The sequence below is a fragment of the Leptopilina boulardi genome, unplaced genomic scaffold (genome assembly GCF_019393585.1).
Source record: "Leptopilina boulardi isolate dan_hultmark-lab unplaced genomic scaffold, ZJU_Lbou_2.1 LbouV2_10, whole genome shotgun sequence".
Taxonomy (NCBI): Eukaryota; Metazoa; Arthropoda; class Insecta; order Hymenoptera; family Figitidae; genus Leptopilina; species Leptopilina boulardi.
Genome location: NW_026137641.1, coordinates 145,214 through 217,302, shown reverse-complemented (window position 1 = coordinate 217,302; position 72,089 = coordinate 145,214). Strand labels below are relative to the sequence as shown.

The 72,089-nt window shown below is 30.7% G+C and overlaps 1 protein-coding gene across 1 annotated transcript; it reads left to right on the top strand.

Annotated features, from left to right (window-relative positions):
* Positions 1-11,807: 11,807 nt before the first annotated feature.
* On the top strand, positions 11,808-47,955 carry LOC127291468 (uncharacterized). Its single transcript, XM_051320636.1, has 7 exons — positions 11,808-12,512; positions 29,027-29,218; positions 33,782-34,033; positions 34,779-37,994; positions 41,075-41,203; positions 45,799-45,972; positions 47,597-47,955. The coding sequence occupies exons 1-7, from the start codon at positions 12,026-12,028 to the stop codon at positions 47,812-47,814; spliced, it is 4,668 nt and encodes a 1,555-aa protein (XP_051176593.1). The 5' UTR covers positions 11,808-12,025; the 3' UTR covers positions 47,815-47,955.
* Positions 47,956-72,089: the final 24,134 nt, after the last annotated feature.

Genomic DNA, 72,089 nt, shown 5'->3' with positions numbered 1-72,089 from the left:
GACAAATCACTAAGGATGCAATCCCATGCGAGCAGAAAACGGAAAGCAGAAAACCCTTTAATGAGAGTATGAAGGATAGCGATTTCTGACTATCCTTCACACTCTCATGAAAAGCGTTTTCTGCTTTCGGGTAAGATTCCATTTCCCCCAGAGCCCAATTTCACCAAAATAAAATCTTAAAGTGCGTTCTCACCTCGCCAACTAGAGATCAAAGTGACTCAACCCTGTGTACACTATTGTCTTCCTAACCCCGGTGAGAATTTACCATGCAAATTGGTGAAAATGATCGCTGGTGAAAATGGGCTCTGGGGGAAATCACATGGGTACGTAATGCGTTGATTCATAATGAGAAAGAAAATGATAAGGTATACTTCTATCCTTCTATTTCTTATTATGAAGCAACGCATTACGCATCCATGTGATTTCACCCTTACCTCGGTTTTCTGCTCACATGGGACTGCACCCTAATGCGTCAAATCTCCAACTTATATGAACATACCTTAGGGCGCAGTCCCATGTGAGCAGAAAACCGAAAGCAGAAAACGCTTTTCATAAGAGTGTGAAGGATAGTTAGAAGGCGGTTCCACAACACCTTGTGTTGTGCATGCTTTTCATCTGCTCTGCATTTGATGTGAATTGTTTGTTGCGCGCGCAACTTGTTAATCGTTTTACGTTCTGTTCCGCATTTTCATAAATAAAATATATTTATATTTAAATAATAAATAACTTTAAATTTTAAGTTTTGAATTTATTTATTTTATTTTATTTATATAAAGTAAAATAAAAAAAATAGTTTGAATTATTTTATTAAAGTTTAAGTAAGTATATAAACTTTAAGTATGAAGATAATATATAAATATTATTCATATTATTACATTATTTAAAGGTTAGGTATATGTTATAATGATTTCAATTAAGTTCAAAAGATCCAGTTGTACAATTTTCAGAAACGATTATAATTGTTTACCTAACTAACAATAATTATTTTTAGTTAAAACTTGTTATTAATTAATAATTAATTAACATTTTGTTTTTTTTTTCTTAAAAGTTAGTGAACAATTGTAATTTTTATCCAATTTTTATAAATAATAGCTCATTTTGTTCTCTAAAAGATTCTCTACACATTTTTGTTTGTTGAATTTTGTTATAAAAAATTTGTATCAAAGTTGATAAATAATTAAAATTTGTTTACCTATTTAATATTTTGTTATAACAAAACATTTATTAACAAAAATAAACGAACAAAATTGTAGAGAATCTTTTAGAGTGTAAACTAAGCTATTATTTTATAAAAATTGGATAAAAATTACAATTGTTAACTAACTTTTAAGGAAAAATACAAAATGTTACTTAATTTTTAATTAACAACAAGTTTTAACTCAAAATAATTTTCTTTGAAAATTGTACAACTGGATCATTAGATTATTTAGTGAACAATTGTAATTTTTATCTAATTTTTATAAATAATTGCTCATTTTACTCTCTAAAAGATTCTCTACAATTTTGTTCGTTTATTTTTGTTAATAAATGTTTTGATATAACAAAATATTAAATAGGTAAACAAATTTTAATTATTTTGCAACTTTGATACAAAATTTTTTTAACAAAATTCAATAAACAAAAATGTAGAGAATCTTTTAGAGAACAAAATGAGCTATTATTTTTAAAAATTGGATAAAAATTACAATTGTTCACTAACTTTTAAGGAAAAAAACAAAATTTAATTGATTATTAATTAATAACAAGTTTTAACTAAAAATAATTATTTTTAGTTAGGTAAACAATTATAATCGTTTCTGATAATTGTACAACTGGATTTTTTGAACTTGATTGAAATCATTATAACATATACCTAACCTTTAAATAATGTAATAATATGAATAATATTTATATATTATCTTCATACTTAAAGTTTATATACTTACTTAAACTTTAATAAAATAATCAAACTATTTTTTTTATTTTACTTTATATAAATAAAATAAAAATATTCAAAACTTAAAATTTAAAGTAATTTATTATATAAATATAAATATATTTTATTTATGATAATGCGGAACAGAACGGAATACGATTAGTAAGTTGCGCGCGCAACAAACAATTCACATCAAATGCACACGGAAAGAATTTCGAGACATCACATGCGCTGCCTACCACGCATCGTTTGTGCTTGAGTTATGTACGTGTGATGTGCATTTTCGAGACATAGACTACGTTATAGCAGACGATCTTGCGATGCGCAAAGCAAATGCGCAAAGAAAACACGCCTCATGTCTCGAAAATGCACATCACACGTACATTTTCGAGACATGGGACGTGCGATGTGAATGTACAGCGCATGCCATGTAGTTCTCGAGGCATCCGCACAGCAGATGTCTCAAAATTCTTTCCGTGCAGAGCAGATGAAAAGCATGCACAACACAAGGTGTTGTGGAACCGCCTAGATATCGCTATCCTTCACTCTCTCATGAAAATCGTTTTCTGCTTTCGGTTTTCTACGGAAGCCTGTACGGCTCACGAGCGTCTCAGACGTAAGTGGCGGTGTTTCGTACCACAAGTGGCACGAAGTCCGTCCAACTTGTGGCAAGTTCGTTAGTTCGTGCCACTTGTTGGACAGACTCCGTGCCACTTGTGGAAAGTGGATTTTTTGAAGGGTCATTCACAAATATGACAATTCCGTTGGATCCTGTTGCTATCTATTTCGTCAGTGATTTTCATTTCAATTTCATGTGAAGAAGAAGAAATGAATTTTATAAGATATTAGTAATATTAGCATATTAGTAAATGTCATCGAACAAACTTTTTATAGTTCACACATAAATACTCCTTCCAAACGTAAATATACATATTAATAAACTAAGGATTCCACTAAGAATTAAGCGGAAGTTTTTTCTTAGTTTTTTTTTTAATTTTTCTTAGTTTAGAATAAAAATAAGATTTTTTGGTTATGTTGTCATTTTTTAATTTAAAATACATGAAGAGGATTTTATTTTTTAAAATCAAAAGTATATTTTTATGAATATTTAAGATTAATAAAGATGTCAATATCATTTGTTTACACTGAAATGTAATCTTTTACATGTATTTTCAATTAAAAAATAACAAATTCATTTTTATTCAAAAACATTAAACGGACTTGCCTGGATGAAATTATACTTGAAATGAAAAGCACTGACGAAATAGACGGCAACAGGATCCAACGGAATTGTCATATTTGTGAATGACCCTTCAAAAAATCCACTTTCCACAAGTGGCACGGAGTCTGTCCAACAAGTGGCACGAACTAACGAACTTGCCACAAGTTGGACGGACTTCGTGCCACTTGTGGTACGAAACACTGCCACTTGCGTCCGAGACGCTCGTGAGCCGTACAGGCTTCCGTAGTTTTCTGCTCACATGGGATTGCACCCTTAAGGCCTTTCTCCAATAGGAACCTAAACTTTTGCGTTGCGTGACTGACGCGTTGATTTTAGCATTGGTTGCCAATAGCAACCGACGCAATGCATACGCAACGCAAGAGTTTAGGATCCTATTGGAGAAAGGCCTTTAAGGCCTAAGCACAACTGCTTCGCGAACGTCGTTCGCAAACGCAAAGCATGCGTTAGAAAAGTACAGAGATATATTTGTGTCCTTTTTTGTAACATGCATCTCGTTCACGAACGACTTTCGCGAACTTATTGTGCGTTGGTCTTTAAGCCAGTACTTTTCTCAGTGAACTTGTGTCTCTTTATGATTACTTCGTGATTGTCACTTTAACGCTCGGTATATTTGATAATCTCTTCCTTTTATGTTTGAGCTTTTCAGAGTGATGGATTTTTTTGTCAAAAGTTAAAATTTCTGGGGTCCATAAACGTGAATAAATTATTTGTTATGAATAAATGAATGACTAAAAGGCACCTTAGTAAGTATTATTATTTTTCAAATCAAACACCCTAATATATCATATTTTAAAGAAAGAGTTAAGTTAATTGAATAAAAACTACAGATAAGTGTTCCGCCATTTTCGCTAATTTTCGCTTAGCATTATATATATATATATCTTGGAAATAATGGAAATCGAAATGGCCTTGCCAGCGAAGTGGTGAATTTCTTTTTTAAACTTCAGCAAAATAAAATTTCAATAAAATTAGGTTATTTGCAAACTATAAAAATATATTTTATCTGTTACTTTATTTTTTCACCTTTAATTATTTAAAAGTTAAATACTTTTAAATAAAGACTAAGAGTTATTCTTACAACTTTGAATAATTTATTTTCTTTCTTTACATATATTCTGATTGCAAAAAAAGTGACAGTTTACCCCATCTTCAGTTTTAAATTAATAGTTTCTTCCTTTTTTCTTTTTTTAGTGGCCTATTGCAGAGCATACGGCCATATCTAAATTATTGCTTATTGTTATAAGCTAATTATTTTGTAAAAGTCAAATGATTAATTTAAAATCTTTGAACAACTTCTGATTGTTCTAAAGGTCTGAAATTTTGTATGCACTCACAGAAAATTTTAAGGTATTAAAATAAGCTGCAACGCTTATTATTTTAATCCAATTTTGCTTATTTTAATACCAAAATGGATTAAAATAAGCAAAATTTGATTAAAATAATAAGCGTTGCAGCTTATTTTAATGCCTTTTAATTTTCTGTGCTTTCGAAACTCATTGTAGAACAATAATTCATTGTTATTTTTCAATTTTTTTATTGACAAATATGTTTTAGTTTTTTTAAAATAAAAGTGGAAAAATTTGTAAATTTTACCTGATTTAAATAATTTTTTATTTTTTGATTTACTGCGTCTGAAATGAAGTTAATATCATTTTAATAATAATTGACTTTAATTCAAACACTATAAATCGAAAAATGTATGGAAATCACGTTAAGTTTACACATTTTTCCAGCTTTTATAAAATAATGAGACGAGTTTCCATGAGAATTCCATTTGGAATATATTTCTAATTTTAATAGAAACAAATTTGAAAAGATTTTTTGAATTTTCGTTTTTCTCAAAGAAAAATGTGCGAAAAACTAAAAACATAATTCATCACTCTGCAGAATCGCAAAAATCGCAATTAAAATATTTAGGTAAGAAACATTTAAACAATTTACATTTATTTAGATAAAATAACACTAGTTTACAGCGATTTTGATCCACAACATTTCTCTCTTATTTCCCATGTAAAATGACCCCCTGAATCCGAAAATGAAGTGCAAAATTAAAAAAGTAGAACAGTTTTTAAGATATCCTTATTTTTTCAAATTTTTCGTCTTCAAAAATTTTTTTTTCACTAAAATGTAAATATCTTTGGTCTCAGTGGACGGATTTTAATTTTTGTTATTTCAATTAAAGGTAGGGTAAGTCCGGGAGAGATGGACAATTAAAATATTTTCCGCCAAGTAACGCTTACTAAAGGTTATTCTACTTAATTATGTTGCATCAAAAAAAGAAAAACAAAAACTCGACAAAAAATAATGAAAAGGAAGTAAAAACCTGAATGATTGTTTTCACTTATTCCAGGAAGTAGTGTTCCAGGAAGTTCACGTTTCTCACTAGTGTTTTGTTATTTTATTGAAAATTTTTTAATTTCGTATTTTTTAACCTTCGCCGGACTGGATACTTTTTATATACACGGTTGACAAGATCCCACCCAGGGTGGGCCAAATGTTTTCTTCTTTGTATATTGCAATAAAAACTTAGAATCATTCAGTTTTTTTCCAAAATTGTTATATGTTACCAAATAATATATTTTATTAATGTTTTGTTGATTTTTTATTTGTTTAAACAATTTATTATTAATAATTTATAACTTTTTCAAATATACATACGACAGTAGAAGAATTTTATAAATTTGTTACCTTTTCTTCGTAGTTATTAATTCAAAGGTTATAAATAAAATAAAATATATAATTCAATTTGCAACAACTATTATTATAAATTGTTTAAACAAATAATTGTTGCTATTTATTAACATTCTTCATAATATTCCTAGAAAATTTTACGTCAAATCTATCTTTTATTATATTCGGCTTGATAAATTGCAAAATTAGAAAAAAACTGCATCTTTCTAGGTGCAGAACAAAGAAAGTTAATAAATAATAACAATAAATTGTTTAAACAAATGAAAAATGCAATATAATATTTTTTATATCTATTATTTGACATCATAAAACACTCACAGTGAAAAGTCTGCATGATTTCAAGTCTTTTTGTAAAATAGAATTAAAAAAATATCTGAACTATCCCGGTTATCTCCGTACATACATTAATAAAAGTTATAAATAATCAAGAAGAAATTTTTTTTTAAAATTTGTTTTTACATTTTTTGAAAGTTCTTAAGATTTTGTTCAGTGACTTAAAATCGCGATTCAATTAAGGCAAAACTTTAGAAGATATGGCAATTTCAATTTGTCTGGCCCACCCTGGGTGGGCATCTTGTCAAGCGAAGGTTAAGAGTATAGGACCCAAACTTTCTGAGAACCTCAAAGATATTCATGAAATATAAATATTACTATAAATGTTAGTTGTATCAATCTGTCTCTAATATTGGGAGAGATGGCCACAATGTTCAAGCTATTGAGGCCTCTTACAGTTCATGACTTTCTTCAAGAATACATTTAATTGGTGAAATATGACGTTTTCTCGCAATGTATATTGCAGGAAAATACTCTAACTAAAATTTTCATGTCTAAATATAATAAATTAAATTTTTGCTACTATGGAAATATGTTTAAAAAAATAGAACGTTTATAAACACACACAATTCCAATTTTTCAATTAAAATAGCGTTACTGACAAACAATTTTGCATGTATAAATCTTTTTCAGTGTTCTTTCCTTGCTTTTAACGTACAAAAAATTATTTTTTTCTTAAAAAAAAGTCTTGAAGTGATTTCGAAAAATCGTCGAATTTGACGATTTTTCGATCATTAGCTCTTATTTGTTATGGTACATTTGTATTACTTCTGGATAGTAATAATAATAATAACATAATAATAACTTGAGAAAACGTCAGTAGAGAAGACTTTTGTGTTAATTGCGGAAAAAATTACAATCAAACAACTCTTACTGCAGACTGGATATTAAGTGTATGCGATTGTCATCGTTGGCTTCATGAGAGTTGCACTGTACTCAACGATGAATGTTTAAAGTTTGGTCAGAAGAAGAGTAAATACAAAAAAACCATTTTAAACAATAAAGCAGAAGGCCAAATGCAATTTTTAAGTGGTGGCCATCTCTCCCAGACATTCCGGGAGAGATGTCCAAAAACACTTTTTTAAACACATTCATTTTAAAATTGTTTAAATTAAAATAATCTCTATTTCCAATTTTTTTTGACAGTTTAATGTTCAATGTTTAATTATAAATAGCGTTTAATACATAATTCTCTTTCGTTTTATTTTTACAAGCCTTAAAAAAAACATGGCCATCTCTCCCGGACTTACCCCAATTAAATTTTCGATCAACCATCTGTACAGTATTTTTCAATCCGATCATCCCCTTAAACTATAAAAATGAATATATCAAAAATTTTGCTTCAAATTTACATAAATTTGGAATAAAGGCTGGACTCTATTAGTGATTGCGCTAAAATAAAATTGTTCATGGCCTGATTAATTATTAGTCATTAAAGTCTAATTTGTTACGATGAAAATGAGCGGTTATTCAACAAATTCGATTGAAAAATATCAAAGTTATAAGCGGTTTAGTAAAAATGTGTAAATTTGATTTTTTCGCATATTTTCAGTATTTTCATTACATTATAATCCTTTTTACCTTTACAGTCACTTAGAAAAGATTTTAGTTGATGTCACTACAAGCTGAGTGACAATTGCAAAAAAATGTTCTCGCTCTTTGACTTTCTAATCAAATGGTTTAGTTAACTAGAAGTTTGTCAGATGTGCTTAACGAATAGTAAGTCTGAAATCAATGAATTGTGTTACTTTTAAGACGTCAAGTAAAGTTCACTTAATTAATGTGTGATATAGTGAGATTTACTAAAATTTTTTTTTGCGTGAATTTCTCTAAAAATAATAAACCTTTTTTAATGTTTTTGGACTTATTTCAATCGATATTTAACGTAGAATTTAAATTATGCACTAGAATTTTAACAGATATTTTTCCAAAAAAATTTGGAAGCGTGAAAGTGGGCTCAAAAATATTCAAAAAATTATCAAAAATATTAAAGTGTCAAAAATGGCTGCGTAAAATCTGTAGATTTAATAGATACATTAAGATTCAAAAAAGCTTCTTTATCATTTATTTATTTGATTTTTAAAAATTATTTTTTTGTTGAAAAAGAGATTTCATATTTTTTTGAAATTTTTTTGTGCCATTTTCACTCTTTCAAATTTGTTTGGAAAAATATCTGTGAATATTCTAGTTCATAATTTAAATTCTACGTTAAATATCGATTAAAATAAGTCTAAGAACATTAAAAGAGGTTTAGGGGAGACTGGAGTAAACCGTACAGGTGTCAATTTCTCTGAATTGGTTAAACTTTAAAATATGTGACTTAGAAATTAGAAAAGATTATATTAAGAATACCTTATTTCCTGAGTTTGACATTTTTTAATTGTGTTTGTGCAATTTTATAAACAATAGTTTGTTTTTTCGATTCCGCTAGTAACTTTTGCGGAACTGTTCATAAGGAATTTGTGAGAAAATTGTGTAATATTGAATGAAACTGTTTCTTAGGCTTGAAAGGTGCATACCTCAGTTAAATTTATCGCTATATTACTTAATGATTTGACGAAGCATTTTTCTTATACATATGTTAATTGTCAAAATAAACCTGTCGGGCAAAGCCGCCAATTTCAGATTACCTCAGGGGTGGGGCAAACCGTCCAGTTTGTAAATTTTTTTAAAATTGATGCATCAACTAAACAATACATTTTAAGGTACATGTTTCTCTGGGAAAAAGTTGCGCAATTAGATGACCTTTCCAACAGGCTATTATAAAAGGTTTTTCATTAGTTTCTTTAGTTACTACAGCCTTACAACTGAAAACATGGCCGGTTTACCCCAGTCTCCCCTATTATTTTCGGAGAAATGAAAAATATATTAAAACCTCAAAAAACGCCCATTTTTAAATATATATATATCACAGAAAACTTAACAAAACGTCTTCAATCAGGTGTTATTCTTTTTATAATTTTATCAATTTTTAGAAGAAAGATAGGAGAGATTTTTGTTTTTTTTATTTTCTGCGTTAAAAGCTTTTTTTTACTCGTGAAAATAAGGCCGTCCTGATACTACTGGTTGGTACTTTATATATATTATAAACTTTTTCTAATTTACAACGAATTTTTATATATCGTTGTAAAATGGACTATTCATAACCTTATAATCTATTGACTTTTTTTAAAACGATTTAAAAAAAAAACTAAAACATATTTGTCACTGAAAAAACTCCAAATGATAATCAAATTGTATCCTAAACATTATATATTGATTTCAGGCACTTTGATAATCATAGAACAACCAGCTCTAGATGACTTTCGCTGAAGTTACCCAAAGGAAATTTTTTTAAAAAATTTATTTAAGGGTAGATATAAGTGAAGCAGCGCCATCTAAATCGGAAGTAAAATTTAGTAAATTTTTTAACAGTACTTACTTGAAAACAAGAAAGTAAAATGCTTTTTTCTTTATGGATAATTAAGCTTAATGCCTGATTCTTCTATTTGCCTACGACATATATACATATCATACAACATGACTGTCAAGGCCTAAGCAGAACTAATTCTTGAATGGGAACGCAAACGGAATGGAATGAGTAAGAGAAGGACAAAGATTATGTCTATCCTTCTCTTACTCGTTCCATTCCGTTTGCGTTCCCGTTCAAGAATTAGTTCTGCTTAGGCCTTCACAATCAGTAAAACAGTGTCGGCATGTTATATTATAAAAAAAGTTTTTGTTGTACTTTCGTGATTGGTGAGTTTTATAGCTGATGTGTTTTTTACTATTGATTAGTTTTCCAAATAGCAATTGCTTGATTGTTTGTCATTTCCAAGAAAGTACTGTTACAGTTTTTGTGAAAAATATTTAAGTTATCAATGATAAATTTTTTCTTTTTTTCAATTCAAAAAAAGTTTTAGCTGATATATTTCTTGCCAATAATCAATTATCCATAAAGGAAAAAGCATTTTACTTTCTTGTTTTCGAGTAAGTACTGTTAAAATTTTTATTAAATTTCAGTTCCGATGCAGATGGCGTTGCCTCTCTTGGACCTACCCTTAAATAGTTGTTGCAAAAAAAAAATTTAATTCCCTGGGAATGATTGTATTGTGTTTTTATGCCTTAAACTATAAGAAACCGTCATGATGATAAAAACGAAGTTTTTGGTCATAAACCCAATGGGCACGGGGACGTTGGTCGTCCTTAAGACATTCTTAGGACACCTATGTCCGTTCAAAAGACGTCCTAAGAACATCTTATGTCTTAACGACGTCTGTAAGACGTAATATGTCTTTAGGACGTCCTTCGAACGGACATAGGCACACGGAGAGAAATTTCTAGGAATATTTACCGTGCTGCCACCTGAATGTGAGTGCAAAGTGAATTCTGACAATTTTTACTGTGCTGCCTCTACAATTTTGCATTACTGATTATATGGTCAGCACAATAAAAACTGCCAGAATTCACTTTGCACTCAGATTCAGGTGGCAGCACGGTAAATATTCCTAGAAATTTCTCTCCGTACATCCTAAGGATGTCTTAACGACGACCAACGTCCCTGTGCCCTCTGCGAAGCATCTTTTTCTCGGCACCCCATTTTGAATGACCTATAACTCAAAAATTATTGATTTTAGAAAAATTTCAAGTCAAAAAAAGTTCAGCTTTTCTTCGACTTTTAAATAAAGTTAACGAAAAACAAATTTTTTGAATTTCTTTTTAAAAAATCATTATTTTTTATACAAAAATTAACTTTTTTCAATTTGGGAATTTAAAAAAATTTTCTTTTTCTCTTTAAAACATAGCTGGCAATGATAAGAAAAGTTTGCAACATGTTTCAGAATATATCTAATTTAAATTAATTAATTTTTAAACTTAAATAATACAATTTTTGCTTAAGGGGTTAGTACCATGTCTCAACGACTTTTCTCAAACATTTTTTTTATTAGAAAATTTATTTTATTTACTTCAAACTTTTTATACATAAAAGAAGGGGTTTTAAACTATTAAAAAAAATTTTATTCCTATTTTATTAGGTATAGATTATTTTACTAATATGGCCACTTGAAACTACGCCTATTTGTGATTGGCGGACATGATTTCCAAAATTCAGGGCCTTGAAAAATTTTCTTGAAAAGTAAGCTTGTCGCTATCGTCTGGACTACTTACAATAAATTATTTTTGATAAAAAATAACAAAATGGCGGACTTTTAAAAATTTTTACCTTGTTTTTTCAACTTAAATTGTTCAAACAATTTAAAATAAACAAATAACAATTTGAAAATTGGACTCGACTTCTAAATTTTATAAACTTTAATTTAAAGAATTTAAATAATCAGTTAAAATTAAAGTTTTTAGACCTTTATAAAACACAATTTTCAGGTTTTTTATTATGTGTTTTGTAGGAATAATCTTAGCTTTATAATAAAAAAGTAAAATAAAAAAATAAGAAAAATTAAATTTTGTTCTTAATTTTCAAAAACTTTGCTCAAAATAACAATTTTTTTACAGTGGACTAAGCTATCAAAAATTTATAAAAGTATAAAGGAATTATATCGTGAATTAATTTTTTATTTTCACGTTTAAGTATAATAAATAAACAAAACACATGTTACCGTAGTTGAGTTTTTGCAACTGTATGCGATATCATGTTTTAGAGTCGGGTAAATAAAAGTTTCAAGATTTGAAGTCTCTCTTAACAGCTTTTCAGCACAAAAACCAATATTTTATTATGACAGAACATATGATAAATGAAATTTAATTAAAACATTTTTCGTTACAAAACTTTTCTTATTTGTTTAACTAAATTGTAAATTATTGCATGTTAACACAAAATGCGTTTTTAATTTCAGCAATTATAAATCATGTTTCTTCGAAGTGCCGTAGTTAAATTGGAGACTAATCATTTAGAATATCTAGATGAAAATCGATTTGAAGTCCGCTATGTTCTGGGAAAGAATAGAGGAGTTTTTAATAAAGATTTTATTAAAAAAAATGAAATTGTACTCGAATATATTGGTGAACTAATATCAGACTCAAAAGAAATGGAAATGCGAGAAGAGAAGTATGCTGAACAGTCCTTAGGCTGTTACGTGCTACATTTTGTGTTTAAAGAGAAAAAATATTTTATTGATGCAACACAAGAAACAGAATATAAGGGACGTCTGTTAAATCATTCTTGTGATCCAAATTTAAAACATATTATTCTCGCAACTAATGATGGTCCTCGAGTTTTTTTTAAGGCGACAAATGATATTGTACCTAATACAGAGCTTGTTTGGAATTACGGAGAAAAACGTCAAAATGTTCTAGAGAATTTAAGTTGGTTAAAAAAAGGAAAAAGAAATACAGGTACAGTTGCAAACAGGAATGCATGCTTTCTCACATATAAACCTTACAATATATTCAATATTTATTCCATTCAAATTAGTCGAAGACGTGGCACATTTTGTTTTAAGGAATTATTTGCAGTCAAAAATGTCAAAAAATGGCTTGACTAATTTCCTACAAAACATGTAATTTTCAGAGTGGGATCTTTTAAAGTTTTTGAGATATTAATTAATTAATTAATTAATGTTTATAACAAATCAAATATTTTACAAACGAATAAAGTTACCGTAATTCTGAAGTTAGTAATTGAAAGTTAACGTAATTCCGCATCCAACGAGCCCTATATAAAGTATTTTGGATAAGTAGATTGTTAATAAACAATTAGTTAACATTGCAATTGTTTATTAACAATCTACTTATCCAAAATACTTTATATAGGGCTCGTTGGATGCGGAATTACCTTAACTTTTAATTGGTAAGTTCGCAGTATTACCATAACTTTATTTGTTTGTAAAATATTTTATTTTTTACTAACAACAAGCATCCAAAAGCCCTATATGAAGTATTTTTGTTGAATTTTAGTTAAATAACAATAAAAAATAAAATATTTCACAAACAAATAAAGTTATGGTAATGCTGGGAACTTACCAATTGAAAGTTAAGGTAATTTCGCATCCAACGAGCCCTACATAAAGTATTTTGGATAAGTAGATTGTTAATAAACAATTGCAATGTTAACTAATTGTTTATTAACAATCTACTTATCCAAAATACTTCATATAGGGCTCGTTGGAAGCGGAATTACGTTAACTTTCAATTACTAACTTCAGAATTACGGTAACTTTATTCGTTTGTAAAATATTTGATTTGTTATAAACATTAATTAATTAATTAATTAATATCTCAAAAACTTTAAAAGATCCCACTCTGAAAATTACATGTTTTGTAGGAAATTAGTCTAGCTTTCCATTGAGATAGTTAAAAATAATTTTAAAAAATCCGATTTTGAGATAAACGTAAATTAACATTTTGACCTTGAATTTCAAGGTCAAATGTTATTTAAAAAAAAAATTTTATTAACAGCGTGTAGCCCGTCAAAATAGCTTTAAAAATCATTATATATATGTTAATTTTTATGCATTCTACTTATAAATATTGTACATTAAAAACAATTTTTTTTTTTTCAAAAGTCAAAAATTAAAAACGTTGTAATTCAAAAAATATTTTATTAAATTCAATAATATTTGATTTTTAGACTTTCACCAACAATAACAACATTTTAGAAAAGTATGGATTAAATTTGAGAACTTTTAATTTTTTGTTCGGACATTTCAGGAATTTTGCCTCATATGTTTTATAAAAAAAAATTTACTATCCCATTAGTGTGCCACGACTACAACTAATAATGTGGAGATTCGATTGAACTGAGCGCTTTCTTATGAAAATATCTAGCCCGGCCCAAGACGAAAGTAAAAAACAATAAATTCCTAAATAGAGGATAAAAAACAAAGATTTTAAGACCTTATTCATTTATGAGCCTTTAATTGTATTCCTGTAGTAACAGTTTGAAGATTTTAATATAAATCGTGATTTACTTTTCTTTTATACAAATATTTTTTAATACAGCGAACTTGATTGAAAATCACTATCACGAGCAAGAGAGGAAAGAAATCAGATTTTTTCGAAAAAATTGCGAAAAATGACCATGTCCCTCCCTTTAAATTCCACAAATGGGTATCTGGTCAGCTGCAAATTAGTATGCATACGTGTTAGTACGTGTAGATTACAGGAAGAATATAGTGAACCCGATTGAAAGTCATTGTCACGAGCTAAAGAGGAAAGAAATCGGATTTTTTCGAAAAAATTGCAAAATATGACCATGTCCCCCCCCTTAACTTTTGCAAATGAGTATCTGGGAAGCTGAAAATTGGTATGCATATGCTCTTTTACGTGTAGATTACAGGAAAAATATAGCGAACCCGATGTCACTATTTAGAGAGGAAAGAAATCGGATTTTTTCGAAAAAATTGCCAAAGGACCATGTCCCCCCCTTAACTTCAGATTTTTAAATATGTTTGTTTATCTTTTCAGGTGTACGGAACCCTCGATTTAGTGCGAGGGTAACCATCACTTGCCCAATTTTTTTAGTTGGCACATCTATTTCTATGGTGGGGTCAACTAAAAAAATTTATTTGGTATCCATAAATATGGATATCCCGTATTTAACAATATATATGGTTGTCCCATCCATGCCGTTTTTTCCATGTAGTTTTTTATAAAGCAATACATGTTTCTTTATCTCTTTTAATCCCAGTAAAACAAAAAAAATATTTCATAACTATTACAGATTAGTTCTATAATTATTATAGTACAATTCTGTAACAGTTAGGGAATTGTATTCAAATGTTCTTTGGGAAGTCTAATTTGCTAAGTTTTTTTGTGCGTGATTCCGTTAAGACAACTTTAGAAGCCTTCATAAATTACATAACATTAAGAGCAAAAGGCTTTTAATTTAAATTATTTAACATATTGCTTATGTGAATCACAGGGGATGGGACAACCATATAAGTGACCTGGACAGTTAAATGGACCTCTGGTCCGAAGAAATCGATTTTCACTTTTTGGTTGTTTCTTACAGTAAAAGAGGTGCTATTTTCAATGCAACAAACCGCGCATCTCTAGCTTCATTAGTTTTTTTGCTAATGCGCTTCAAAGATGGACCCGATTGGTTAAAAAAATCGATAAAAATAAATCGGGAGAAAATAGGTGTAGAAAAATTGATCAAATTAGCTTGAAACTCGTTACTCAGGAGGTTTTGGGGTCGCTGATTTTGATTCCGGTGTTAGTTTTTCAAAATTCATATTGTCGGATCCAAGATGCGCCGAAATGATAAATAATTGTACACTTCGCGATTTCCAAATGAACTAATAAGACTACGAACAACATTTTTACAAGTTACAGAAAAATTATAAACTGAGCTGTTTCGTAAAATCCACAATAATTTTTATGTACAAACAAATTTTTTTTCAGCTTGACACAAAAATCCCACTGAACCAACAATAATATTTTTAAGACAACACAAATCCGTAAATGTTGAATTTAAAAAATTTCATTTCACATCCGTACACAGCGATAAAAAAACCCCGTAAGTAACCAATTTCAAGTAAATACAATCAACTTTTCGAATTTTCCAACATACTGAATCCGCCATTTTGAATTTTGAAAATCCGATGTCAGTTTCGTAATCAGCAACCGCTAAAACCCCCAAGTAACAAGTTTGAAGCAAATCCGATGAAATTTTAATTTTTATGTCCGCCATATTAGTTCCGTCATTTTGAATTTCTGGAAATGTGATGGCAGATTCGTAATCAGCGATCCCAAAAACCCCCGAGTAACAAGTTTCAAGCCATTTCAACGGGCAGGAGCATCATTTTTGACTTGTTAACTTTGAAGTCGTTTTTCTCGAAAAGTTGATTTCGGACGAGAGGTCCCTTTTAACTGTCCAGGTCACATATATTGATAAATACAGGATATCCATATTTATGGATACCACATCCATGTTTTTAGTTGACCCTATCATAGAATATCTATATGTGTCAACTAAAAAAATGGGCAAGTGGGAGTTACCCTCGCACTAAATCGAGGGTTTTGTAAACCTGCAAAGATAAACAAACATTTTTAAAAATCTGAAGTTAAGGGGGGGACATAGTCATTTTTCGCAATTTTTTCGAAAAAATTCGATTTCTTTCCTCTCTAGCTCGTGACAGTGACTTTCAATCGGGTTCACTATATTCTTCCTGTAATCTACACGTACACTGTTAAAAATGTTCGTAAATTTACAACATTTTTAATATACCAATATATATTAAATTTAAGAAACTGTACTTTGAATTATATTAAGATACCTTTTTGTGGTAATATTAATATACTGGTGTCTTAATCCTGATGTTTGTAAATTTAATATACTTTTAATATACCACGGTATATTAACTTTAAAATACATGTACTCTAAGTTAATGTAATGTACATCTATATATAGTAATATTAATACATTAGTGTATTAATGCTTTATTTATCCTAAATTTGTACGTGTCTTATATGTTTAAAAGAGTAGTTATTTTAATGATTTATTTTCAACTTTTACGTTTTGCATTGAATCAAAAATTTATTTGATTAAAAAATTTGATATCATTAAATATCACAGAAAAAACCTGGTTTCAAATTAAGTATAAATTCCATACTCAATTTGATTCGCAGCAAAAATGAAACTGGGATAATTATCAAATTAAATATGGAATTTTATTCATACTCAATTTGAAACTAGGTTTTTTCAGTGATTAATGGACTATTTGATTAGCTTTTATCAAATAAATATTAATTTGTATTTTTTTTAGTAATGCAATTATATTATTTTTAATTAATTTAATAATTACTACAATATTACTTATTTTAATTAAATATTTATTTGACATAATAGTCAAGTGGCAGGTTGTTTGAATCAAATAAATTGTTTTCAGTGTACAACTCTAAAAGTTTACTTAAAAAATTTTTTAAATTCGTTCTATTAAATATACTTACACAATTTTTTCCCCTGTAGTTTTAAGGTTAATAATGGTATAGATTCAAATGACTTTCCACTAAATTTCGTTCATTTTCATTTTAAATATTTATTTAGTTGAATTTCACAACAATTACCATCCATAAATAAAAAAATTAGTACTTTTTCAAAGAAAAAATAATACATTTGTTTGTATAAAAATATTTCTCTTTCAAGTTGTTGATAAGAAAAGTGTAAACATTTTTCAGACGAAAAAAAAAATAAGAGGTGAATAAACAGCCTTTCTTTGTCTAGTTGCATTATGCAAAAAGTTAATATTCAGCAACAATAATTTCTTTAAATATTTATCAAAAATTTATTTCAAAGCATTTCTTTTTTTTAGAACATTCTTATTACTGTATAATGTAAAATTATGGAAGAATTGGATGATTTTAGGTAAATTGTAAAAAGAAATTTAAATTACGACAATACTGTCTATATCTTATTACTTTAAATACTTTAAATGGGATTAGAAAATTTTAAATTAATAAAAATTGCAACTATCTAGGTGAAGTAGAAAAAATATTAATAATTAGAGACACTAATTGTATTTTAAATAAGTAATAAATTTTTATTTTAAATATATCTTTAATTTTGTATAATAACTAAATCGAAATGTTTAAATATTTTACACAATCTTATGTCTTCAGCAGTTACAGTTTATATGGACAGTGCGAATATTAACTTCTAATTCGGTTATTTAGTCGCGGTAGTTAAAGCGTTAGCGTTAGGTCTTAGATTAGGTAGGTGCGCCTGGGTTCAATCCCCGTAGGGTTCAAATTTTAATTTAATTCTGAGATTCGAACGTAAAAGATACAAGTAGATAAAATTATAAATGATAGTATTAGTTATAATTAATGTTTATTTTTATTAATTGTTTAAATTATTTTTTTTATAATCATTTTAGCATGAGATTTTGATGTTTTAAATTTAATATACCGGTATATTAATATTAATATTGTGGTATATTAAATTTAATATACGGTATATGCAAATTACTTCATATACAAGTATATTAAATTCCCCATGGATATTTTTAACAGTGTACTAACACGTATGCATACTAATTTGCAGCTGACCAGATACCCATTTGTGGAATTTTAAGGGAGGGACATGGTCATTTTTCGCAATTTTTTCGAAAAAATCTGATTTCTTTCCTCTCTAGCTCGTGAGAGTGATTTGTAATCAAGTTCGCTATATTCAAAAATATATTAGAGAAAATTAAATCACGATTTTTATTAAAATCTTCAAACTATTTCAATAGGAATACAATTGAGCCACTGCGTGCAATAATCACAGACGCGCGTGGGCTGTTTGGACCAAGCACAATACATTTCTACTTCGAGTTTGCGCAGTGTAGACCAATTCTGTGTACTTATTGGCCAAATCGCGTCCCCACCTTACAATTCGTAGTGGATCTTGCGGTTGTGCCAGACAGCCCACGCGCGTCTGCGGTTATTGCACGCGGTGGCTCATATGCATTTTTGAAAGTTTATTTTGAATCTATTATTTTCAAAAATTATTTTTGATTATATTTTTTTTTTCATTTCATATAGTTTCTCGAGTGAAGCTCGAGGGTGCCGAATATCAACAAAAATTGATGGCTGCCTTTAATACTTTGTTGCTTTTAAGATACTATTTCTTTGACACTACACTAATGTATCCCTATGCATTTGTTGCCCCTGATTCCAAATTCAAAGTAAGGAAAATGTCAGGGAAAATTTTTCTTGTCAGGGAAGTCAGAGGGGAAAAAAGTTTTTTATCGGCTCTTTTAGGTTAAGAGACGCACGGATGAAAAGCCTCTCATTTATTCTCCCGGGTAAAAATGAGTGGCTTTTTCATCCGAGCGTCACATAACCTAAAAGCGCAACGTTTTTGCCTTTGGAATAAAAAGTATCGTAAGGAACATTAAAATCGATTTTTTTTGAAAAAATGCAATAATTTTTTTGGGGGTATTTTTTAAAATCGATGTGTCCATTTTGAGATATTAATGTGACAAATATACGTACTTAATTTTAGCCAAATCCCTTAAAACATATTAAAGTTATCGTGTTCACAAAAAATGGGATCCACACACACATATATACACACATACATACATCCGGAAAATTGATCAGGGACTTATATATGACATTTATAAATAGAAAAGAATTTATTTCATGCATTTCTAATAATTTCATAATTTGAAGGACTACATAGCTTCCTCCAGAGGAAGCAAAAAGGCTTGGAAGCCGCAAGCCTTTTTTCCCTGTTCGAGACTTTTTTCGCCCTGTCAGGTCAACCAAACCCCAACCTTCCATTTTTAAGCCTCCTTTCTCAGGAACAAAAATTCGATGTTTTTGAGCATTTGTAGCATAAAAAATCCAGGGTGTCTACAAACCGGGCAAACCGGAAAATAGCTGGCAAACGAAAAAAAACCGAGATATACTCGGGAAATGAAATACCTGAAATGGTAAATTTAATTTTTTTAAATCATGTGCTATGTGCAGTAACGTCCAGTAGTATGGGATGGCCTAATTATCACGAGTGAATAAAAGCTTTAAACGTAGAAAATAAAAAGAACAAAAATCACTCCTATTCTTTTCTGATAGCTGATGAAATTTTGAAAAGAATGACACATAATTGAAATGGTTCTGTTAAATTTCCTGTGATATAGGTATATTTAAAAGTGTTCATTTTTTAAGTTTTTTTAAAGTTTTTAATTTCTCCGAAAATAATTAACCTTTTTAATGGTCTTGAGCTTATTTCAATCAATATTTAATGGAGAATTTTATTTATTTATAAGATTTTTGATAGATATTTTCCCAAAAACATTTTCAAAAATTTGAAAGTGGGCTCAAAATATTTCGAAAAATAAAAAGTCACTTTTCCAACAAAAAAGTAATTTTTAAAAATCAAATAAATGAATGATAAACAAGCTTTCTCAAATCTTAACGCATCTATTAAATGTACATATTTTAGGCAGCTATTTTTGACACTTTAATACTTTAAGGCACTTTTCCTATGTGACGGTTTCAAAAAATTTATTTTTTTTTGCATATTTCGAAAGTACAATATGTTGTAAATATCGTGTAAAAGTTTTAGACCGATATTCAAAATAATAACAAAGTGGGAGTAGAAAATAAGAAAAGACTAAGAATTCTGTTTTAAGTATTGTTTATTGAAATAGAACTTAAAAGAAGTACAAAAGGAAATTAAGAATAGGAACGATACATTATTTTTACTTACGCTACGATGTTTAAAACTACCGCTGAACGTCGTCCACACACGGGTTTTACGACTCCGTTCAACGGGCAAAACAAGAGGTTGGTAGCGCTCTCGCGCTTGTGGGTCCACCAAATTGTGATGGCGCAGGTACCTCGGGTACGGACTGGCCAGTTGAATAACAAAGAATTCCAATCAATTAATCATATAATTGATTAGAGTTCTTACTCAAGTTGGCTTCCACTGGACTTTGCCGGCTGAAGAATTTAATTTTATTTTCGTCCGCCCTTGTTTACTTATAACTTTGTATGAAGATCTAACACGGGTTCCGACACGCGGACGGGCTTAGTCGCGGCGTTTCCAGGCTCAAGGAACTCTTCTGCCAGGCCAGAGCCAGGAGAAGTGTTTATTAATGAGCGAGGAAAGTTGTACTGCATTAATTGAAATTTTGCGACATGCCTCTAGTCCTTACCTCGGGGTCTAGGTGGGATAATTTAGAATTTAGGGAGTAATAAAGAATAGAAGTAGGGAAAATGCACGAGGCCCATTGGACATTGCATTTTTGCTGACGTGTTTGAATCTCACGCTGGTCTTCGTGAGAACGGAAACACCTAAAAATGTAAGACTTTTCTGGAATCATTATTTCTAACTAAAATTATAAATTATAATCATATTGTTAAATTTTGTTTATAATTATAATTTATCTTTAGTTACGTTTATTTGATATGACTCACAAGGATAATAATTTTCCTTGTCATGTATTAATATAAGTTACAGCTACATGTATATTTATTTAAATATCCCTGTAACTTACATCCTTCCGTCATTTTATTGCTAACTGCAAGTTGCAACAAAATGTTTAAATTGATTGGAATTTAAGTCATATCATTTCATAACAACACTTTGAAAATAGTGCATTGTATGTACAGCAGTGAGCCGAAATATCGAACTCACATGCTTTTGCTTTGAAATGCTGTAGTCCATAGGCCTGTAGTTTCAGAGGAAAGAAATAAGGATCTCAATGGAAAAAACCGAGATAGCGAGTAAAGGAATGCGATGTGATGGTGTAGCACTGTTACGTACAATCGCTTATATATATGTATGCCCGTAGCGCGAAGAACCCATGGTTGTACGAGTACTCATAGGCACGGAAGTCCATACGTGTGTGTGTGTAACCGTAGCTGCCCATCACATGCTGTACCCACAGCTTGAGATATTTTATTTAATTTCATTCTTTCTTTTTCCTTTCTTTCTTTTCATTCTTATTATTTATTATTATTTGTGAAAATTTTCTTTAAAACAATTTAATTTTTCTTTTAATAACAATATTTATCTTTTTAATTCGCAAAAATAACATCAGTACAAAATTTGTTACATTCGAAACACAATTAATCTTTAAACATAAAATTTAGATCATAAATTTGTGTACATAAATTAACGCAAATAATATAGTAAAATATATAAATTAAATTGAAGTTAATTTCTGTCTTAACTTCTGAACCTTTATAACTTTGATTTAAAAATAACTGCTAAGAACAACGTACGTAACAATAATATGTAAAAAGAATGATAAAGTTATATTTTATTTTCTTTGGAAAAAAAATTTCTGAAAAATGCCTAAAATTTCGGCCGTCACATAGGTAAAGTGCCTTAATACAATTTTTTAAATTTTTTGAGCCCACTTTCACGGTTGAAAATTTTTTTGGGAAAAATATCTATCTAAATTCTAATAAATATTTAAAATTCTACATTAAGTATCGATTAAAATAAGTGAAAAACATTAAATAAGGTTAAATATTTTTGGAGAAATTAAAAACATTAAAGAAAACCTTAAAAAATGCTAACTTTTTAACATATATATCACAGAAGACTTAATAGAACCTCTTCAATCAGGTGTCATTCTTTTAAATAATTCATCAGCTCACAGGAAAAAAATAGGAGAGATTCTTGTTCTTTTTATTTTCTACGTTTAAAGCTTTCTTTTCTCGTGAAAATAGAGCCGCCCTCATACTACTGGACGGTACTGTATGTAAAGAACCAACTGTATCATGGGTCTGTATATCATATGCTCAGAGTTAATGAAAAATGCGTGTATTTCTTAAGTGCAATTATTTTTTGGCAATTAAATTGTGTTATTTTATAAACAAATACAAGATTTGGTTTCTTAAAATTTTTGTTTTAAACTTGTTTATTGTGATTAGTATTAAATTATCAGTTATACATTAATATTACAGGTATTATTTACTTCATAACTCAAGATCTACGAATTGTGTGGTGGGGACGCGATTTGGCCAATAGGCCACTAGTCTACACTGCGTATACTCGAAGTAGATATTGCGCTTGGGCCAGACAGCCCAAGCGGCATCTGCGGTTACTGTACGCGGTGGTTCACTTTAATATCTTAAACTGGGAAATCGCCAGGAATTCAAAGACTGAAAAATGGTAGACACCCTGAAAATCGTATACACTACACAGTGTTCCTCAACGGCCAACAAGTTTAACAAAAATGTCAAAAAAAAACTGCTAGTGCCATCTTTTTCTACGTATTTTATACTTCAAAGATCATTTTTGACCGAAATCCTACCTGATCGTGTTTTCAAGATAATCCAAAAACAGTTTCAACATTTTCTTAACATAATATATGATATAAATACTATGTAGCATTTTGTAATAGAAATGGTAAATTAGTTTTTAAGTCTATACTTTTCTTGCCCAGAGCTAACGACATGGACGTAAAGAATACAATTTAGCTCCATTATAATTAAAAAAAAATTTTTTTTAACATTTTCTAAAATTTTTAAAATTGTTTTTTTGTGTTTGGTTCGTTTTTTCAGTTTTTTAAATTGTTAATAAATTATATTTAAATACAAGACCGACGGTATGGCTTGGTGGTTAAGCATTCCTAGAGCACGTGAGTACTTGGAGGGGGTGATCCCCTGCGAAACGAAGTGACCTTGTACAAGTTTCCACCACGTTTTAAGATATACCGAGCGGGAGGTTTGACGCCGAGGTGCAACGGTGTGGATGGTCAATTAATTGTCCGATTCACACCGCCGAAACTCGGCTGTCAATAAACCGGTTGTATTCAGGAACGGTTTTCTACAGTGTCCCGTTTCCTCTGACAAGAGAACCCATTGTGGGTAGTCCAGGAAAATGCGAGTACTCCTAATTAAATATTATCGCGATGTCGACGCGTTGCGAAGGGATGAAATAGAAGATCGTTTTGACGTAAAGTTTTAAGAATTGACAATAGTTCCTCGAAACCTACTTAAGGCAGGTAGAGTACACGAACATTTTATAGAAATACAAAAAAAATATACATCATACAAGCTGACGAAATTGAAATCATATGCGTAAAGAGGAAAATTCTTCGACGGTCTTTTGTAATCTTTCCGCGTATTCAGGATCGTCTAGCGATCGTTAATTTTGTAGTTCTTCCATGTGTTCAAAAATTCTCGATTAATTGATTCACCTGCTTGATCAGACCACAAGTACAACCCCATATTGTTTGAAGCATGTGTGGAATGTTTTAAATGTTCCAAAATTACGTGGATCTTTAATGATTCTGACAACCCAGTGCTATCAAAAGCTTTCTTGAGTTCATCGAGATACTCGTTCAGATTCGGCTTCACTTTTTCTGTTGAAAAGCAACAAACTACAAACTTATTTATAGCTTTTCAAGCAGATACAAAGGGAATCAATGCAAAGTAACCTACATCTACATAAATCTCGGAGTCAAGAAGAGCAACAGAATATTTATCATTTTTCGGTAAGCATTGCCCTTAAATATTTCTCCATGATTAGTTTTTAGGGATTACTTTCAAATTTTTATGCCAAATTAATTATCAATGTAGGTTACTTTGCAGTGATTCCCTTTGTATCTGCTTAAAAAGCAATGGATAAGTTGGTTGTTTGTTGCTTTTCAACAGAAAAAGTGAAACCGAATCTGAACGAGTATCTCGATGAACTCAAGAAAGCTTTTGATAGCACTGAGTCGTCAGAATCATTGAAGATCCACGTAATTTTGGAACATTTAAAACATTCCACACATGCTTTAAACAAAATGGGGTTGTGCTTGTGGTCTGAGGAAGCAGGCGAATCAATTAATCGAGAATTTTTGAACACATGGAAGAACTACAAAATTAACTCGCTAGACGATCCTGAATACGCGGAAAGGTTACAAAAGACCGTCGAAGAATTTTCCTCTTTACGCATTTGATTTCAATTTTGTCAGCTTGTATAATGTATATATTTTTTGTACTTAAATACAATTTATTAACAATTTGAGAAAATGAAAAAACGTACCAAAAACAAAAAGAAAAATCAATTTTTTTAATTTTAGAAAATGTTTTAAACAATTTTTTAAAAATAATAATGGAGCTACATTGTAATATCTACGTCCATGTCGTCAGCACTAGGCAAGGGGAGTACAGAATTAATCACAAATTTACCATTTTTAGGGTTCCGTACTCGGTAGGAACCCTATTAGAATCGTTCGAGCAGCATACCATGTACCCCCCCCTGGCGCTTACAAATTTTCACCTAGTGAGCTGTAAATTAACACACTTATGTATTTCCACGCGTAGATTACAGGAAAAATATAGCCAACACGATTGTAATTGATCTTCATATAGTTTTCCTCGAAAAACTGACGATTTTTGACAATTTTGTCGAAAAATCATGTAATCACCCCTGGTAAATACAATTTTTTACCTAGTGAGCTGAAATTTTATACACTTGTGTGTTTTTCCGTATAGATTACAGGAAAAATATAGCGATTCTGATTAGAATTCATCTTCATACTGTTTTTTGCGAAAAACTCGGACCTATTGATAATTCATCCAAAATCTTTGAACGGCCATATATAAGGTGAATTTTTTTTCATAAACGGATGAAAATTTGTCTACTTGTGTCTTTTTACGTGCAGATTTCAAAAAAAATGCAGAGAGAGTGATTGGAATTAATCTTCATAGTTTTTTTTACCAAAAAGTCGAAATTTGTGAAATCTCTTGAAAATAAAGTTAAAATCATGTAATGCCCCCTGGCGCATACAATTTCCCACCTAGTAAGTTAAAAACTTACATACTTGTGTATTTTGCCGTGTAGATTACAGGAAAAGTATAGCGAACCTGATCGGATATGGGGGGACAGGGTCAATTTTCGCGATTTTTTCGATAAAAATCAAATTCTTTCCTTGTTAGCATATTTCTTAATAATTTTAATTAATAAGAAAGATATTTTTACAAATGACGCCTTTATTTGTGATAATCGTAAAGTAAAATGATTGAAATGAACCTTTATGACGTTTTTAAGCTGATTACGAGTACGGAACCCTCGGTTTCAGTGCGAGTCCAATTCGCACATGTCCGATTTTTTATTTCAAAATACTACATAGTAACTGTATCATATATTATGTTAATAAAATGTTAAAACTGTTTTTGCTTCCTCTCCAAGGTAGCTTTATAGTGATCGAAATTTTCGAATTTCTTAAAACCAATTTTTCTAAGAAATTTTTATTTAGGGAATATATATTTCGACATGAGGAACATTTGTCCGGATGTATGTGTATGTGTGTGTATGGCATCACTTCTTGTGTACAAGATATCTTAAACACGTTTTAATGAATCGTCCTGGAATTTTGCAAGCTTATTGCTTTCAGTAATATCTAAAATCAGACACAACGATTTCCGAAAATATGCACACAATTTTTTTTAGGTCACTTTTCCCAAAATTCAAAAATTTAAACTTTTACAAAAAAATTTTTTTTAGCATATATTCCACATTGTTTACTAAAAAACGTATTCCTTACATTAAAACGAATTTTTTGACCTATATTAAGTCCATACTTTACATAAATTCATAGATAAAATCTCTGTTTTTAGTTTTTTTTTTAAAAGTCGAATTCTGTTTCTTTTAATTAACTTTTTCTTATTAAAAAATTTTAATAAAATTATCACAAAATTGGATTTCTTACATCAAAACGAATCGATTGATCTATATAAAGTATACATTTTACTTAAATTAAAAAATTAATCGTATTTTTAACTTTAACAAAATTAAAAAATTTTTGAAATGTTTAAAAAATTCTTCTTTCTTGTATGTAATGCATACGTAATGTATAATAAATGTAACAAATGTAATGTATAATAAACAAAAAAAAATTAATTAAATAATAAAATGTGTGAGGAAGCATAATGTTCGAGAAATGAACATAAACTTTTTATAAAAAGGACCCCCTTCTTGTTTGATTATCTTGAAAACGCGATCAGATGGGATTTCGGTCAAAAATGATCTTTAAAGTATAAAATACGTAGAAAAAGATGGCACTGGCAATTTTCTTTGACATTTTTGTTAAACTTGTTGGCCGTTGAGGAACACTGTGACCACGATTGGACCCTCGTTTACTGCCTCGCACAATGTTGTCCGAACTCGACTTCGCACTCTCACGCCTTCGGCGTGCTCTTGCTCCGTTTCGTTCTTTAAACATTGCGCTCGTCAGTAAACTTGTAATTCTACCCTAGGTGTATAATATACTATTTTTAGGGAAATTTTTAAAAATGAATTAAACCAAAAATACAAGAATAATTGTAGTTTTTAAGAAAGTTTGAGTTAGTCTAGTGGTTCTGACTTCGGATTCAGATTCAGGAGGATAATTATGTGGGAAATAGTTTAATATGCAACAAGGGTGGGAACTCCAAGTTTATATGTCAAACACGGTGCTCTTTGCATATTATGCAAGTCACATAAACGAGGGCCCACCCAAATTACATACGATTTTTCATGCGACAAAGTACAAATAGCTCGTTTTGATCGCGCGCGTGAAGTAGGAAGTGAACACAGAGTTTATTCGACCAATCAGACTCTGTCTCCAAATTAAAGATTTCTCTAGGTAATAAACTCCGTGTTCACTTCGAATATAGCAAGATATCTTCCTGGAATGTTCCACTAGAAATTCATGGGAATATTCCCCGAATATTACAGAGGAACATTCGGTTCAAAAAATTTTAAGAATTCGTAAGGTACTTTTGGTAATATTGTATATTTTGAATGATATAAGAAAGAAATTTCATTCCTTCGAAATATTACCTTCCAGGGAATATTCCCATGACATTTGGTGAAACGGAATACCATGACAGCTTCCAAGAAGCTTCCAGAAGATATTGTTCTATGTAAGTTACTTCACGTGCACGATAAAACGAGATTTTCATGCACGCGTGGTATAAAAAAATTTATTTTTTTGATTTTTTTGTTTTTGATCAGATTTTTAAATATATTTTGAAATTTTCAATCAACCCGACAATTCCAACATTGGCTTTCAGTACATGGAAATAATTTAGTATAGTGACGTAATTTTTTTCATTTGGGCATATCTCTGGAACTTTTAACTTTTCAATAAAGGAAAAAAAAATTCTTTTTTTCGAGCACAGTATTGAAACTCTGTCAACATAAACTTCAAGTACGAAGATTTCAAATTATATAAGTGGACAGATAAAATTTTTTGTCTTAAAAAAGTTATTAATTATTTAAAATTGCAAATTATTGTTAACCTAAAACAGGAAAGTATTCAACAGGTGGTTGATTTTGGAATGAAAAACAATGGAAAGGAAATTACTGTGAAGTTACAATTTTTTAAAAATGATAAAATTTGGTTAATAATTTCAACATTTATTTAAAATAAAATTCTCATTTTGTACACACGTGTTTTCTGTTATTAAAATTACAATAATTTTTTTAAGACACGAGGCACATCAATTTAATATGTCTCAAAATAATTCTAATGACTTGAACTTTAATTTCTCATAAGTTATTTTGGTGTGCCAATTGTCTTATCAAAGAAAAATGCTAAATAAGAGGATTGCAGTCAAAAAGGTTAAAAGTGAGGGACAACTTTTAAAAGCTTATAACTTTTTTTACAATTTACAAAATGTTAATTTTCTTGCGAAAATGTGTTCATCGTTTAATTAACTTTAAAATGACGTATCTTAGAACTGGTAATTTTTTTTAATAATAAAGTTTTATCGTTTAAAGCACCACAAAGTATGGTTAGGGACAAGTAGAAATTGTTTAAAATCGTGCATTGAAAATTAAATAATTATTTATTTATTTAATAAATTAATGTGAAACCTGTTGGAAATGATTGCTCGTATCAAGTATTGATTTTTCCAACAGAAACCAGGTAAAATTTCATTGGAATTAACAAAATATACGCGAGGGACATAATAGTTAAAAGTTCCAGAGATTTTCCCATTTATGATTTAAATTCGTGTTGTTAAGCAGTGTTTGAGGTGCAGGAAGTTTGCAACGTTTATTGGACAAAAAATAAACAAAAATATATTTAAAGGAATCAGACTAAAATTTTTTTTAACACAATAAGCCAAACATAAACAAATAGCAATGTTACGTGACAATTTTTCACAATGTATACCTCCGATAGTGATTACTTTAAATAAATTTGAATAAATATTATTTATGTTTCGTTTGTTAAACGTTGCAAACTTCATGCACCTAGTGTTTGAGTATATTTCAAAAATAAGATCCATTTTGACTTCAGATTCGTACTGATCCTAAACTGGATAAAACATTGCTGATTTTTTATGGAAAAATCGCATATTATGAATAGTTTCGGACATAGACCGAAATTAACAGGCAAAGTCGAAAATACCTAGTAACTATGGGCTATGTCGACATTGCCCAATTTCATATATTGACCATAACATTTAAATCGTTATTTTAGATTCACAGGAGATAAAAGTAAACGATTCTTGTGCGGCAGACATCGAAATTGATGTAAAAAGAAATAAGAGCTGTGATAAAACTGGAGACACTTCATGGATGGATTCGTTTAATTCATTTCACAGTCACAATTTGCGAAGTCACTCAACACCGATCAGTTGCTCCAAAGATACGTCGAGTACGCATACTAACAGTATGTGAAATGTATATTATTTATTTCTAGCCATCAAGAATTGACATTAAATAGAAGCAAAAAAGTCCTTTTTCTAAGTGACATGTTTCTAAATATTATCCTAGATGGCATTTATTTAACTGCTTTTTAAAAGCATATTTAGGAATTATTTTTAATTACTTTAACTGATCCCATGATAAAATAATTAAAAGTGAAAATCGCTGTATTCAACAGTTACGATAATATGTGGACATCCGCATGAAAAGTGACCATTTTGTTGGTTCTAGTGTGCGAGATAATCACAATATACTAATTTTGAAGCAAAATTGTGATTTTTTATATATTTTTTTTATTAATCTATAGAGGTTTACACGTCTAATTATGCAGTTTTCATAATTTTTTGCCAGTCTAAGTATTCTGATTCATTGTTTGAAGTAAAAGAAGAAAATGTCCTACTTTATCGGTCCATTGGAAAAATTGTGAATTTCTGTTATTTCCGACGGTTTATTGCAACATAAAAATACACTTTGAACGGAAATACATTCTAGCACATACACGTCTAGTAAATTTAGCTAAACACACAGATAATATACTACCTTTTTAAATATAAAAAAAATGTTTGGGCATAAAATAAGTCACGGCACGTTGCTTATCAATAAGACTCAGGTTATACACCAATAAATGAGGAGCTTATAAAATATATTAATCGATGAATCAAATTAATCTTTTTCTCTCTCACACTGACTTGATCTCTCCCAGAATAATCGAAGATATTTGCTCTTAAAACTTTGTTTTTGTCAATTTAAAAAATAAATTATCGATATTTTTTAAAATTATTCGTACTAAAGACACTTAAATTTTTTTAGTAAAATCTAGTTTTACTTCTCTTTTATCAAATAAATAAATTTATGTCCAGCTATTGACTTCGTAAAAAGAATCGGTTTATTAATTAAGAATCGCATTTTTATAAAAGGGATTAATTTGTCGGTTCCCCTTTATTTCCGAAATGGAGAAGAGAGGGGATTCGAAACCTATTAATTTTTCATCTTAAAGGTGTCCTCGATTTAAAAAAATTCTCATTTGAATAACTTCCCAAAAGAACCAAAGATATTTGCACTTAAGGTGGTTAGTTCTAAGACGCTAGTCAAAGGTACAATTTTCTATTTCTAAAAGTTCACAAGGGAAATACATTTATTATGTAAATTAAAAATAACATTTATAAGTAATAACCTTTATATCGAGACGTATATATTTGTAAATAATAAAAATTTCAAAGAAAAAAAGGTAATATACTTTGAATAACGTAGTGTTTCAGAGTTAGGGACGTAACACAATGGCGCAGCTCATGGTATTTTCGTGATACGGAATCGTAATAATATTTTTTTACTAAGTTAAAATAAAGTATTGAGTGAAAAAATAAATTAATATATTAAAAACATTTATTTATATTCAATTTAAAAATACACCAAATGAGTAAATCAATGTATTTCTCTTAATAATTAACTTTATTTGAATTTTCGCGCCACTCTTTTCCGACGCGCATGACGATCCCATAGAAATAATTGTATATAATTGTTTGCAGCTAGATTTTCATATGGAAGAATTCTCGTTTAACAGATTTCTCGTTAAAAATTAAATACACACTCAATGACACACAATTATACAAACAAGAATATTATAATATCGAAGGACTTGTTTTTTCAAAAATTAAGAAATCAATCTATTGCGTGAATATAATTAGAATTGTTCACGCTAGTCCAAGAATAATGTTAGTTTAAATAATATATATAATTTTTAATCAATCATCTCATTTTGACACCTTTACGAGCAAAGATAAAAATAACAGACTAATCTACTCCTGTACACTGAAAAAATTTCGGTTCATGAGATGTCCTGATCAGTACACCAGATATCCCGAGCACCAGGACATGTGCTGCACTGGCACTCAGAACATCAGATGCTCTGTTTCGAGACACCAGGCGCACTGTCACAGTACATTTCCTGCACTGATACGTACAGACAAACGGTGTCCTGGTATCAGTCAGGAGAAGAGATGTTCCGGCACTCGGGACGTGAGATGCCCTGGATTCAGTACACCGTTTGCACTGAGGTAGTAGTACAAACGATGCGCGGCCTCCAGTGCGTCCGATGCACTTAAATTTTTTCAGTGTAGATACCGGCTGTTTGTGAGGCGGTGGCTGTGCTGTGGTTCACGACCCAGTCCCCGTTCCGTATAAAGATCTCTTGAACGCCTTTTATTTCTGCAGTTCTGATCTTGCTTAGCATCAGCCAAGGCACATCCACGGTTCAAAATTCACCAAGTCGGTGATATTAGCCACCGCGATCCTCCCCCAAATCCGTTCTCTAATCACGCCACGTTAATCCAATTCAAATTTACATTATATTCACTGATTCACATTAAATCAGTTAATTTTCCCCTCAAATATATTTGCAACGTAAAATTCACTATCTCAACAGGAAAATATTAGAGTTTCAAAAGTCAGACTTACCTATATGCGTCCCAAGCGAAAGCGCGAAATCCAGGAACAGATCGGCAGCCGGTCTCCAGGTGTGATGATTAATTGATGAGTGGACCTTTATTATCTATCACACCTCGGATCCCTGGCCGCGTCATCCCGAAACTCACGCCCATCACCCACCGACACCAATAGGGAAACGTTTCAATTTCTACCCCCCATTTTCGGTAATAACCAGCATGTTCGTTGTAATCTACGCATGAAAATACGTATAGGTACCAAATTTCAGCTGACTAGGTCGAAAATTGTAAAAGTTAATTGGGGACACCTTTTTCTGGGAGGGACGCACGAGTCTTTCCATAAGGGTTCCGTCCGGTACACCTACGGTGTACGGAGCCCTAAAAATATCTCTAACTTTAATTTTTTGATTAAAAATACTCTGCAACCGTACGATTAATTCCACAGTTTTTGAAGCTTTGTGTTCCTTGAATATTAAATTTATTTTGCTTTAATTTTGAATTGAATTCTTATTGTGCCTTTATAGATAAGTCAAATAGTGATAAAGTGTTCCCTTTTCATGCGGACGTCCACAAATTTATAATTTTAAAAATGGCTCATTCCAACGAAAATCACCAAAAGCTGGTTGCGCGATGATTTTTAAAAAACCTATAATTGATACATAAGACTTTAGAATACAATTTGATTGTCATGTAAGGTTTCATATGGCCAAATATGTTTTAGTTTCTTTTTAAAGTCTTTTTAGAGATCAATAGGTTACAAGGTCATGAATAGTCCTTTTAACAAAAGGGCAATAAAATTCATCGAAAATGAAAAAATGTAAGTAATTTATATTTTTTATAATGTATATGTTACGGGCAATGGTCAAGAGACGGGCAAGGTCTGACAATGCCCGGGCACTGTCGACAATGACCAACTTTTTTTAACATGATGCATTAAAATTCAACAATGCCCGGGCATTGTCAACATTGCCTAGTGATTCTTGGGCAATGTTTCCAAAGTCTAGGCAACGTAGTAATAATTTGAAAATTATATGATTTCGGTGTAATGAAATTTAAGTTCATAAAAATTTGGAAATTAGAGGACTTGACATTGTTAATTTATTTATTTTTACATGAGAGACTGCCGTAACAGTTCGACGTACATTTTTTATTGCTGTTTAAACATTTGCATTTATTTTGAGCGCAACAATTAACTTTCGATAGTTCATCGAAAATTTAATAATATGAAATTTGTTTACATTATCATGTATTAAGCTAGATCGAATATTTTTGACATTGACAAAATCACACCGGGCTATATCGACATTGCCCAAAACAGACCGGGCATTGTCGACATTGCCCGGAAAATTCGAATGTTACTTATATTTTGGACAATGCCCAGCGGCTATGGGCATTTTCGACAGTGCCCGGGCATTGTCAGACCTTGCTCGTCTCTTGAACATTGCCCGTAACATATATTAATTTAAGATATATCTTAAAGTAAATAAATGTGAATTGTCTGAAAATTACTCACCTAAATATTGAAGTTGCTATTTTTTGTCCTCGTACAGTGTCATTAATTTGACAAATTTCTTCTTTGGAGAAAAAAGTAAACGTAAAAATCTTTTGAGCTTACTTTGTATTAAAATTATTAACTCAATTCAAGTGAATTTTTTCTGGGGCCTCGTCTCGTTACCGTTTTATTAATTTTAAAAAATTATTCAAACGGTAACGAGACGAGGTCCCAAACAAATTCCACTTGAATTGACTTAATAAAATTAATACTATTTAAGATGAAAAGGATTTTCGCGTTTTCTTTCTTCTCTGTAGAAGATATTCGTCAAATTAAAAGCACTGTACGAAGACAAAAAAAAGCAATTTTAATATTTAGGAGAGTAATTGGCAAATAATTTACATGTATTTACTTGTTTTAAATGAATTCACGTTATAAGAAATATATATTACTTTTTTTCATTTTCGACGAATTTTAATGCCCTTTGGTAAAATGAACCATTCATAACCTTGTAGTCTATTGATCTCAAAAAAAAAATTTAGTTAGAAACTAAAACATGTTAGATTTTTTTTAAATAAATCAATATACTTTTTAGAATCAATTGATTTAAAAGAAGTCTCAATCGTCTTGGAGAAATTGGAGGACTTGTCTCTATCAAAAAAAGACTTGACTGATTCTATGTTCAATAATTCAATTAATTTAAAAGAAGTAAGAGTCGTGTTGGAGGATGTGCTACAAAATTCGAGTCCTGCTCCCAGTGGTGCGTCTGAATTACTCGATTTATGTGGTAGTAGTTTTTTAAATTCAACTACTTTTGATGGAAACAATGAATTGGAACATAATGAAGGTAAATATAACTTAAATTTTTTATATCACACTTCACACGGTGAACTCAAATTAGCACGCAAATGTTTTTTCCGGGACGCATGAATAAGCTCTAAAATAAATTTGTTAGAAGTTTAATTTGAAAGAATTTTAATCGGCAGAATATTAAGTTGTTAGAATTTTAATATTACGGAAATTTAATTTGATGGAATTCTAATTTGTCAAAAATTCAATTAGATCGAATTTTAGTTTGCGAGAAAGAAAATTTGATGGAATTTAAATTTGTCAGAATGGTAATTTAGTAGAAACTTAATGTCGCAGAAGAACAATGTGACATAAATCTATTTTACCAGAATGTTAATTTGTTCGAATATTAATTAGCCAGAAAGTCAATTTTACAGAAAATAAATTTGCCAGAAAAGAGGTGGACCGAAAGTTGATCTCTTTTTAATTATCTTAAGGTGACATACACGTTTCTTTAATAAAATAGAAAATTCTTTATTCTCTTATATTCTACTACTCTTTAAAGACATAATGTTTTACTTATATAATATTATAAAAATAATTAATTTTGGAGTGTTAAGGACTATATCATTTTACATTTCGAATTTAGAAATAATTGCGATTTCATCTGCTTTGTACTACTGGATTTAATTGAACCAATTTTAAATCCACTGGTTGCATAAGTAAAATTAATTTTAAACTTAACGCAAGTAATTCCAAATGAAAAAACATGAACTAACCATTTATTATTTTTATCTACTTAGAAATTGAAGAAGCTGGTCCAACTCAACCTCGTAATTCAATTCACTCGGAAACTTTTATTGTCCATGGAAAAGAAGAAAATGGAATTAAATTTTGTACTTCCGTCGAGCATAACTCTTCGGTTGAAGATCAATCCGACATAATACCTAAAGAAGAAATTGCTGTTTTAATCCGCATTGAGAACGACAATCAATGTAATGATAAATCTGTTGTAATTCAGACTCGCATGCCAAAACCAACCGATCTTGACAACGGAGATTTATCAGCTTATTCTCCTAAGCAGAATATTTCGCCTGATCGTCAATCCAACATTGCACCTGAAAACAAAATTGCTGATTTAATCCTTGATGATAACAACAATCAATGTAATAATGAACCAGACGAAATTAGCATTCATCTGTCACAACAATCCAAGCTTGTTATCACAGAAAATGCACCTGAAAACAAAATTGCTGATTTATTCCTTCATAATACCGACAATCAATGTAATAATGAACCAGACGAAATTAACATTCATCTGCCACAACAATCCGAGCTTGTTATCACAGACATTGCACCTGAAAACAAAATTGCTGATTTAATCCTTGATGATAACGACAATCAATGTAATAATAAACCAGACGAAATTAACATTCATCTGCCACAACAATCCGAGCTTGTTATCACAGATTCTTCGACTCATTGTTTTAAACAGAATTCTTTCTCTGATGGTCAATCCCACGTAGTACCTGAAACGAAAATTGAAATTTTTTTGAATAATAAAGAAGTTATCCATCTTGACGAAATGTTAGACCTGAGCAACTGTGAATTTGTTTATGGCGATCAGAATCTTGTAGAATCCATTGATGATGACTCTCAAGTACCGAAAAATAATACCGAGTTCAACCAATTGAGTAATTTCAATTGTATTCCCGTTAAAGTTCCTTCGCTTGCAGACGTTGCTGTAGGCAGTGCAATAAAATTCGTTAATATAGATGAAACAAATGGGTATGATACATTAAGACCACCTAATTCAGATTCATGTCAATTTAAGAAACCTAAAATTACCGAAATGCTTGTATTGAACTCCAAAAAAAGTAGTTCCTCAGCTTCTACAATAATCGGTAAAAGTGCGTCAACGGGAGAAAATCAAGTGTCTTCTTTGGAAAATCCTCATGATCAGGCAGATTTAGAAGACATAGCTGCAATTGTATTGAACTCAAAAGAAACTAGTTCCTCAGCTTCCACAATCATCGGTAAAAGTGCGTCAACGAGAGAAAATCAAGTGTCCTCCTTGGAAAATCCTAATGATCAGGCAGATTTAGATGACATAGCTGGATTTTCAGATGATGATGATGATGACGACGACGACGATGATATCTACGATGCAGATTACTTACCCGCGCGCGATGAATGTGAAGAATCCGAGGATGAATCAAGCGAATACGAAAATGATGAAAACACATTGAACTCAACCAAGGAAAGTACAAGTGAAAAATCTGTTTTAAATGCCAATAGTTTTTCTTCGTTATACGCTTATCCAGGAAAATCATCTGTACCAGCATCTGAATTGAATGTTCCTGTATCACTAGGTCCAACTGGAAAAGCAAAACAACACTTTTGTCTATATTGTAACACCATGCAACTACAAATTGCTCGCCATTTGGAAAGAAAACATCCAAACGAATCTTTAGTTAAAAACTTCACCCGATTTGATGTACGTTCTGAGAAAAGACGCGAAGCCATTGCTATAATAAGAAAAAAAGGTGACTTTATGCACAACACGAGCCCCACATTAAATAAGGGTCATGTTATAGCAGTTCGCAGATGCCAAGTTGGAAAGGAGAAAACAGCTGCTCAACTTGTGAACTGTCCAAGATGCACCGGGTTTTATGCGATAAACAATCTACGACACCATTATGCAAATTGCACAAAATCGAATTCAGGCGGAACGAGATCTGTATTACAAAATGCAGCCCAAAAACTCGGTCGAGTGCATCAAGACGCGAGTCACAAAATGAGACACGTTATCTTACCTGTTCTGCGACAAAATGACGAAATTACTGAAGTCGTCAAGTACGATAGGCTGATCATACTCTATGGGAATCTTCTTTCGGTGAAACACAAGTTACCTCATCAGGAAGCCATGATTCGTGGATTTTTAAGGCTACTTGGAAGGTTAGTTCTAGCTTTGAGAGAAATAACAAAAAAACACCAAAGTGATCACAAAATCAGTGAGTTGGCTGACGCGTTCCATCCGAAGCATTTTAATGACGTTTTGAAAGGAGTAAATACAGTTGCTCGCTTCGATGAGGAGACCCAAAAGTATGCATCTCCAAGTACAGCATCTGCCCTAGGAACAGCGATACGAAAATGTAGTGAAATATTGAAGTGTGAATATATTATCCTGACTGACAAAGAGAAGAAAGGCCAAGTAGAAGATTTTATGGTGGTTTTTGTAACGAGATTCGGTGTTTATGTGAACAAGAATGTGGCAGAAACTCAAATCGATATGAAGAGGAAGAAGAAAATCATCCTACCGAATGTTGAAGACATCAATACCCTGATGGATTATTTAATAAACGAACGCAACTGCACGTATAAATCTATTCAACAAAACTTTTCTCTTGATGCTTGGAGACATTTGAGTGAAGTAATTTTGATCTATCTTCTCGTCTTCAATAGAAAAAGGCGAGGAGAAATGCAATACCTGGCTGTAGAAGATTACGATAATCGCCAAGAAATTGATGAAAATGATGACGCATACAAAAGATTACAGGAAAAAGGAAAAAAATCCGCAAAAGAGTATAATCGCTTCCTCATCCGAGGGAAATTGAATCGACCAGTGCCCGTACTCGCCTGCAAAGAATCATTGCAAAGCATGGAAATTCTCAAACAGAACAGGAAAAATGCAGGAGTTAACAGAAAAAATCCTTATTTTTTCGCTGTGCCCAGCAAAAAAGGAGCGAGATTCAAATCGTTGGAAGCTTGCGAACTAATAAGGAAATTTTCATATGCATGTGGTGCTAAAAATCCTGAAACTTTAAGAGGCACGTTACTTCGAAAACAATTTGCAACAACTTGCGCAACTAAATGCACCGAAAAACAAATCTCTCACGTGGCCAAATACATGGGTCATGATTTAAAAATCCATCATGATTATTATGAGGTTGATGATGTGACCAAAGATATAGTAGGAATGGCCGTTGTGTTAGAGAACGCACAAAATCCTTCCTCAGGTACGTATGTTATATTAGACGTTGTCAATTCAAGTATAAATTAAAAGATCTGTGAATATGGGGCACTTCAAATCCTGCGTTTATTCTGCGGCAATGTAACGTTTAGGGGTTAGCGGGGCATCAAATTTTTTCTCCTACCAATATGTGGTTCCAAAAGCAAAATTAGAACATTTTAAAGTTCTTAAGACGGACAACCAATCAAGGCGCTGGCTAGGAACCTTAATCTTCTTAAATTATATCTAGATTTTTTTCCGGAGTTACAATTTTTTTCTCCTGCAAATATGTTGTTTCAAATGCAAAAGTTGAGCGTTTTAAATAGATTTTAGGACTGACAAACAATCAGGGCGCTAGCTGGAAACAATAATCTCCTAAAATTAGACCTAAATTTTTTTCCTATTTTTTTCACCGTCAAATATGTTGTTTCAGATGCAAACTTGAAGCATTTTCAAGAGATTTTAAGACTGATAACAAATCAGGGCGTTAGCTACGAACAATAACATCCATTATATATAACTAGATTAGGAATATAATCTCCTTAATTGAGAACTAGATTATTTCAGGAGCCACAAATTATATCTTTTTCAAATATGTTGTGTCAGATTCAAAAATGAAGTATTTAACAAATTTTTAAGATTGAGAACAGATCAGGACCCTAGCTAGTTAATTAAAACCTAGAGTGTTTTCGGAGCTACAAGTTTTTCTCTCCCGCGAATATGTTGTTTCAGATCCAAAAACTAAGTATTTTAAACAGGTTTTAAGACGGACAACCAATCAGGATCGTAGCTTAAATCATTAATCTCCTTAAATTAGACCTCCATTTTTTTCCGGAGCTACAATTTATTTCTTTATTAAATGTGTTATATCACTGAAGCGCTGTTAACTGTTTTTAAGACGGACAATTAATTAGGGTGCTTAATTTAGACCTTGATTTTTTCCAGAGGTGGAATTTTTTTCTCCTTTAGATTTGGTGATTCTGATGCGAAAGTGGAGCATTTTAAACAGTTTTTAAGATGTATAACCAAACAAAGCGCTAGCTATAGGAACATTAATCCCCTTAAATTAGCCCTACTTTTTTCCAGAGTTAGAATCTTTTTCTGCTTAAAATATGTTGTGTCAGATGCAAAAGGAGAGCATTTTAAACAGTTTTTAAGATAAAAATTCAATCACTGCCCTTGTTTGGAATATTAATCTGCTTAATTTAAAACTAGATTATTTCAAGAGCTACAAATTTTATCTTTCTCAAATATGTTGTCAGATTCAGATGTGAAGTATTTTAAACATTTTTTAAGATAGAGAACCAATCAGTGCCCTAGCTAGTAACATTAATCTTCTTAAATTAGAATTAAATTTTTTTCAGGAGCTTTAAATTCTTTCACCTTCAAAAATGTTTTTTCAGATGCAAAAGTGTAACTTTTTAAAGAGATATTAAGTCGGACATTTAATCAGGGCGCTAGGTAGGAACATTAATCTGCTTAATTTAAACTTAGATTTTTTCCAGAGGTAGGATTTTTTTCTTCTTTTAATTGATTGTTTCAGATGTGATAGTCGATCATTTCAAACACTTTTTATGACGGACAACCAATTAGGGCGCTAGCTAGGAACATTAATATCCTTAATTACTGCCATATTTCTTTTGTTTGGTTAAATGTTTTAAAAACTAGTTAAAATGCTTTACTTTTGCATCTGATACATCATATTCGAAGGAAAAACAATTTGTCCGATTGGTTGAGCTAGCGCCCTGATTAGTTGTGTCATAAGAACTATTTAAAATGCTTCACTTTTGCATCTGAAGCAACATATTTAAAGAAGAAAAAATTTATAACTCTTGAAAAAATCTAACTCAAAATTAAGGAGCTGAATGTTCCTAAGTTGCGCTCTGATTGGTTGTCCGTCATAAAAAGCGTTAAAAATGTTTTAGTTCTGCATCTGAAACAACATATTTGCAAAGGGAAAAAAATTGTAGCTCCGCAAAAAAATTTAGCTCAAAATTAAAGAGATTAATGTTCCTAGCTAACGCCCTGACTGGTTTTCCGTTTTAAGAACTGTTTAAAATGCTTCAATTTTGCATCTAGATCAACGTATTTGAAGGAAAAGAAATTTGAAGCTCCACTAACCCCTAAATGCAACATTGCCGCAGAATTAGGGCAGGATTTGAACTACCCGTGAATATGTCTTGATTTTTTTCCTAAACCGTAAATCATAAAAAAAATTGTTTTTACCTATTTATTTTTTCAATTAAAACTTGTTTAAGTCACAAATTCAGTGTAATTTGTGTATAAATTTTGCATACTTAGTAATTCCTAGCTTTTTTAAAAATCATTTATTTTTTAATTATATACATTTAAATCTAAATATTTCTTTTATATAAACTATGTACATGTCCGTAAAAAATGTTTATCTAAATTTTTATTTTTCCTTATTCTGCGACTATCAGTATTTTAATTCTTTTTAACACACATTATTATACATAATATCAACGATGATTGGTTTTTGAAGAAGTCGAGGCAAATTTTTTATTTTTTTGCAATCACGTTTTCATACCGTTCAAAGATTGTGACATATTTTAAAACTTTTAAGGGTTCCATACACATTATGAACCCTATTTGTTTGGTTCTGGCATCATAATCATATACCCCACCCCCTAGTGCCTAGATTTTTTTACCTTGTGAGTTTAACGTATTTTATGAATTACAAGTAGCAAATTATTTCATTCTTAATTTCATCAATTTTTTGCCCTTGCCAGTTGTATGGATCTCATGTAACATTTGGTTTTTTCATCTTTCCGTACATATTACTTTTAAAAACAATGAACATTTTCAAAAGTTCTTTATTTTTTATTTGTTTGGTAGATGAGATGCTCCATGAGAAAAGAGACCTTATGACTACTTTTATAAATTTTAGGTGTTTGATGTCAATCAATAGGTTTTAAGTTGCTCTTTCACATGCAAAAATCAAAACAGTTTTGTAACAATTAATTTTTATGTAATCTATTAAATATCCCCTTGCTCATGTGTGTATGGAACCCTAAAAAGAAAAAGGAAAACTATTAAAATTTTTACCGTAAATTTATTACTTATCAGGTAAAAATGTGAATATCAAGAACAGTAATTCTGCCAGTGAATCCGCCTGCAAATCTGCTACTAAATCCGCTAATGATCCGCACAAACAAAAGAAGTCTAAAACATCTCGAGAAGTTCAATCTAAAAAAGGTGAGTATTAGACTATAAAATAATCCGTCTTATTAGGAAAACTATATTAAAACTAGGAAGATCTTAGTCTTACTTTTAAAATATTTTTCTTCTCACCCGGTCAAAAGTATGTAGGAATACTAATTTACTTCATTGAAATTATGTCTTATCTCGTTAAAGTTGACAGCTAGCCATCAATAACATGTAAGGATCTCCCATGTGAGGACACGTAAGATTTGTCGGATCCCCCGTCCCCTTATTACGTAAAATTGAACAAAAAGAGTTCGTTTACAAAAAAGCGTTAAAAATTTATCTTTCTTAGAAAAAACAAATTTTAATTTTTAGTAAAATATTGCGTAAGAAAAGCTCTAACCACCCTCTCTGCATCATAAAGCCATGTAGATATTTTGTAACTTCCCCCTAGAAGTTTACTTAATTAATGAATGGCCCCCAATCAGCAGTCTTTTTTTACTAATACCTTAAACATTTTTCATAGTTTAACTGAATTGTTCAGTAAATTTAAAAATATTTTATATCGTAAAACGACTAATAGTATATTAAGCAACATGGGTGTAAAGGCAGCCATAAATTTACGTTGAATTTTGGGGTAAGAGTGAAGGTCGAGGGTGCCGATGGCATCCCGAGGCCGTAACAAGTTCCCCAAAATACAACGTAAATTAATTGGTCTGCCTTTACTTCCGTGTTCCTTACGATACTTCATATTCCAAAGGCAGAAACGTGGCGCTTTTAGGTTATGTGACGCTCGGATGAAAAAGCCACTCATTTGTTCTCCCGGTTAAAAATGGTGACCGTGTTTTCCCAAGGTTAAAAAAAACACATGGGTCAGCTGTTCTTTTTACCCTTAGAAAACATGGTCGCAATTTTTAGACGGGAGAAGAAATGAGTGGCTTTTGATCCGTGCGTCTCTTAACCTAAAAGCGCCAATTTTGTGCCTGTGGGATAAAAAAAGTATTTTGAAATGTGTAGAATAAGTATAATCCAAAAAAACAAATTTCATCACACACGCACGATTAAGCCCGTTATATGACCAGTAGAGCAAGCTTAAACTGCAGTATTTTGAGCGGCGCGCGCAGGTGCGCCTAAATTTAGAATTTAGCTTCCAGAGATGTACAAACGTGACGTCACCTGAATAGGCCGGATGTTTTCAGCATGAGTCAAGCACGACACGGTGGGTTTAAACAGATTATTATGAAAAGTTGAAATAACCACGATTTTCTTTCGGGAGTGTATTCTGCGACAAAGAAGAAGATATTCCAAGGCAGAATCAAAATCATCCATCAGACCCTTTTTGAGAAATTTGATTTTTTCTTTAAAATCGCTCCTAATGACAAGTGGAAATATCAATTTCATTCATTTGCATTTTTTGTTACTAGATTTAAGTTTTCATCTAAATTTTTTGATGCAAGGCTTCCTCGCCATGCATTAACAAGAGAATAATTTTAAGCCTTGTATATATACTTTTCTGGCCGATTGACAAATTTCCTGAATTTGACCTAATTTTTATGTTTTCTTTCACTAGTGACCAACATTTTAAGTCTTATACTGTATTATCTAATTGTAAAATAATTAAAATAATGCCAAACTTAGAAATAAACTATTAAAAACATCAATCCCAAATTTTCTGTCTGACTATATGCATAGCAAGAACAGGAAAAATATTCATAAAGAAGTTGAAATAAGACTCCAATTGTGCGTAGAGGTTCCAATCATGTTCGGTCGTGGAAAAACCATCCGGTCGTGGTATCTATCGTTTTATTCATACATAAACTATTCAACTAGAAAATGATTTATCTTGATTTTCCGTCTGACTATATAGATAGTCTAAACAGTCAAATATTAATAGATAATTTGAAATAAGACTTAAATTGTGATTAGAGATGTCAATCATGTTCCGTTTTCGAAAAACCAGACGGTCGTGGTATCTTTTGTTTTATGCATAAATATACTATTCAACTAGAAATTAATTTATCCTGATTTTCTGTCTGACGATATCTATAGTTAAAACAGGTCAAATATTAACAAATAAGTTGCAATATAACTCAAATTGTGCTTAGAGATGAAACAAACAAACAATGCAAATGAATTAAGTTAATATTTGCACTTGTCATTAGGAGCATATCCCAGCTGAAAAAATCGAGCTGGTTCTTTCACACGGCAATCCATGTGGAGATTTGAAACAATTCCAGATGTAAATCCACATGGAAATTCCTTCATTTTCTTTATTTTGAAATGTTTTCAAAAACGAACACCAAATTCGAATTCCGAGACCCCGAAGGGGTCTCACTTACTGTTTTTCACATTTTTAAAGAGGTTTTTCTTCATATTTTGTGTATGCTAAATATTTAAAAAAATTGATGAGGAAATCCAGGCAGATTCCATCTGAATAGTTTCAAATCTTTACATGAATTTCTACATGGAAGATCCATGTGAAAATCCAGACGGAATTTTTCAGCTGGGCATTCTTATTTTGTATAAGAAAACTATGAGTTTGACATTGTTCAGGATGTAAAAACACGCTCATTATCTAGCCGGGAATGTCAGAAGAAGGTCAGTAAAAAGTCAACGAAAAGTCAAGGAGCTTTTTTTACTTTCTCTAGAGGCCACTAAATTTAAGTTTCAATTTAAATTCATTTTAGGTAACATCTTAGATTAAAAATGGAAAATTTATGAAAGCACCTGAAGAATAATATTTTTTTCTTATAACCATATTTTATTCAAAAAATGTATATATTTTTGTCTTGCGCATATTGGTCGTGTATTGTATGATTCAAGCTTCAATTTTAAGATTTTTTGAAGTCTGCAACTCGTCAGGAAGAGAAATGGATATTGCACAACCCAAATTTACGTTTTTGGAAATTATACGCCCACTTTTTTCAAAATCCCAACGTGATAGACAATTTTGGGACCAGCGGAATCGTTTTCAGCACCTCAAAATACATTAGATTATGTAGACCTGCCTTATTTGCATGCCCTTATGAAAAAGAATTACTGGATGAATCACTGGATGTAATTACTGGATTAATCACTGGAAATCCAGTGATTATTTCGCTGTATGTAGATTGTTAAAGAATTTACTTGCTGAACTCAAAATTGCGGTTTCATTGTAATTTAAAAAAAATAGCGAAATATTCACTGGATTTCCCAGTGATTAATCCAGTAATTACAACTACTTAAACTCCAGCAATTCGTCTAATAATCACAATTACTGGATCCAGTAATTCAGATTCAGTAAATCCAGTGATTATTTCGCTGTATGTAGATTGTTAAAGAATTTACTTGCTGAACTCAAAATTGCGGTTTCATTGTAATTTAAAAAAAATAGCGAAATATTCACTGGATTTCCCAGTGATTAATCCAGTAATTACAACTACTTAAACTCCAGCAATTCGTCTAATAATCACAATTACTGGATCCAGTAATTCGTCCAGTGATTCATCCAGTAATTCTTTTTCATAAAGGTGAAAACATTCTAAAGTGAGAAATTACGCGATTTTAAAGAAAAACTTGAATTTCTCAAAAAGGGACAGATGGATGATGTTGATTCTGCCTCTGAATTTTTTCTTCTTTGTTCTAGAATACAAACCTGAAAGAAATTTTAGGGTTATTTTGACTTTTCATAGTAATCTGTTTAAACCCACTGTGCAGAATTTGATACACAAAGTCTTTCCGTGTGGCTTTCCCAGTGATTAGTCTAGTGATTATAACTATGTTTCCCCGTAACTTTCGTTGTAGACTGAAACCGTATCTGACAATAATTTTGGTGATCAAATTCAACTTTTTGAGTAGAATGTGTTTAAAATTTTTTTATCATAGAAGCACATATTTGTTGAAAGTATACAGTGAGAGGACTTAACCCTCCGTAGGTCACATCTTTTTTTTTGTAACGAGGTTGGTCGCAGTTGAGGAAATTTCTCACCCTCATAAATTTTTCAAATTTTGTTATAAAATGATTATTCTTTTTATAAGTGTTTATTAGAGTTTATAAACTGTCAATTAAATGTAAAATTATTCTTAATTATTGTTTATTATAAAAATTAAAAATTATTATCAAACGAAATCGACTATACGTGGTCAGTCGCACAGTTAAGGCATGGTCACCACTGGGCTGCCTGTCTGCCTGCGGGCAGACGGAGAAAGGGGCACGACGTGAGAGTAAGCTAGAAAGAAAATTCAAATTTAAATTTTTCTTCTCGCTCACTTATGCCGCTTCCTTAACTCGTCTGTCCGCAGGCAGGCAGGCAGCCGAGCTGTGGCCGCTTCTTGAGAAGTTTCCTCACTCTGCGACAAAAATTCCCGATGTTTTCTGCATTTTCGATGATTTTAGTAAGCAAAATTACTACAGTTGATGCGAAAAACCCCCGAGCCTGATGCTATCATAACAAAACTCCATGCTATATTGGTATGGATTGTTTGCAAGTCACGCATAGGTGTGTAAGTGCAGTATTTACTATCCGCTTGAGCGTAAATCGCAATATAATTTTTTCTCTCGATCTATTTTTTCTCTTGTAAATTGCAGTGTCAATGTCAGAACGAAAATTTAATTCAGTAATTTAATTAATATAATATTAAATAAATATTAATTTTTTTATAACTAGTTGGAAATAGAAAGAGGAAAGCCAGTGAATCCGCCAGTGAATCCGACAGTGAATCCTACAGTGAAGCCGACAGTGAAGCCGCAAGTCAATCTGTCAGTAAATCCGCTCATGATAAAGTGATCAAGCACGAAAGTAAGAAATTTAAAGGTTCTCGAGAAGCTCATTCTAACAGAGGTGTGTATATATATATACAAAAAAACATGAGCTATATTAGAGCAACTATTTTTAAATTGAAAAAATCTTTCCTTTACTATAAAAATATGTTTCTTTATATCCAATCAAAACTATGTTCATAAATTTACTTTATTGAAACAGTTACCTGGGCAACTGCTGTCACTGCAATCGTTATCATAGCAAACTAAAAAAACAGTTATTATAGAATCACTTACGTAGTTGTGAATATGGTTTTTATGTAATAAAAGTCATGAAAACGTTTATAGGAGATGCTGAATGCTTGTATCATTCCCCTAATTTCTGCAACGAAAGCGGGGGACGTGAAATCATTTCCAGTTTGCTTTCATTGTGAGCCTGAAAACATCACAATGTCATTTGGTGGATATATGTAATCGTTTCCCATGTAAATTTAGGATTTCTTACTAAAAAATAATTTGTTAAAACAAAAAATATTCTTAACAATAAATTATATTGTATTATTACCAAAACATCGTTAGACCTTACGTGTCAGTCCAAAAAAATTAACTGTGCAGCCCTTAATATTAAGGAAAACTACTACGCACGATAGTAAATTTACATAGGAAACGAGCATTTCCACCATCGGACATTGAAATGGTTTCAAGCTCACACTGGAAGCAAACTAGAAATAATTTAACGCCGCCCGCTTTCGTTGAAGGAAATGATAATGCAACGTTATGGAAATCATCAGTGCTATTTATTAGGATAATTGTTTTTTGCTTCTCAATAGGGTAATTCTTTGCAGTTCACCTAGTGACATTTCAACTTTCTAGCAAAGTTAAAACCAAATTTCCAACTGTTTTACTTTTAAAACAGCAAAATTAATTTTTAAAGTGTCAATCGGGGTAAATGTAAACGGAATTGCTTAGTTTCGACAATAACGTAAGTTTTTTATTTTAAAAAGCAATACTTACGGTTTTCGTTGGCATTAACTTATTACTTGAGCTCTATAGAACAATTTTATGGGGTATTAGAAAATACAGGTAACCTTGAATCGCTAACAACTGCTGTTTACATTTAGCCGGAAATTTTGCAAAAAATGCAAAATCTCGGGTTAAATGTAAACAGCTGTATTTCTCCGAAATGTTTCAGAAAAAAGTTATTTTAAGTTTACTACTGCATTACGGGATAGAAAAACTTGAAAAAAATCGGTTGAAAATAAATAATAATAATTGAATAATCACAATTTAATTAATTATAACAAAAATTAAGCGTTTTGAGCATTTTTGATAAAAACTCATAAGACAAACAAACTCATAAGGGTTTGTCAATTGTCAAAATAAAATACTACCAATACTCAAAACCTGCAAGAGCAGGTGACATGAGGTTAAAATATTGATGTCGTACTTAATTTTAAATATCTGTAAATTAACCTCCAATAGCTACAGTTTACATTTACCCCTTGTTTACATTTACCCTAAATGATCCTATAATTAACATGGCAAATAAAATTTTAAAGTTGTTTAAAAAAATCAAATATGAAAATTCATGGTAATTATGATGCTTGTAACACAATTAATATTCACGAAAAGTTAACCATAGAAAAATAATCTGAACTCTCTTATATACTTAAATACGATTCAATTTTATCAACGTCAAATTGTAGATTCAAGTAAGAAGCAGAAAATTGTGAGAAATCGGTGGACCGATGAAGAAATAAAGGCAGTTTTAAATGAATTCGACTGCAATATCACAGCTGGAAAACTGCCATCCTTAGGAGATATATCGAAACTACAAGGACGAACAAAATGCCTGGAAAAGAAAAATCCAGCTTCAATTAAGACTTGGATTTATAGTTACATGAATAAGAAGAAAATGTTGTAAGAAAGTTATTGAGAAAGTTTTTATTTTTGTTACTATTAACCATCAAATGGTTTTCATAATTACTTATTTTATTTAAATCGTTTTGTATTCTATAAACAAAAACAATTTTATGCTTCTGTTAGGTCTTCCGTGCCTTTTATAATTTTGAAAGAAGTTTATAACAGTATTATTGCAGTATTGCAATTTAATTATAAAGTGTTTACGTATTAAAATTTTAATACGTATAAATATATTCTTTAAAACATAAACTTTAATGTACCAGTTTTATCTTCCTCTGTCCCAAATTAATTCACAAATTTTTTAAGGCCGCTGAATCTGAAAACAGAATCTGAATCTGATCTTCAATTTTTATTATGAAATTATTTATTCAGACCTTTAGAAAATTTTATTTCGAATCTTTTATAAAAAAAATTTTCAAAAATTCAAAATGACACCTTAAAAATGGCAACCTGAAAGAATTTTAAATAATAGATTTTGTTTGATAATCCATTTTGACTTTGAATATCCCTAACGCTTGAAAATTATAGCTATTCATATAAACAAAGACAAAAATAAATCTGACAGTTATTTCATACTATTAATGTGACCTTTTTCTTACTTTCAGAACAAGTATGACAAAAATATATTTACAATATTTAAATCAATTTCTAATTATATAAAAGCTTGAATTCATTTATGAAAATAAAATTTAAATTTAAGCACGCTTTCCTAGAAGAAATAGTTCGTTTAACACCTTGTGCAAATAGGTCAAATTTTATGGAGAAAATTTGGCCCATAAGTATCTTAGTATGGATATGAAAATCAAGTTTAAGTACGAATTCGTTGAAAAAATCTTTTTTATAGAACCTACTCAGGTCTAGAATTCTAGAAACTGATAAAAAACGAAGTATTACAAAATTTAGATTTACCTTTTAATTGTTTAAATTTGTTTAAATAATGTATTTTTAAAGGGTTTTAATTTTTTTTAAATATCTAAATGACATGAACTATTAATGCAACAAGTTATAAGTTAATTTTATTCAACAGAAATATCGTATTTTCATTTAAAAGTTAACGTGACTAAAGCCGCGTAGAAATTGACATACTTACTTTATCTTGTAGAATTAGTTAGAATTTATAGAACATAAGATTCCACGATCGACAGATTTTTCCACGACCAACATCCTTTCTTATGTTTCCGATTGCCATAAAATATAAAATAAATATAATTTCTTACTTTCTAGTAGAATTATTTTGTATTTATAGAACGGGAGATTCCACGACCAACCTTAATTTTATTCTCTAATCACAACTTAATGCCTTTTCAAACTTTCTTAGCAATGTTTGACCTTTATTATGTTACAAATTCTCATCAGAAATAAAATAAATATAATTTATTTCTATCTACAGGGTGGCGAGCGACCTGGAAAACCGGGAATAGGCAGGGTATTCTAATGGTCAGGGAAGAGACAGGGAATTTTGTCTGAAATCAGGGAATTTAAAGGAAATCGATGTATTGAATAATCAAATTCAAGGTTTAAGAAAACTTTAACTTGTTATTTATTTGTTTTTCAATTTTACTGTCAAAAATGTTTATAAGTGTTTAAAGTTTAATATTATTTTTACTATTAAATTTAATTTCAAATAATAAAAATGATACTAAAGTTTAATATATTCCTTAAAAAGAATTATTAAAAAAAATTTTTTATCCAAAAATTACATTGCTTTTTTGACTAATAAATATGTTTAAGATTATAAGTCAGGGAATTTTCTTTTTTGGTCAGGGAAAAGACAGGGAATTTTAAAAACATTTTTCATTCGCCACCCTGTATCTAGTGGAATTAGTTAGAATTTATAGAACAGTCGATTCCACTACCGACAGATTTTTCGACGACCATCAATCTTAAATTGATACTCGAATCAGTTTTTTGCTTTTTTTAAACGTAATTACCAATATTCCACCTCTCTTATGTTACAGTATGTCATACAAAATAAAAGAAATATAATTTTTTACTTTCTAGAAGAATTATTTTGTACTTATAGAACGGGAGACGTCACGACCTACTGATTTTTCCACGACCAACCTTAATTTTATACTCTAATCACAGTTTTATGCTTTTTTAAACGTAATTTCCAATATGCCACCTTACTTATGTTTCAGATTGCCATAAAATATAAAATAAATATAATTTCTTACTTTCTAGTAGAATTATTTTGTACTTATAGAACGGGAGACACCACGACCTACTGATTTTTCCACGACCAACCTTAATTTTATACTCGAATCACAGTTTTATGCTTTTTTAAACGTAATTTCCAATATTTCACCTTACTTATGTTTCAGATTGCCATAAAATTTAAAATTAATATAATTTCGTACTTTCTAGTAGAATTATTTTGTATTTATAGAACGGGAGATTCCATGACCGACTGATTTTTTCCACGACCAAGATCCTTAATTTTATACTCTAATCACAGTTTTATGCTTGTTTAAACGTTATTATCAATATGTCGCGTTGTTAGGATTTCGTACACGAAGTGTACAACAGAAACTCTATTGTTTTTGCCTGTCCCTTCGTCCAATTTCATTAAGCTCTAGTAAAAAATCTAATAAAAAGATTGACTTCAAAATTGACATGAACACGTATTTTTTATGAACTTTACGAAAAAAATACGAGAAACAAGATTGGAATTCATTTTCAATGAGTTTTTAATGAAAATACACGATTTGGTGGACGAAATGGCCTCTTTATCCTCTCTCAAGCACAGGCATTACAATGAAATTTTCTATATCTTGGTTCTAGTGTTGTATTTTTACCCGAAGATTACAAAAAAATTATGTCAAACCCGATTAACATTGATTTAAATAATGTTTTTTGCAGAAAAATTGAAATTTTCAAAAAAGGGGGTCACACCCGTTTAATTTTACAATTTTCAACCAAACGGATTAAAATGTGGTATTCTAGTGTATTCTCACGAGTTATTTCTGATACAATTATAGCGACCATGATTAATAGTGATTATAATCACTATTAATCATGAAACATGAGTCATGCCAGACTTATTTTGAGTTTTAAGGAAATATGAAAAATTGTGTCAAATAACAAATAGTTCTATACTAATCTATAAAATATAATTATTTAATTAAAGTAACATGCTAATACTTATTATATTATTTAATTTGATAAGCAATTGCTTATAATCGTATTCAAAGAAAAACATATTTTTATAGGTTAGGAACGAGAATACATATGTTTTGACAGAAAGCAGGGTATTGCCAACTTAAATAAAGGCGCTAAAATTGAAAACTTATAAATTAATTATAGTTTAAATAAACAATAATTTATTTTTTTACTTAGTAATCACTAAATATTTCTACTGGTGTTTAAAAATCTATCTAGTATTAGTCAAAGATAAGAAAAACTATTTACTTTTAAAATCAATTTGAATTTGTTGCCAATTTAAAAATTGGAAATTCTGACCAGACTCATTTTGAGTAACTTTTAACACTTTTAACGTATGCTAAAATATGATAAATGTGACAAATATGCAGATATGAAGATTATCAATAGGTTATAAGCAAACATTCATTAAAACATTCATTTGTAACTATCGCTAGGTTCACTTGCAAATTTAAAACAAAAATCTTATTAAGCTGCTATTAATCTTCTTATATGTGAGAACCTATGTAAGAACTCATAAAAGATCTCGGATAAGATCCCATGTGTGTTCCTATTTATCGTCTTGTTCATATAGGAACCTACACAGGAAACCTCATGGGATCCTGTGTTATTGCTTTTACATCCTGGATGGGATCCCATATGTGTTCTCACATAGGAATTTTCAACAGGGATAACCCTTGGTTCTGCCAGCACTTTCTGGCGCAATACAGAATAATTAGTTCTGCCATACTTATGCCAAGTCTTGGCAGTCGAATCTTGACGCAGAACAGAATAAACAGTTTTACCAAATTCCGGCAAGTAAACATTGGCGCGGTACTGAAAATGTAGTTGCAAGAACTTATATTCTTAAAGTCAAAAATTTATATATGATTTATTCATTAAAAATTTTATTTCTATGAAATGTAAAAAACATTTTATAAATAATATTGTTGCCTTAATTTTATTAAATATTTCTTTAGTTTAGAATATTTTACAAAAATTTTATTCAATGAAACATTTATATTTCTAAAGACAATATGTTTTTTTATTTGTAAAAACTTGTATTTTAATGTTCGGTAAGTAATAAATAATAGTGTAATGTAGATTTCAGTAAAAACAGAGCCAAATTATCATTAAATTAAAATTATGTTCAAAAGTAATCGAATCAATGTGATAATTTACAAATGAACAAACTTTTAAAACAATTATAAAATTTAATTCAAATTTAAAGTAGTAAAAAATAACTAATTATAATAGTAACTAGTGGCTCATTTTTAGAGTTTCGTGGCCCATGGCCGAAAGCCTTATAGTTTCACTTTGGCGTCCGTCTGTCCGTAGTATAAACCCCATTAGTTAACATGACCCTATAATTGACATGTCCCAGTAGTTGACCTGTCTCAGTAATTGACATGTCCCAATAGTTGACAGATTAGTTAACAGAAGTTTTACTGAAATTTTAATTATTTGAACATAATCTGAAAATGAATTAAACTAATAATAAACTAACTATAATTAATAATAAGTAACTAATAATTTTTCTTTAAAATTAATATTATTTATATTAAATTAACAATATAGATTTATAATAATGTTAATCAATATTAAATTATAATTCAGTTTTTAAATATTTCGCGTGGATTGGAGATATTTGCTGTAACACGTCTGTATTGAGTGTGTGCTCCAAGGTAAAAAAAGAATTTTATTAAATGATTGATATTCATCATTATTTCCTGATTTTTTAAAATTATACTCGTATTTATTTCATATGTTTGTGACAAGGACCATTTTGTAGGAAGTTCATATCTGTCGTGCAAAGTAAAAGAAACACAAGTGACATTTTTCTCGAACGGAGAAAATCAAGAAAACGTGTTTGACCTTTCACCTCAACATAAAACAAAAATTTGATTAATGTAAAATCACTTTTTAGGTAAAATCGGTATGCTGATTCATATTTTGAAAGTAAAAATTAATTTTTTAAACAATCTCTATGTGAAAATGTACTTGTGGAGTTTGAAAATGAAAAATACTAAGTAAAAAAGACACATAGTCACTTCCATTTAAAATACATGGGCATGTGTTCTTTTTACCTTGTAAACTCAGCCTTGCTCGGGCGCTTTTACAAAGTATAAGAAACACAAGTGACTTTGTGTTCCTTTTACTCTGTAAACGAGCCCGAGCGAGGCTGAGTTTACAATTTCATCGACCCGCAAGGTACTTTGTGTTATTTTTACTTTGTATTTCGTCACTTTTTTGACTTTTCTCATTTTTAAACAATCTAGTTTTACAATAAATATTTGAAATTGTTAATTTTTATTTATACAATTAGATTCAGCTCCTTTTTACGAATCCAACGATACCAAAAACTCAATTTCGACAAAAATATCACTTGTGTTTCTTTTACTTTGCACGGCAGATATAGCCTCCCCTAGTCGGGCAAGGCCCGACAAGAAGGGGGGACAGAAGGGTAAATGTCCCGGGGCCCGGGGTCTTAGGGGCCCGGCCGCTCTGTGTTTGAAAAATTAAAGTCTGAAAAAATTCAAATAAATACCGATTTTTATTTAAAAAAATAACTTAAGCATTTCTCATCCTACTATGGGGCCCGCCAATGTTGATTTTCCCATGGCCCGTGCCAGCTCTCCACGGCCCTGGGTCGAGCGCGTTAAGGCCCCGTCTCCCAGCGCGGTTGAGGTCTATACTGTAGGTACATACACTAGTCTGTCAGGGGTTCGAGTCTCGGAACTGAACGCGTGGGGAGATTTTTGAGAATGAGATAGAGATACTTTTTTTTCTTAATTTACATTATTTACGTCAAATGAAAAAAATTATACATCCTAAATTTTTTTTGATAATTAAAAATATTATATATTGACACCTGAACCTGTTCAGTTTTCTTTATAGGGAACTTTGTCACCGATTCTCATGTGTGTTAATACCTTAGTGGTTAGCGCGTTAGGTTGTAAGTGCGTAGTATGTATAGGTAATAGGTTCGATCCCCCCTTGCGTTATAATGTGAATATATGCGTTTAAAATGTGTTTGTGCGAATTATAAATTAAGTTAGCAATAATCGTCACCCTGGAATTCAATAACGCGTTAAAAATATAATAATTTATTTTTTTATAAATAAAAAATTTTAATTAATACATTTTTTTTGTACTGGGCCAGTACAAAATTTTGTATTTTGTCAATACAGTTTGGCAGTACCAAGCCAGTACAGCCAGACTGTTTCCAGACAAGTTACCTTTCGGAATGATGCCAGTTCCTTGCCGACTGAAAGGCGGTATAATGCCAGTACCTCGCCAGTACTAAAATTCCAGTCTTAGCACTTGCCCGATTTTTTTTATGTATCAGTTTGTCGTAAAAAAATAAATATAATTTATTATACTATCTAGTAGAATTAGTTAGTATTTATAGAACGGAGGATTCCACGACCGACAGATTTTTCCACCATCAATTTTATTTTAAACTCAATTTTCAAATTTAAGATCTTTTTACATTCGCATCACATGAGAAGTTATTAGTTTTGGTCGAAAATTGACTTTTGCTAATTCCATCAAATCTTCATGTTTGTCTGAATCGAAAAAACATGGTCCGGGAAAAGTACCTGTTTGTATGTATGTCTGCAGACCAAAAACCCAGTCACTGTCAATCAGTCAAAAGTTATTGATTCATTCAGGATGAAACAAACTACTGTTTCAATCAGTTGAAAAAGGAATTTATAATTAAATATTTCGTTTAAAATTGTAATTTAAAATTATGGAAAGTTTATATTTTATTCTGATGCAATAAAAACAATGTAAACTAACTAAAAAAATTATTTTTGACATATTTAGGGGATCATTCTGTGATTATGACTGGGGGGCTAGTCCTAAGGATCTGAACCTTGGACCATTTAGTTTTGCATTTTATATGTAGCCTACAACTATTAGGAACTGCTTCTAAACGCGCTCGGCCAAGGGAGGCTATAAAAGGCTGCTGCAAAAGGTTGATTTCAAGCAATTTATATTTATAGACTGCTAAACTACTGCTTTAGAAAACAAAATATTTTGTAAGGACAAAATTTTTAATGAGGTTACTTGTTTATTTATTCTGGCCTATTAGATTTTTAAATGTAACTAAATATGTTTGTATAGTTTTAATAATTTACTTATTAAATATTATAAATATCACTTTTTAAAGATAGTAATCCTAACATAACATAACCTATAAGCTACCAAGACATCAAACAGCCATACTCTTCTCTTCCAGTCATTGGGTATGGGGATGGAAAGAAATTTTGAGAATTGAAAGAATGCATGAGAGGTATCTTAGATGGACGACGGTAGTGAGCAGGAACTGCCCAGGATATATGTTGAGGGACGGATTAGGGAGAGAAAAATTAGTAGTTGGTCAAAGGAAGCGGGCGTGTGGGCAATATTGGGCAGTAATATACTGGAACGGGAAACGGAAGCCCGGCTCTTGGCGAATTTTAGTTTAATGGTGTTAGATTGCGGTAGATTAAGTAGTTTTAGATTAGTGTAAGAAATCTGTAATTAGTTTATAAGATAGAGAATTGTAATTAGGTGTCTCGAACCATACCATTGTGGGGAGAGTAAATAAAGATTACATAGTAGAATAAATTTTTTAGACGTTGGCGTTTGGAAATCAAATATATTTTGATTTTTGACAAAGTTATGAACTTTTGAAAGCAAAAGTGGTTACGATCAAAACCGCTGGGCCTTAAAGGGTTATTTGATATGTACAACGACCTACTGATTTTTCCACGACCAAACTTAATTTTATACTATAGTCACTGTTTTATGCTTTATTGCACGTAATATCCAATATTCCACCTTTCTTATGTTGCAGATTGTCATAAGAAATAATATATACATTATTTATTACTTTTTAGTAGAATTATCTTGTATTTATAGAACGGGAGATACCACGATCTACTGATATTTCCACGACTAACCTTAATTTTTTTCTGTAATTACAATATAATGCCTTTTCAAACTTTTTAAAGAAATATTTGACCTTTAATATGTTTCAAGTTGTTATAAGAAATAAAAGAAATATAATTTATGAGTGTCAAGTAGAATTAGTTAGAATTTATAGAACACAGGCTTCTGTTCTGTATCTAGATACCACGACCGACAGATTTTTCCATGACCAACCTTAATATTATTCTCTAACCACAATTCTCAAGTCTCTGTTTAATGCTTTATTGCACGTAATATCCAATATTCCACCTTTCTTATGTTGCAGATTGTCATAAGAAATAATATATATATTATTTATTACTTTCTAGTAGAATTATCTTGTATTTATAGAACCGGAGATAAAACGACCTACTGATTTTTCTACGACCAATCTTAATTATTTTCTAATCACTATTTAATGCCTTTTTAAACTTATTTAGCAATATTTAAATAATTTTATCCTTTTTGTAAATACGAAAAAGTGAATAACTTAATGTATAGGAAATTAAATGAAAGTTAACCCTTTAAGTGTCAGACTAAAATATAATAAATTCACCATGCGTGTCAAGAAAAAATGAAGAATTCTTGAATAAAATAGTTTTACTTCAAATTTATTTTTTGGGACATTTTAAATTTTGAGAAACTAACACCGTATTCATTATTAGTGACCACGAAAACCCCCGAGTAACCAATCTCAAGCGAATCTATAAAACAGAAATAAAATTTTGTTGTAAGGCGTCACGCGACACTGGTGGTCAGTTTTTTCGTGACGCCTATAGGTGTCAGTGACACTGAAAGGGTTAATGAAACAACATATACTACGGCCGACATATGTTTACACTCTAGTTTACACGACCAACAAAATTAATATTGCTACTCAAGTCACTCTTTTATGCTTTATTGCACGTAATATCCAATATTCCAATTTTCTTATGTTGCAGATTGTCATAAGAAATAAGATATTAGTGACCAGGACAGTTAAAAGGGACCTCTGTCCGAAATCAACTTTTCGAGAAAAACGACTTCAAAGCTAACAAGTCAAAAATGATGCTCCTGCCCATTGAAATGGCTTGAAACTTGTTAATCGGCGGTTTTTGGGGTCGCTGATTCCGAATCTGATATCAGATTTCCAAAATTCAAAATGTCGGATCCAATATGGCGTATGATAAAACTAACCATTAGTTGGATTTGCCTGAAACTTGTTACTTGGGGGTTTTGGGGATCGCTGATTACGAATATCATATCAGTTTCCAGAAATTCAAAATGGCGGAACCAATATGGCGGACATAAAAATTAAAATTTCATCGGATTTGCTACAAACTTGTTACTTGGGGGTTTTGGGGTTCGCTGATTACGAAACTGACATCGGATTTTCAAATTCAAAATGTCGGATTCTGTATGTTGGAAAATTCGAAAAGTTGTTTGCATTTGCTTGAAATTGGTTACTTACGGGGATTTTTTAACGCTGTGTACGGATGTGACATGAAATTTTTTAAATTCCACCTTTACGGATTTGTGTTGTCTTAAAAATATTATTGTTCGTCCAGTAAGATTTTTGTGTCAAGCTGAAAAAAATTTGTTTGTACATAAAAATTATTGTCAATTTTACGAAACAGCTCAGTTCACAATTTTTCTATAACTTGTAAAAAATTTGTTCGTAGTCTTATTAGTTCATTTAGAAATCGCGAAGTGTACAATTATTTAGAATTTCGGCGCATCTTGGATCCGACATTTTTAATTTTGAAAATCTAACTCCGGAATCGTAATCAGCGATCCCTAAAACCCCCGAGTAACGAGTTTCAAGCTAAATTGATCAATTTTTAAATTTTTCCATCCGCGAAATGGGATCCGCCATTTTTAGTTTTGAAAAACTAACACCGGAATCGTAATCAGTGACCCCAAAAACCCCAGAGTAACGAGTTACAGGCTAATTTGATCAATTTTTAAATTTTTCATCCGACATTTTGAATTTTGAAAAACTAACACCGGAATCGTAATCAGTGACCCCCAAAACCCCCGAGTAACGAGTTTCAGGCTAATTTGATTAATTTTTCTACACCTATTCTTTCCCAAAATTTTTAACGATTTTTTTAACCAATCGGGACCATCTTTGAAGCGCATTTGCAAAAAAACTAATGAAGCTAGAGATGCGCTGTTTGTTGCATCGAAAAGAGCACCTCTTTTACTATAAGAATCAACCAAAAAGTGAAAATCGATTTTTTCGGACCAGGGGTCCCTTTTAACTGTCCAGGTCACATTTATTATTTATTACTTTCTAGTAGAATTATCTTGTATTTATAAAACCGGAGATAAAACGACCTACTGATTTTTCCACGACCAATCATAATTATTCTCTAATCACTATTTAATGTTATTTTAAACACACTTAGCAATATTTAAACGATTTTAACCTTTTTGTAAATATGAAAAAGTGAATAAGTTAATGTATAGGAAATTAAATGAAAAGTAATAGAACAACATATAACACGGCCGACATATTTTTCCACGACCAACAACCTTAACTTTAAGTGGAAATTTTTTTCGATTTTTGAAGATAGGTAAAAAGTGTTTTAATTTTTACCTATCTTTTAAAATCGAAAAAAATTTTCACTCAAAATTAAAAAAAAGGAAGGAAAAAAACTACAACAACTTTTATACTGTAGTCACTGTTTTATGCATTTTTAAACGTAATATCCAATATTCCACCTTTCTTATGCTGCATCATAATAAAATAAATATTATTGATTACTTTTTAGAATTATTATTTTGTATTTATAGAACGGGAGATACCACGATCTACTGATATTTCCACGACCAACCTTAATTTTTTTCTGTATTTAAAAGTTAATGCCTTTTCAAACATTTTTAGAAATATTTGACCTTTATTATGTTTCAAGTTGATATAAAAAATAAAAGAAAATTGTATTTTACTTCAACAAATATAATTGATGAGTATCTTGTAGAATAAGTTAGAATTCATAGAACAGAAGCTTCTGTTCTGTATCTAGATACCACGACCGACAGATTTTTCCACGACCGACCTTAATTTTATTGTCTAACCACAATTTAGTGCTTTTTAAACTTTTTTAGCATTATTCAAATTATTTTATCCTTTTTTTAAATATGAAAATGGGAATAACTTAAATTATAGGAAATTAAGTAAAAGTTATTAAATCAACATATACCACGGCCGACACATTTTTCCACGACCAACAACCTTAATTCTATACTCAAGTCACTGTTTTATGCTTTATTACATACGTAATATCCAATATTCCACATTTCTTATGTACCAGATTGGCATAAGAAATAAGATATATATTATTTATTACTTTCTTGTAGAATTATCTTGTATTTATAGAACCGGAGATACAACGACCTACTAATTTTCCACGACCAATCTTAATTTTTTTCTAATCACTATTATTGCTTTTTTAAACATATTTAGCAATATTTAAGATATTTTAACCTTTTTGTAAATACGAAAACGTGAATAAGTTAATGTATAGGAAATTTAATTATATGCTTATAAAACAACATATACCACGGCCGATATATTTTTCCACGACCAATCTTAATTTTCTTCTAATCACTATTTAATGTTATTTTAAACATACTTAGCAATATTTAAACGATTTTAACCTTTTTGTAAATATGAAAAAGTGAATAAGTTAATGTATAGGAAATTAAATGAAAACTAATAAAACTCCTTTTTTTAATTTTGAGTGAAAATTTTTTTCGATTTTGGAAGATAGGTAAAAAGTGTTTTACTTTTTACCTATCTTCCAAAATCGAAAAAAATTTTCACTCAAAATTAAAAAAAAAAAGGAATGAAAAAAACTACAACAACCTTAATATTATACTGTAGTCACTGTTTTTTGCTTTCTTAAACGTAATATTCAATATTCCACCTTTCCTATGCTGCATCATAATAAAATAAATATTATTTATTACTTTTTAGTAGAACCCGTGTGGAAAAATCTTCTAGAACGACTAGAGTCAAGTCTGGCTCAGGGTAGCGACGCTATTCTCGAAGATCTGAGTTGGCCCAGTTCTGGCGCTACTCAACTGCAAGTCAGACCCAACTGATTTGTCTATTTTACAAGGTCTAGCTAGACTCAGTTCAGGTGCCAGTCAGAAGTTCTAGATAACTAATATTATTAATTTTGAGAGTTGTAGACTGCGTCTAGCATCGCTGTCCAGAAAAATCTAGCTAGGTCTAGTTCTGATACTAGTTAGAAATTCTGGACATCATAAATGTCTTGTCCTGCCGTTTTCTAGTTTGGGCCTAGTGCCGATAGTTTGGGCGGCTAGTTTGACTCAGCTCTGATTCTAGTCAGAAGTTTTAGACCATCAAATTTTTCATTTTTTAACTTCTAGACTCCGGCTGGCATCGCTGATTTTAAAAGTCTAACTTGACTCTCCTTTGTTGCTGGTCAGTAGGTTTAGATTAACTAATAAAATTTTTGATTTGGTGACTGACGACGCACTTCTTGCCCAGGCTCATCAGAATTTTACAATTTAATAATATAATTAGAATCTTTATGACTATTGATCAATTGTTTTAAAACTAAAAAGTTTTTACTTTAATCTCGACTTTAATTGTAAAAATTATTTAAGCAAAAATGCTATTTCTGAAATTTTCAAATTACGAACAAATTTTCAATTTTAATAAGTTTTAATTCAAATAATTATTATTGTTATCATTATTATAAAATTATCATTACTAATAAATTAATAAACCATAAAATTAAAAAAATTGTATCTTTATAGGTGCTTCTGTAAAAAATTAGTCAATTAATTAATTAATTTGATTAAATAGTAATATTTAATTAACTATTTTTATTTATGTTATCAATATTCATCATTATATTAGTCATGATCAATTGGAAAAATTTTCAAATATCCTTCTATAGATCTTTTATTAAAAGTTGTTATTAGCAATAATAATTAATAAATGTTGAACATTAATTGTTTAAATAAGCACCAAAATATTATTTAAAAATTGATAATTACTTCTTAATACTATTACATTTAAAAATGATTAAAGAATACATCTTTTTGGGTATTACAAAAAATATGAATAATTAGCAATAGTTATTTACTCAAGTTATTATAAAACATTTAATCTTTATTTCAAAAACCAGAAAGCCCTAATATTTTATAAAAAGTTACGTTTTAAACAGTTGCAGTTTATATAGACAAATCAAAGATAAACCTTCAGTTCGGTTCGATAGCCGTGGTCGTTAGAGCGCTCGCATATTGTTAGGTCTTAGATTAGGTATAGTGGGGTCGTGGGTTCGATCCCCGTAGGGTACAAATTTTAATTTAAATCTCCGAAAGTGTTGCAGGCGTATCGAGTCTTATTAATTAGTAGCAATTGTCGACGATTATTATTTTTATTGTTTTTTTTTTTTTTTTTTTTGTTTATAAAAACGTAACATATTTGTCCACATGAGGTAAATCAACTACATTTACTTATAAATGTTAGCTAATTGACTAGCGCCAGGTCAGCCTGTCAAACTAGCTTGTCTATCTTGGGTCTGACCGATCCAAGCGTTACACTTTTGACCAACCACAGTCCTGACTTTCTAGCCAGATGCTAGACAAAAAGTAGACGGTCTGGTCAGAATTAGGTCAGAGCCAGGAGAATTTTCTACACGGGTATTATTTTGTATTTATAGAACGGGAGATACCACGATCTACTGATATTTCCACGACCACCTTAATTTTCTTCTGTATTTACAATTTAATGCCTTTTCAAACTTTTTTAGAAATATTTGACCTTTATTATGTTTCAAGTTGTTATAAGAAATAAAAGAAATATTGTTAAAATGGTCATGTGGGCCCGTGCATCGCGGGTGTTACGCATGCGCTTGAAAGCGCGCGGTATTTTACTTTAACACTTCCCCTCAACCGCGATTAACGCGAGTTTGAATACCAGACGCTACTCCAAGGCCTAGTTTGTGCTGGTCGTGCTTGTTGCTTACGAGACCTTTCGTAAGTATGTCCGCAGTCATATCCTGAGTGCCTTTAGATCCCCAGCTGATAGCTCCACCTGAAAAACTAAAAGCATAACCAGTGTAAGATCGCCGGTCTTCCTCGCAAGACCCCCAGTCGCCATCCACATAACCTGTAGGATTCATTCCATTTCTGGAATAGCTGATCCCATGGTCTGCTGTTCCCTTCAGGTACCACAGTATCCTTTTCCCTGCGATCCAGTGTTCCTCCTCGAAGCAGGTACTGAATTGGCTCAGAGAATTGACAGCGAAGGCGATGTCGGGTCGGGTTGCGACTGACAAATACATCAGGGACCCGATCAATTCGCGAAACTTGTATGCTCTTCTGCCTCCTGAGAGATCCTGGTTCTGGTTTCGTCAGTTTTGCGTTGGGGTCCATTGGTGTTTTGACTGGTTTTGCGTCAGTCATTCCAAAACGATCGAGGACATTTTCGGTGTACAATTTTTGTGTAATTTGTAGACCTTCCTCGGTTCTGGTGAATTCCATTCATAGGCAGCGTTTTATTTCTCCTAGGTCTTTCGAGGCATACTTATCTGATATCCTCCGTTTCACGTCATGTATTCGTGATAACGTTTTCGACATGATTATCATGTCGTCGACGTAGACAATGATGATAGTCGTGTCGTCCCCAGATCCGGAAATATAGACACATGGGTCCGATTCGAGGGATTTGAACCCGAGGTTCCTTAATTCGGCATCCAGTGCTTTGTGCCATTGTCGGTCGGTTTGTTTCAGTCCATATAAAAGAAGTACGTTGTCTCTGCCTTGGATTGTTTGGAGCATGGTTGTTGCAGTTCTAACCACGCTATCGTCAAATTTCCCGCAGTTGATAATGTCCGCCAGGGCGAATTTCATGAGTTCAGATATCTCCATGAATGTTTTCTCCTCTAATTTTCCGTTCAGGTAGGCTGTGGTGACATCCAGCTGGTGAATTTTCATGTCGCGTTCGACTGCCATTGCCATTACGGTTTTTATAGAACTTAAATGTGCTACCGGGGCGAAGGTCTCGTTAAAGTCTATCCCGGGTCTTTGAGTGAACCCTCTCGCCACAAGACGCGGTTTTTGTCTTTCGATGCTGCCGTCCGTGAATTGTTTGTTCCTGAGTGTCAGGCGACATCCGATCACGTTCTGGTTGATTGGTCTGGTACACACTTCGAAGGTTTCCTTTTTGAGTAATGATCCAAATTCGTCTAGAATGGCTTCCCACCATTCGTCGGCGTCGTCTCCGGACAGTGCATTGTTGAGATCAATCTCGGCTAGCGTGGCGTATTCTTCTTCCATGTCGATTTCCTCTGCGATGAATATCCTCTCATTGTCCTCTTGAAAACGGCATGTTCGGGATGTGAGAAAGATTCATGAGTTCATCTTCCCCTTCTTCCTCATCTTCACAATTCGGTGCTGGAATCACGAGCGGATCTTGTGCGGCTTCCCCTTTATCAACGCCTTCTCTCCAGTGATGTAGTTCGATTTCCAGACTTCGACTTGAATGTTCACTATCTTCCTTAGCTTTGATGGTGATCGTCTGGTAGGAAATCTTTGAATTTCCTGTCGTTGTCGAACTTATCGAGGAAGGCAATATCGCGAGTGACTTGTATTTTCCTTTCACTCGGTATCCAAACTCTGTAGGCTTTGGAAACGTCTGAGTAGCCTACGAAAATGCATATCTTTGATCGAGGGTCCATTTTCCCTTTGTTTTGGACTTTATTTAACATGTAGGCTTGAGATCCAAAAATCCTGAAATAGGATATATTCACATTTTTGTCAGTCAATAATTCGAAAGGAATTCTGCCTTGGAGGCTGCTCGACGGGCATCAGTTCCGGATGTGATTCGCCGTCGATATTGCTTCCGCCCAGAAAGATGGTGGAAGAGCGGCCTCGATGAGCATGCACCTAGCCATCTCGATTAAGGTGCGATTTTTCCTCTCCGCTAAACCATTTTGTTGCGGTGTGTAAGGCACCGTCAATCTTCTTTTAATCGAATTCCAGGATATCGTTGCACAAGCGGCGCTTTCCGTATTCTCGGTGACGTAATAAAGTCCGTTTATTCTTTTCGCGACGAATCTTTCGTTTCAGTTGGCGTCGAACACTATCGCATCCTCTTTCCGAAAGAGTACGTCACACTTGGTATCCGTGATTTTTCCGACGGACATGAAATCCGATCTCAAATCTGGAACAAATAAAGTGTTCTCGAGTCTTTGATTTTCATTTGCTCCGTTTCGCACTGTCAGTTTTACTTGACCTTTTTCGCGTATTTCCATGGCCGAATTGATTGCAAGATTTACAGTTCTTTGATCAGTAACGTTCAAAATCGCGAACTTTTCTTTGTCGTTGCACATATGAGATGTGCAACCACTATCTAGGCACCACTTCCCGTTCGATTCACTAACCGCTTTCATAGCTATCTGATCAGTCGGTGCATTCGCGATGGTAACTAGGTAATTACGTTCGTCGTCCTCCCCTCGGTGGGCCCGTTCATCGCGGGTGTTACGCATGCGCCCGATAGAGCGCAATATTTTACTTCAACAAATATAATTGATGAGTATCTAGTAGAATAAGTTAGAATTCATAGAACAGCAGCTTCTGTTCTGTATCTAGATACCACGACCGACAGATTATTCCACGACCAACCTTAATTTTATTGTCTAACCACAATTTAATGCTTTTTAAACTTATTTAGCAATATTTAAACTATTTTAACCCTTTTGTAAATACAAAAAAGTGAATAAATTAATATATAGGAAATTAAATGACTTTTAATAAAACAACATATACTACGGTCGACATTTTTTTCCACGACCAACAAAATTAATTTTATACTAAAGTCACTATTTTATGCTTTATTGCACGTAATATCCAATTCTCCACCTTTCTTATGTTGCAGATTGTCATAAGAAATAAGATATACATTGTTTATTACTTTCTAGTAGAATTATATTGTACTTATAGAACCGGAGATAAAACTACATACTGATTTTTCCACGACCAATCTTAAAGTTTTTCTAATCACTTATTAATTCCTTTTTAAAATTACTTAGCAATATTTAAACTGTTTTAACCTTTTAGTAAATACGAAAAAGTGAATAAATTAATATATAGGAAATTAAATGAAAGTTAATAAAACAACATATACCACGGTCAAAATATTTTTCCACGACCAGCAAAATTAATTTTATACTAAAGTCACTGTTGTATGCTTTATTGCACGAAATATTCAATATTCCACCTTTCTTCTGTTGCAGATTGTCATAAGAAATAAGATATACATTATTTATTACTTTCTAGTAGAATTATCTTGTATTTATAGAACCGGAGATACAACGACCCACTAATTTTTCCACGACCAATCTTAATTTTTTTCAAATCGTAATTTAATGCTTTTTAAACATATTTAGCAATATTTAAATTATTTTAACCTTCTTCTTAATACGGATAAGTGAATAATTTAAAGTATGGAAAATTGAATGAAAGCTAATGAAACAACATATACCACGGCCGAAATATTTTTCCATGACCGTCCTTAATTATATTCTCTAACCACAATTTAATACTTTTTAAACTTATTTAGAAATATTTAAACTATTTTAACCATTTTGTAAATACAAAAAAGTGAATAATTTGAAGTATAGGAAATTAAATGAAAGCTAATGAAACAACATATACCACGGCCGACATTTTTTTCCACGACCAACAAAATTAAATTTATACTAAAGTCACTGTTTTATGCTTTATCGCATGTAATATCCAATTCTACACCTTTCTTATGTTACAGATTGTCATAAGAAATAAGATATACATTGTTTATTACTTTCTAGTAGATTTATCTTGTATTTATAGAACCGGAGATAAAACGACCCACTAATTTTTCCACGACCAATCTTAATTTTTTTCAAATCGTAATTTAATGCTTTTTAAACTTATTTAGCAATATTTAAATTATTTTAACCTTCTTCTTAATACGGAAAAGTGAATAATTTGAAGTATAGGAAATTAAATGAAAGCTAATGAAACAACATATACCACGGCCGACATTTTTTTCCACGACCAACAAAATTAAATTTATACTAAAGTCACTGTTTTATGCTTTATCGCATGTAATATCCAATTCTACACCTTTCTTATGTTACAGATTGTCATAAGAAATAAGATATACATTGTTTATTACTTTCTAGTAGAATTATATTGTATTTATAGAACCGGAGATAAAACGACATACTGATTTTTCCACGACCAATCTTAAAGTTTTTCTAATCACTAATTAATTTCTTTTTAAACTTACTTAGCAATATTTAAACTATTTTAACCTTTTTGTAAATATGAAAAAGTGAATAAGTTAATGTATAGGAAATTAAATGAAAAGTAATAGAACAACATATAACACGGCCGACATATTTTTCCACGACCAACAACCTTAACTTTAAGTGGAAATTTTTTTCGATTTTTGAAGATAGGTAAAAAGTGTTTTAATTTTTACCTATCTTTTAAAATCGAAAAAAATTTTCACTCAAAATTAAAAAAAAGGAAGGAAAAAAACTACAACAACTTTTATACTGTAGTCACTGTTTTATGCATTTTTAAACGTAATATCCAATATTCCACCTTTCTTATGCTGCATCATAATAAAATAAATATTATTGATTACTTTTTAGAATTATTATTTTGTATTTATAGAACGGGAGATACCACGATCTACTGATATTTCCACGACCAACCTTAATTTTTTTCTGTATTTAAAAGTTAATGCCTTTTCAAACATTTTTAGAAATATTTGACCTTTATTATGTTTCAAGTTGATATAAAAAATAAAAGAAAATTGTATTTTACTTCAACAAATATAATTGATGAGTATCTTGTAGAATAAGTTAGAATTCATAGAACAGAAGCTTCTGTTCTGTATCTAGATACCACGACCGACAGATTTTTCCACGACCGACCTTAATTTTATTGTCTAACCACAATTTAGTGCTTTTTAAACTTTTTTAGCATTATTCAAATTATTTTATCCTTTTTTTAAATATGAAAATGGGAATAACTTAAATTATAGGAAATTAAGTAAAAGTTATTAAATCAACATATACCACGGCCGACACATTTTTCCACGACCAACAACCTTAATTCTATACTCAAGTCACTGTTTTATGCTTTATTACATACGTAATATCCAATATTCCACATTTCTTATGTACCAGATTGGCATAAGAAATAAGATATATATTATTTATTACTTTCTTGTAGAATTATCTTGTATTTATAGAACCGGAGATACAACGACCTACTAATTTTCCACGACCAATGTTAATTTTTTTCTAATCACTATTATTGCTTTTTTAAACATATTTAGCAATATTTAAGATATTTTAACCTTTTTGTAAATACGAAAACGTGAATAAGTTAATGTATAGGAAATTTAATTATATGCTTATAAAACAACATATACCACGGCCGATATATTTTTCCACGACCAATCTTAATTTTCTTCTAATCACTATTTAATGTTATTTTAAACATACTTAGCAATATTTAAACTATTTTAACCATTTTGTAAATACAAAAAAGTGAATAAATTAAAGTATAGGAAATTAAATGAAATTTAATAAAACAACATATAAGACGGCCGACATTTTTTTCCACGACCAACAAAATTAATTTTATACTAAAGTCACTGTTTTATGCTTTATCGCACGTAATATCCAATTCTCCACCTTTCTTATGTTGCAGATTGTCATAAGTAATAAGATATACATTGTTTATTACTTTCTAGTAGAATTATATTGTACTTATAGAACCGGAGATAAAACTACATACTGATTTTTCCACGACCAATCTTAAAGTTTTTCTAATCACTTATTAATTCCTTTTTAAACTTACTTAGCAATATTTAAACTGTTTTAACCTTTTAGTAAATACGAAAAAGTGAATAAATTAATATATAGGAAATTAAATGAAAGTTAATAAAACAACATATACCACGGTCAAAATATTTTTCCACGACCAGCAAAATTAATTTTATACTAAAGTCACTGTTGTATGCTTTATTGCACGAAATATTCAATATTCCACCTTTCTTCGGTTGCAGATTGTCATAAGAAATAAGATATACATTATTTATTACTTTCTAGTAGAATTATCTTGTATTTATAGAACCGGAGATACAACGACCTACTAATTTTTCCACGTCCAATTTTAATTTTTTTCTAATCATAATTTAATGCTTTTTAAACTTATTTAGCAATATTTAAATTATTTTAACCTTGTTTTTAATACGGAAAAGTGAATAATTTAATGTATAGGAAATTAAATGAAAGCTAATGAAACAACATATACCACGGCCGAAATATTTTTTCACGACCATCCTTAATTTTATTTTCTAACCACAATTTCATGTCTTTTTTAACTGTTTAAGCATTATTTGCCTTTTTTATGTTTGAAGTTGCCATCAAAAATAGAATGAATATAATTTATTTCTATATTAGAATTGGTTACAATTTATAGAATGGAAGATTCTACGACCGACAGATTTTTCCTTATCAATCCTAATTTTCATCTTGTATGAGCAATTGAGACTCGAGGGAATTTATGGAAGCAATAGTTTGTTTATTCTATCATATTGAATTGTATTATTGATACTTAATTTTTTTATTTCTATGATCTATAACTTTCATAACTGTTTGATTTATGTGTGGCAGATGCAACGACCAGTACGTTTTTTGTGTGGGTGGGGCTTAAGTATTATGGTGTATATTTTAACTATGCATAGTTTTGGATAAGATTATGCTAACATTTATATTTTGACTAAGTTGTATATAAGGTGTTGTTTTGCTTTTCTAAAGGAAATATATATTTTTTTAAATTACATTATTTGTATATATTTTAGAATATTAGGAAATGATTTGCTGTCAAATTGTCGTAAATCAATGTCTTTGTCTTTAAATTTAGACTGAGTAGATTCCACGACCGTTTCTGATATAGATAAGTTTTCCACGACCGGGGCGTGACTTACGTCAAAAGGGGTTGAGAAGATTCGAAGAGTGGGGAGAGTGCTTAAGGGAAGACGTTGTAGATATTTGGTCGTTGTATCTGCCATTACGTGAAAGAATGCATTTATTTATCATAAAAATAACTTTTTTGCAATAATTGAAGTATAGATGGATTATCTAACACTATTACTATCGATAAAATAAATAAAATTTGCCGGTCGTGGAACCTGCCATTACACATATATATATATATATATATATATATATATATATATATTCTATTTATAGTTTTCAATGTACACTATTATTTGTCTAACATTATCAATTAGAAAATGTTTCTTATTGTAATTATTTTAAATGTTATATTTAAAAAAATTACATTATAAACATTAACATTTAAGTAATTAATAACGGTTAGCAAATGTATATTAGAATATTTTTAAAGGGCCCCTAAGAATTCAATATACGACGCTGAGTTGAAGGTCGCTAACACAGCTGACGTTACATTTGCTATATCTCATTAATCAGTCGACAGTAGTTCGTGTCTCGTCATTACTCCCGGTCTCCCTCAGTGTTTAATTTTTTCCAGTTTAACTTAAAGGTTAACCAATTTAAAAGTTGAAAGATATTTTAAGTATCAAATTTGGCGATTGACTCTGCGTCTTTTCAGAATAAGTGAAAAATAAAAAAAACATTACTTTTTAGCTTTAAAGATTTCATAAAAAAAAATAATATTTTAAAAAAAATTTGTTCTGATTGCCATTTATTTTTCATCAGTGACATCGGTAATGTAAGTTTATTTCATTCAACAGTTAATAAAATTTTCTATATATTTTGACAAAAAATGAATTAGATTAAAATTATCCTGTAATGCGTATACAATTTCTGAGAAACTGACATATACCATAAAATGAGCACATGCAAAATGTAAACAGACAACTTTGTCAAGGAATTGAAAACTTTATATTTTTCGGATGAACTAGAAACCAAGTAAAGAAAATATATTAATTTTTTAATTACAGGATTCTAATTATATTTTAATACAAAATTTTTTCATAATCATAATAAAATTGATTAATAAAATTATAAGGTAATAAATTTCCTTGAATTAAATGTAATATTTAAAAAATCATTTATGTCATGTATTTAAAAAATCATTTATATCATGTATTTAAAAAATCATATATGTCATGTATTTAAAAAATGTAGGAAAAAATGACTATTTTATTTTATCAAATATTAACTTTTACAAATTTTTTTTGCCATTCCCAAAGATAATTAAAAAAAATTATCATCTTTTACAACATTAAATATAACATTGCAACAATAAAAAATTAAAATATTTTTTTTAGCCATTTATTTTAATTTTAATATATTGGATTTTTATGTCGTTGGCAAAGTAACTAGTTTACATTTTGCAAATTTTCAAAATTAAAAGCAACTTACGCGGCAAATACATAAGGCTTATTTTTCTTTGCACGCTCACGGAAAACTGATCCTTTAATATTTTCCGCGTTAAGTCCATTACAGCTTAAAGCGTAACATATTAATCCTTTTCCTGCGATTGTATATACATTTTCAGCTTTACTGTTTTTATAACAATGTTCACATTTGATTAAAAATTTTTTTGTAATTATATGCATTTATAAATTTAATAAGACTAATATTTGTCAATTATATTAGATAAATTATTGTAATCGCAAGTTTTTATTTTTGTCTTTTTTAATTTTACTTTTCAAAGTGTAGAATTATTTGTCTAACATTATTAATTAGGAAATGTTTTATTTATGTTTTTTATTGTAATTTTTTTAACTTTATATTCAAAAAAATTTCAATTTTAATCATTAACATTTAACTAATTAATAACGGTTAGCAAATGTAAATTATAATATTTATAAAGGGCCCCTAAGAATTCAATATACGACGCTAAGTTGAAGGTCGCTAACACAGCTGACTTTACATTTGCTATAGCTCATTATTCAGTCAACTGTAGTTCGTGTCTTGCTATTACTCCCGTTCTCGCGCAGTGTTTAATTTTTTTCATTTAAATTTAATGAGTGTACGGTATAAACGTTTTACGATTTTTTTACGTATCAAGTATTAAGAATGAAATCTGTGTCTTTTAGAAATAAATGAAGAATAAAAAATTGTTTTCTTTCGGCTTATAAGATAATATATAAAAAACTAAATTAATTTTTAAAAATAAAATTTGTTCCTCTTGCTATTTACTTTTTCAACAGTGACATCTGTAATGTAAGTTTTTTTCGTTTAATAGTTAATAAAATTTTCTTAATTTTTTGACAAGAAATTAATTTTATTAAATGTATCCCATAATGTGTATAGAATTTCTTAGAAACTGACATATACAATAAAATAGTTACATGCAAAATGTAAACAGGCAACTTTGTCAAGGAATTGGAAACTCAATATTTTTCGGATATAGTAGAAACCATCAAAAGAAATTATTTTAATTTTTTAATTACAGGATTTTAATTGTCACGTCACCGTAACTTTTACATTCATAATTATAAGAATCCTTTTAATCAATACCGAGTTATATGTCTCTGCGACAAGCACACGTGTTTTTGTTACGCCTCTAAATACTTTTCTCTTAAATGTTCAATTTCCGCCCCTTTTTTTTCGTGCAACTAAACATCATTCTTTTATATATAAAAGACCCCTGCGTTTTGTATCCTTCTACGACAATCTACTGTATTTCTATTTCTGTATACATACAAATAGAAGCGAGAAATCTTTTATGATACCAGAAGAGCTCACACCCCCACAAAACAAAATGATCCCTTTCTAATTTTCCCTATGTGCTAAAATCAAACGATGTAATAAAAGCGCTCTTTCCAATTATCCTATGTGACGAACCCCTGTGGTATCACCACATTAGAAGAGTACAGCTGCGAATAATCATAGTCATACTTTCGTATCCTGAAGAAGCTGGTTCACACCCCCCTTTTTACGTTCAACTGAGAGAGAAGGACTGAACTTTGACTTCCAAAATTAGGGTGAAAATATATAGTAGGACAATAAAATTTTATCTATTCTCTTACGAAAACTCAGTATAAAAGGGCTACATTTTCATGGAGAGATCAGTTCTGGGATCCTCTTCATACGTATAACATCAACTAGTTCTCAAATTATCTTCATACGTATCAATCTCATTCTTGGT

What these genes read in the sequence shown, in the direction of transcription:
- LOC127291468 (XM_051320636.1), top strand. Translation starts at nt 12,026, where the DNA reads ATGTTTCTTCGAAGTGCCGTAGTTAAATTGGAGACTAATCATTTAGAA. An exon ending in TGAATTGGAACATAATGAAG is followed by an intron (nt 34,034 to 34,778) that starts GTAAATATAACT and finishes TTATCTACTTAG; the next exon opens with AAATTGAAGAAGCTGGTCCA. An exon ending in CGCACAAAATCCTTCCTCAG is followed by an intron (nt 37,995 to 41,074) that starts GTACGTATGTTA and finishes ATTACTTATCAG; the next exon opens with GTAAAAATGTGAATATCAAG.